This window comes from Saccostrea echinata, unplaced genomic scaffold, assembly GCF_033153115.1.
Source record: "Saccostrea echinata isolate AGI-Se365-2 ecotype Australia unplaced genomic scaffold, CSIRO_AGI_Sech_v1 ptg000023l, whole genome shotgun sequence".
NCBI classification, from domain to species: Eukaryota; Metazoa; Mollusca; class Bivalvia; order Ostreida; family Ostreidae; genus Saccostrea; species Saccostrea echinata.
The window spans coordinates 13,082,751-13,154,839 of NW_026889772.1; the positions used below are offsets into that span (position 1 = coordinate 13,082,751).

At 33.9% G+C, this 72,089-nt stretch overlaps 5 protein-coding genes across 10 annotated transcripts in view; 2 read left to right on the forward strand and 3 right to left on the reverse strand.

Annotated features, from left to right (window-relative positions):
• Nucleotides 1-3,276: 3,276 nt before the first annotated feature.
• Nucleotides 3,277-16,378, forward strand: LOC133191219 (SCY1-like protein 2). Its single transcript, XM_061326960.1, has 16 exons — nt 3,277-3,439; nt 3,694-3,851; nt 4,110-4,254; nt 4,341-4,490; nt 4,571-4,786; nt 5,049-5,165; nt 6,059-6,184; nt 6,815-6,991; nt 7,950-8,072; nt 9,241-9,354; nt 11,903-12,035; nt 13,277-13,395; nt 13,895-13,995; nt 14,228-14,297; nt 14,831-14,956; nt 15,063-16,378. The coding sequence occupies exons 1-16, from the start codon at nt 3,287-3,289 to the stop codon at nt 15,843-15,845; spliced, it is 2,811 nt and encodes a 936-aa protein (XP_061182944.1). The 5' UTR covers nt 3,277-3,286; the 3' UTR covers nt 15,846-16,378.
• A 3,042-nt stretch (nt 16,379-19,420) lies between these two features.
• Nucleotides 19,421-34,493, reverse strand: LOC133191499 (uncharacterized). 5 transcript variants are annotated; one of them, XM_061327251.1, is made up of 8 exons: nt 34,389-34,453; nt 32,436-32,550; nt 28,232-28,414; nt 24,703-24,837; nt 24,395-24,418; nt 23,613-23,764; nt 21,424-21,452; nt 19,672-19,729 (listed from the first exon to the last, which is right to left on the reverse strand). In XM_061327251.1, exons 2-7 carry the CDS (start codon nt 32,544-32,546, stop codon nt 21,446-21,448), a joined length of 612 nt encoding a protein of 203 aa, XP_061183235.1. In that variant the 5' UTR covers nt 32,547-32,550; nt 34,389-34,453; the 3' UTR covers nt 19,672-19,729; nt 21,424-21,445. The 5 variants fall into 5 exon arrangements, with proteins under 5 accessions (XP_061183232.1, XP_061183233.1, XP_061183231.1 ...); XM_061327248.1 differs by lacking the exon at nt 21,424-21,452 and having other exon boundaries at nt 19,421-19,729; nt 34,445-34,493; XM_061327249.1 differs by lacking the exon at nt 21,424-21,452 and having other exon boundaries at nt 19,421-19,729; nt 24,395-24,415; nt 34,389-34,451.
• A 711-nt stretch (nt 34,494-35,204) lies between these two features.
• On the forward strand, nt 35,205-46,869 carry LOC133191500 (tectonic-3-like). Of its 2 annotated transcripts, XM_061327252.1 has the most exons (15): nt 35,205-35,478; nt 38,313-38,433; nt 38,750-38,856; nt 39,173-39,309; nt 39,669-39,765; nt 40,431-40,552; nt 40,810-40,927; nt 41,376-41,462; nt 42,621-42,781; nt 42,897-43,022; nt 43,465-43,580; nt 44,472-44,603; nt 45,175-45,376; nt 45,516-45,668; nt 45,772-46,869. In XM_061327252.1, exons 1-15 carry the CDS (start codon nt 35,208-35,210, stop codon nt 46,018-46,020), a joined length of 2,199 nt encoding a protein of 732 aa, XP_061183236.1. In that variant the 5' UTR covers nt 35,205-35,207; the 3' UTR covers nt 46,021-46,869. The 2 variants fall into 2 exon arrangements, with proteins under 2 accessions (XP_061183236.1, XP_061183237.1); XM_061327253.1 differs by lacking the exon at nt 41,376-41,462.
• Nucleotides 46,870-51,757: 4,888 nt separating this feature from the next.
• Nucleotides 51,758-57,582, reverse strand: LOC133191501 (DNA-directed RNA polymerase I subunit RPA43-like). The gene is made up of 5 exons (XM_061327254.1): nt 57,303-57,582; nt 55,223-55,333; nt 54,182-54,388; nt 52,949-53,138; nt 51,758-52,041 (listed from the first exon to the last, which is right to left on the reverse strand). Exons 1-5 carry the CDS (start codon nt 57,479-57,481, stop codon nt 51,997-51,999), a joined length of 732 nt encoding a protein of 243 aa, XP_061183238.1. The 5' UTR covers nt 57,482-57,582; the 3' UTR covers nt 51,758-51,996.
• Nucleotides 57,583-71,869: 14,287 nt separating this feature from the next.
• LOC133191220 (hypermethylated in cancer 2 protein-like) overlaps nt 71,870-72,089 on the reverse strand; it is a 25,158-nt gene continuing 24,938 nt past the window's right edge. Inside the window, exon 5 of the mRNA XM_061326964.1 lies at nt 71,870-72,089. This exon is cut by the window's right edge and continues 200 nt beyond it. Coding sequence (XP_061182948.1) covers nt 71,895-72,089 — 195 coding nt within the window. The 3' untranslated portion in view covers nt 71,870-71,894.

The window sequence follows — 72,089 nt, forward strand, 5'->3', positions numbered from 1 at the left end:
TACTTATTATAAAATATTTTATCATTACGCTTCTTATTTAACAAGTTTGAACATTATTCGGATTTAATTGAGTGTCATAAATATATAATATGTATAGGTATATATATGATACATAATATATATAATATAAAGGTAAATAGCAAAAGGAAATAAAGTCTCTCAATATAGTACAAATCTCCCTACAAAATTAATACAGCCCTGCCCAGCACAAGAACACTTGACCCATGGTCCAGAATTTCACAAATCTGATAAAAAACACTCTTGCTTATAACAACTTTGTACTCTTTTCGCCTCCTAGCTATAGATGCCCAGGATAGAAGAGAAGAAGAGTGTCACAGAATAAATGTATTTTTATCACATAATCAATAGAGCCCCTCCTTAACACCAAAACCCTGACCAAAGGACTACGAAATCCTCAATTTTGGATGAGGCATAATTGCTCGTCATAACCATGCACTTTGTTTACTAAATACCCAGGGAAAGAGAATATCTTTAAAGAATATCAAATGCATTTAACTCAGGTCAACAGAGATCCACCCTAACACCAGATCCTCTGACCCTAGGGCCATACATTTCACAATTACTAAAGAGGTACACTTGCTTATTATAACCATGCACTTAGTTTATCTGTTTAGTACGCAGGAGTGGAGGAGAAGATTTTCAAAGATTTAATGCATATTCACTATATGGTCTGCATACCAGACCCCTGACCCAGGTGCCGTAAATTTCACAATGTTGTAAGAGGCACCCTTGTTCATAACAAGTAAATAACCATGCACTTAGTTTGTCTGCTAAATATACAGGGGTAGAGAAGAAGCTTCTTAAAGAATTCAATATCAATTCAAAAATTAGCAGTTAGGTTTATCGATGTAAGCTATAGTTTATGAACCGTAAACGGTAGTAAACGATCCGTTAACTATAGTTTTCTCCGGTAAAAATATACTTAAGGTTTTAAACTATATGTTACGAATGCTAATCTAAGAAGATGGGTGAACATGACGAGCGAAAAGCCTATAGTGTGACAAACATGAAGGTGAAAAATTAAATCTCAATTATATCAAAATTTTCCATGATATGTCATCTAACATTAAAATATACTTTATGTAAAATCTCTACAATTCGCAAAAATCTCACAAAGATTGAAATTATTTGCTTATGAAATATTGTACACACACTAAAGAGGGCAAAAAAGAGTCATTTTCTCATACTATAACACTATTTTTCGATATGAGTGGGTCTTCGCTCCATTTTTTTGAAAGTTAATCCTCGAAGTTTGCATAAAAATATACATTTTTTGGTTTACTAAAATATGGAGCAAAGACCCACTATACCTTTAAAATACACTTTTTTGACACAAAATTCGCATCTTTCCGAGAAATACTTGAAGTCCATTAAGTCAAGGGTCATATCACAAACATGATTTAAATGCCACTATTCATCAGATCTTGCGTAGTCTAGTGGTTAGCGTGCTAGTCTTGAAGAAAATGATACTCAGGATTTTTATTGTTAGGGTTCGAACCCCCATGAATATCACATTATTTTTTTTAAATAAAAGAATAAATTTTCCGGGAAAATTTTCCTCAGTAAAGTTTTGTTTATCATAATTTCATACATTTCAATAATGAGAACTTTACTCTAAATACTGAATTCACAAACTGAACATGATTTTTATATATTTGAAGCTATAGGCTTTCTGCACGCTATGTTCGCCCATCTCCTTTATCTGTCTGTAAGTAAATGTTAACTAGCAATAGATTTTACATTCGTTAACCATAGTTGAGAGTTGTTAATCATCGTTTCACAAATCTTGAAACCATAAATAATCAGATAAACTGCGTTAACTATAGATTTCAGTCGTAAGCTATAGTTAACTGTCAATTTTGTTCCCATTAATGATAGTTTCCAATTCAAAATCTCGCGGAACTTAATTCGCACTACATGTATAAAATGTGTGTTATTGTCTTAAGTTCTGTTTTTTAAAAAAGAAAAAAAAAATCTTGCATCATATAACAAGAAAATAATTTCTCATGTTGAAGGGTTTAAAGAAAAAAAAAAAAAACCTCGAAATCTTAAATTAGTAAAATTTTCTGTGACTTGTTTGATACCAGGAATCATCTTTGTGCTATAAACGACGCAAAAGTTTGGAAGAATGGCAGGGATAAATACCGGTGGTTTACTCCATTGCTTATATGAAGGAAAAATTGATTACAATTAAACCATCCGCATTTTTAGGTCACCGAGTAACTCAGGTGACCTACTGCTATCTGTTTTCGTTCGTCGTCGTCCGTCGTGCGTAAACTTTTGATCATTTTTATTTTCTAATAAACCGCTGAACCAATTTCAATTTTGGTATAGAACTGTGAGCAAAGGGGGACTAAAATTGTGAATTTTATGATCCCTGCTCCCTGAGATACGAAGGGTGGGACCAAAACCATAATAATTAATGCGATTTTTCAAAGATCTTCTTTGAGCCTGCACATCAATTAAGCAGTCAAACTTTTTGATATAATTATAACAATGAGATAATGAACAATGAGTCCTTGACCAAAATTGTGAAATGCATGGTCACAGGGTCAGAATTTCTAAAACAGTTCTCTTGAAAGACCCCCCCTCCCCCCCCCCCCCCACGAAATAGGTTTTTCAGGCCGGAGGGAGTTGAATATTTTTTTTTTATATTTTGGTCGCAAAATTTCTTATTCTAACATCTGTTAGAATTGATGTGGATCCCCTCTCCCCACCCACCCACCCCCGAAAAAAATTCCTGGATCCGCGCGCCTGGATGAAATGTTCATGTTCGAATGTGAACACAACGGACGATGAAACAGAAAACAGCAACAGCTCACCTAAGTGACTCAGGTCACCTAAAAAGAGAATTAAATTAGGATGAGATGTATTATTATTATTATCGGGTTCGTTATTCTCAATTACATTAACACAACAGGCTCACTGAGTGACTGACTCAGTGACTGACAGGTAGTATTAACCGTAAATACGTAAATTCACTATTAATATAAATATGTAAATATTCCAGTAATTCCACGGCAAACAATTAACATCTTTAAAAGGGTAAAAAGTTAAAAGTAGACAGTTTAATGGTGTAGGATCTTAGACATGCTGATTGTGTATATTGCATGTGTAAAGATGGCAAGTTCCTAAATGCGGCTGAAATGTTGTTCCATGCCACTTTGATGCTGGAATAAAGGAGTACTTTTTTAAACTTTCTCAGACAGTGCATTAAAATCTGTGATTTAGTACACTTCAATATGATTTAGGGTACAGCTGAGAAATGGATGTTTTTAACAAACTCCGCAGTGCAGTCAGCAGCGCTCTTCCTGGAAATCCCCTCTCTAAAGACTTTGATGTCTCTAACCACATTGCCTCTGGTGGGCCAGAACTGTCATGGAAGATTTACAATGCTATTAAGAGGACCACCAAACAGGTAATGTAATCTGCTAAAAGGTAATATAGTCTGCTAGGTGGGTATATGTAATCTCTCAATGTATCATAGTTGAAGAGCAGCTTACAAATTCTGTAATTCCTGATTTAAAAAAATCAATTAACAGTCAATAGCGTATTATTTTAAACATAATGATGAGCTTTGTGCGAAAGGTGAATTAATGCAAATGCAAATTAAAATATCAGTAATAGTTATTAAACATATTAAATTTTATTCTTCATTGAATTATAATAAAGGAAGCAGCAGTCTTTGTGTTTGAGAAGAAGCAGTTGGAAAAATACTCCAAAAGAGACAGGGAATTGGTTATCGAGTCGTTAAAAAAAGGTGTTTCACAGCTGACAAGATTAAGGCATCCAAAGATTTTGTCTGTCCTTCACCCATTGGAGGAATCAAGGTAGAGTAATGGTAATATTGACATATAGAATTGAGGGATAAACTTGACGATGACTCCCAGTGCATTAGCTCTAGATATTTTCATATCAGAGATTCATTTATATAAGAAGAGGGAGATATTAAAGAAATATTGTAAAATATTGTGAATAAACTTTAATAAACTTCACTTGAACTATACATATGCCATTGATTAACACTTCATTCATTGTAAAAGCAGTGTTGGTATTTTACACACAGTCATGTATACATGCATTTTCAGAGAGGCCCTTGCATTTGCTACGGAACCAGTGTTTGCCAGTTTAGTCAATGTTTTAGGAGATCACACAAATGTACCCACCCCAGTTCCCCCTGAACTGGCCGAGTTTAAACTGTTCGAGGTAGAAATCAAGCATGGTGTCCTACAGGTATGTAGAACAGAAAATTAGATAGACTGGATTGAACTATATGTTAACATAGTAAAAATGGCATTATTTTAAACTCATCATTACAGTTGACAGAGGGACTGGGATTTCTTCACAAAGATGCCAAAATAATGCACAACAATGTGTGCCCATCCAGCATTATTATAAACAAGTATGGTTCATGGAAACTGGCTGGTTTTGACTTCTGTGTTCCCAATGCCAACCAACAGGACCAAAGTGTAAGACAACAGATTTGATTTGAACATATTTTATTGCTTAACACAAAAGGATTAATTCTATGGATTATTTTGTCTTTCAGAATTTATTTCCATGTAATGAGTGGAATCCTGATCAGCCACCGGTGACCCAGCCTGACCTTGACTACATGGCTCCAGAGTACTACCTGACCCACAGCTGTAGTGAGGCCAGTGACATGTTCTCTCTGGGGGTCTTAATCTACTGTATCTACAACCATGGCAAAGCTCTGTATGAGTGTCATGGTCAGCTGTCTCAGTTCAAAAAATTTGTAGAGGAGGTAGTTATTTAATATGTCACATGAGAATTTTATCATGAAAAAAATTAGATTGCTGTGATTGATTTTTATTTGTTAAAGGTATTTAATGTGTAAGACACAAAATGAAATTAACATCATATATGTATACGTGTATGTTTGGAGAAATGAATCAGAATAAGAATATGTATCTGTATTTTGGAAAAAAGAGAAAACAAAGATACGTTTTCTAAAACTAATAAACAGCTTTCCAGGATTGTAATTAAAGAATGAAAAATCCTTTTAGCTGAGGAAATTCAGGTCATCTCTTCTGGGAAGTGTTCCTGACAGTCTGCAACAGTATGTGAAACTCCTCCTTAACACAGAACCTACAGTCAGACCAGATCCTAGTCAGCTGATGAAGGTAAGAAACTCCTCCTTAACATAGAACCTATATTCAGACCAGATCCTAGTCAGTTGATGAAGGTAAGAAACTCCTCCTTAACACAGAACCTACAGTCAGACCAGATCCTAGTCAGCTGATGAAGGTAAGAAACTCCTCCTTAACACAGAACCTACAGTCAGACCAGATCCTAGTCAGTTGATGAAGGTAAGAAACTCCTCCTTAACACAGAACCTACAGTCAGACCAGATCCTAGTCAGCTGATGAAGGTAAGAAACTCCTCCTTAACATAGAACCTACAGTCAGACCAGATCCTAGTCAGTTGATGAAGGTAAGAAACTCCTCCTTAACACAGAACCTACAGTCAGACCAGATCCTAGTCAGTTGATGAAGGTAAGAAACTCCTCCTTAACATAGAACCTACAGTCAGACCAGATCCTAGTCAGTTGATGAAGGTAAGAAACTCCTCCTTAACATAGAACCTACAGTCAGACCAGATCCTAGTCAGTTGATGAAGGTAAGAAACTCCTCCTTAACATAGAACCTACAGTCAGACCAGATCCTAGTCAGTTGATGAAGGTAAGAAACTCCTCCTTAACATAGAACCTACAGTCAGACCAGATCCTAGTCAGCTGATGAAGGTAAGAAACTCCTCCTTAACATAGAACCTACAGTCAGACCAGATCCTAGTCAGTTGATGAAGGTAAGAAACTCCTCCTTAACATAGAACCTACAGTCAGACCAGATCCTAGTCAGTTGATGAAGGTAAGAAACTCCTCCTTAACATAGAACCTACAGTCAGACCAGATCCTAGTCAGCTGATGAAGGATAGAATCTCAAACAGTATAATTCTGGGTGTAGAACTGTATATATTTTTTGTCAATTTTAATCAACCTAGATTTGACATTTCATAGGTGGATTTCTTTGATGATGTTGGAACTGTAACTCTGCAATTTATGGATACTTTATTTCAACGAGACAACTTGCAGAAATCTGAGTTCTTTAGAGGCCTTCCTAAAATCATGAAAAATCTTCCCAAGGTACAGTATGTCTTAGGGATGCGCGATTTTATCGGTATACCGATATATCGTGATTTTTTATTGCATGATACGTATCGTGATACAGAGACTAAAATACCTGTATTTGGTACATAATTATTAATTCCAGAAATTATTTATTTATTATGCTTATTTGTTCAAACTATGAAATAGAAATTACAGAAAATATAAAAAAATGTTGAATAAAGTTAAACTATGGCATCCAGAAATGCTTTGTATTATATAAATAAACATGGAAAAAAGTAAAGTTATATTTTTGCAGTGTATTTGTAAGAAAAATTATGGGAATTCATTTGAAAATGAAGTAAAAATTCCATGTAAAAATATCCCGATTTTATCGTGATATTTTGGGAAAAAATCTTAATATATCACGATATGAAATTTTTGTTGATAGCCATCCCTAGTATGTCTTGACTACATTTAATATATACATGTATCTAATTAAAGATCTGTATGAAATTTCTTTCTAGCTGAATTGTTGATTTTGCAGTTTATTTGAAAGTTACTGTAAATTGAAACATTCACTGAATAATATTAACATCTTTTGAATGTAATGTAATGTAAATTACAATGTTCACTGAAGAATTAACAAAGACTAGTTTTGATTTGTAGAGAGTGAACCTACAGCGAATCTTGCCTCCCCTCGTGAAGGAGAGTGTGAATGCTGACATGGTCCCTTTTACCCTCCCCAGCCTCCTTCTGATGGCTGACCAGGCGACGGAAACAGAGTACAGAACTATTATATTCCCTGCTCTTATTCCTCTACTGAAGATTAAAGAACCCATACAGGTACACTGTATAAAGAACCCATACAGGTACACTGTATAAAGAACCCATACAGGTACATTGTATGAAGAACCCATACAGGTACACTGTATAAAGAACCCATACAGGTACACTGTATAAAGAACCCATACAGGAACACTGTATAAAGAACCCATACAGGTACACTGTATAAAGAACCCATACAGGTACACTGTATAAAGAACCCATACAGGAACACTGTATAAAGAACCCATACAGGAACACTGTATAAAGAACCCATACAGGTACACAAGAACCCATACAGGTACACTGTATAAAGAACCCATACAGGTACACTGTATAAAGAACCCATACAGGTACACTGTATAAAGAACCAATACAGGTACACTGTATAAACCCATACAGGTACACTGTATAAAGAACCCATACAGGTACACTGTATAAAGAACCCATACAGGTACACTGTATAAAGAACCAATACAGGTACACTGTATAAACCCATACAGGTACACTGTATAAAGAACCCATACAGGTACACTGTATAAAGAACCCATACAGGTACACTTTATAAAGAACCCATACAGGTACACTGTATAAAGAACCCATACAGGTACACTGTATAAAGAACCCATACAGGTACACTGTATAAAGAACCCATACAGGTACACTGTATAAAGAACCCATACAGGTACACTGTATAAAGAACCCATACAGGTACACTGTATGAAGCCATCAAATAACAGGCCCTTATTCCTTTAGTGAGTAATAGTAAAGTTTTAATGTAAAGTAAAATTTAAATATTTACATGTATAAACTTAGGGAATTATTTGTTAAAAAGTAGAAAGATTATCAATCCAGTGTTATTCTTCTCTAATGGAAAATTAATTCAAATATCCATGTTGATTGAATTTACTAATTCTAATGGGTGAGGTTAAATACTTTGAATTGTTAAAATTTCAATGATGTTTAAATCATTTTATAGGTATCACTGATCTTTATGCAAAACATGAAATTACTGCTGAAGAAGACTCCTAAGAATGAGATTACCAATCACATTTTACCCATGATTCATCAGTCACTCGAGGCAGATAACTCTCAACTGCAGGTGAACAATTACAGTACATTTTACCCATGATTCATCAGTCACTTGAGGCAGATAACTCTCAACTACAGGTAAACAATTACATTTTACCCATGATTCATCAGTCACTTGAGGCAGATTACTCTCAACTGCAGGTGAACAATTACAGTTCATTTTACCCATGATTCATCAGTCACTCGAGGCAGATAACTCTCAACTACAGGTAAACAATTACAGTTCATTTTACCCATGATTCCTCAGTCACTTGAGGCAGATAACTCTCAACTACAGGTAAACAATTACAGTACATTTTACCCATGATTCATCAGTCACTGGAGGCAGATAACTCTCAACTACAGGTAAACAATTACAGTACATTTTACCCACGATTCATCAGTCACTTGAGGCAGATTACTCTGAACTGCAGGTGAACAATTACAGTTCATTTTACCCATGATTCCTCAGTCACTCAAGGCAGATAACTCTCAACTACAGGTAAACAATTACAGTACATTTTACCCATTATTCATCAGTCATTTGAGGTAGATAACTCTCAACTGCAGGAAACAATTACAGCACATTTTACCCATGATTCATCTGTCATTTGAGGTACATAACTCTCAACTGCAGGAAACAATTACAGTACATTTTACCCATGATTCATCATTTATTGGAAGCAGGTAACTCTCACCTACAGTAAATGATCACATTTTAAGTTTGATTTATTAGTTGCTTGAGGCAGATTGACACAGAACATTGTATTTTACCCCGAAATTCCTCCATAATATTCATGTAAAAATTCTAGATACAAGTTTTCTTGAAGTTATAGAATGAGTGGTCTAAAAGTTAAAGTAAAAAAAAAAAAATCAAGCTAACATTAATGACATATGATAGATGTATCTTGCACCATGCAAATTCCCTGCAAAATATTGAGCCGAGTCAAAATATAAGGGCTCTAATTTTCAGAATCCTATGTTCAGTACAATATACCTTTAATGTTGGGAATATTTGCCGCTTAGAATTGAACACATTCCTGAACATTGATAAAACAGTGAACATTAAGTATTTTTAGTAGCAAAATAATTTGCTACATTAGCACTTGTTTATATTGGAGTTAATTATGATAAATATAAAAGAACATGGTACAGGTACATCCTTAAACATTTAAAAATTGAAGGATTTGTTTTCCTAGGATATGTGTTTGGATATTGTGCCAACATTTGCTGGACTGATAGAATTTTCTGCTTTGAAAAAATCCATTCTGCCTCGGATAAAGAAGATCTGTCTTTCAACAGGAACCCTCTCAGTAAGTCGAGCTGCCAGACTGTCAGTGTTATTTTAGAGTAGTACCAGAAGTATATTGAATGTAAATTTTAATCTGTAATTGCATACAAAATGTACACGTAATCCATATATACAGAAGTTTGTTTGTTTATTTTTTAGGAGGGGGTCTAAACATAAATGTATACTGCTATTTTTGCAGTGGTTTTTTTTATGCCCCACCATAAAGACTGAATATAATGTTTGTCATGTCTGTCTTATGTCCTTCCATCTGCCTGTCCATCAAACTGTGTTTTATGCAGTTTCAAAGAAACTATTCAAGATAATATATATTAACAAAAATTCATACACTGATACATATTGATGAGAGCTATTCAACTGTGGCAAAATTTTCTAACCTTGACCTTCCCTGTGACCTTGACCTTCCCAGTGACCTTGACCTCACTATTCCCTATTTTGTTTTTAGGTAAGTTTCAAAGTAACTATTCAAGATATTTTTATCAAAACTCTGCACTGATACATATTGGTGGAGATTTTTCAACTATGTCATTATTTTCTGACCTTTACCTTCCATGTGACATTGACCTCACTATTTCCTATTTTGTGTTAAGCTTAGTTTCAAAGTAACTAATGAAGATTTTTTTTTCTTATCAAAACTCATTCACTGATACATAATGAAGGGAGCTTTTCAACTGTATCCCAGTTTTTAAACATTTACATAGCCTATTTTGCATTTAAGTTAGTTTCAAAGAAATTGATCATGATATTTCATCAAATTTCATACAAAGATACAAATTGATGAGAGCTATTCCAATGTGTCAAAATGTTCTGACCTTGACCTGCCCTATGTTCTTGACCTAGCTATTTATAATTTTGCATTTAGCACATATAAGAAGAAACTGTTCATAATATTTTCATCACAACTCATACACTGATACATATAAGTTGGAACAATTCTACTGTGCCATAATTTTCTTGACTTGACCTTCCCTATGACCTTGACCTCACTATTCCTTATTTTGCATTTATCTTAATATCAAGGACCTCATACAAAGATGAAAATTGATAGGAGCTATTCAACTGTATTATAATTTTCTGACCTTGACCTTCCCTATAAACTTGACCCAGATATCCTCATTTTGCAAGATATTTTATGTCACATCCTACAAAGAAGTTATTCAACTCACTGTATCTTAACTTTCTGACCTTGACTTTCTGCATAACCTTGACTTCACTTTTAATTGTTTTGCAGGTAGCGTAATGTAGAGGACACTGATCATAATTTTTATCAAACTTCATACTCTAATACAAATTGGTGAGAGCTATTCAACTCTATCATAATTTACTAACCTTGACCTTTCATATGACCTTAACTTCAATATTTTAATAAAACTTTATACAAAGTAACTTATTTTGTATTGGAAAGAGCAATTTAACTCTGTCATAATTTTCTGACCTTGACCTTCCTTATGACTTTGACCTTCCCTTGACCTTGACATATTGGAGAGAGCAATAAAACTTTTTTTTTCTCACCTTGACCTTTCCAATAACACAGATCTCACTATTCCTTTATTTTGCACTTAGATTTTTTCATCAAACTCTGTACATTGATACAGTTTTTTTTCACCTTGACCTTCCCTATGACCTTGAATTTCACATTTGGCCTCATTTTACTCTTAGTTCATCTTATATGATTTCATAAAAGATTACTTCATAAAACTCCATACACCAATAAATCTTTAACCACACATACTTAATATATATTTAAGAGATTGTTTATTTAAAAATTACTAAGTATTGGAGAATAAACTTGAAATAATGAGACTTCAATTAGCTGTTAGATGATAGATAAGATGAATCAACACTACATATTATGCTGTAAAAAACGACAATTGTACCTAGGGATCAATCTGTATATGAAAAAAGTATGTGAGTTATTCTACTTCATCATATTTTATTATTATGTCAGATATGTCTAAACAAATAAGGAAGGTACATTTCTTTTCATGTTGAAATACAAGTGTTCCTTTTGTGGGGCATTCATTTCTTTATGGACTTTCTAGTTGAAGGTATTATTTAGAAATTATCTTATTAATAAATTAAAAAATTATTCAACCAAGTACAGTGTATTGATTAATTAACTGCCACTATATCATACAGCTGAATTTCGGTATCTTGAATACCATGGGTATGTCGAAGTGAATTGGAAGTCCCAACCACTTATTCTTTAAGTATTTACCCTTGATATCTTGTATACTGGTGTATCTCAAAGTTTTTTCTTGTTCTCATCAATTTTGAGACAATGATGTTTGACTGTATATAATTAGAAACCTATTATTTTTCTGAAAGTTTAAAATGGTTGATTATTGATATACAGTGAAACTTGCCTAATCCAGCTGTTGTGTATTATGAAATCTTGCCTAGAACAATGTCAACTTTAAGTCCCTTCTAGTAAATACAATTCTTTGAAATGTTGTCTAATACATCCAATTTCAATGGATCAATGGTGTCCAGATTAGACAAGTTTTACTGTATATATTTTTCAGAAATAATTATATTTCTAACTTTTGTAGGTGAGGATTAACTGTCTGCTGTGTATTGGTAAATTGTTGGAGTACATGGATAAGTGGACCGTTCTGGATGATGTCCTGCCTCTCCTCCCTCAGATACCCTCCCGGGAGCCCGCTGTCCTAATGAGCATTCTGGGTAAGGGGACATAACCTCTGATAATGACTCTGATTAAAGTCAATTATTATCAAGAGGTGACATTTAAACAGTGAAATGTAACTCATTTGTAATAAAGAAAATCTGTGGATGTCTGTGTTAGCATTAACTCATTGTGCATTATTTGATATTTATACAAGCAACCTTCTATCCCCCTTCTCCCTTTTGAAGAAAGGGGGGCATATTGGTTTGCACCTTTTGGTAGGTCGGTCATAGAGTGTTGTTCACTTTATATCTGGAGAACCCTTTGCTTGACAGATATCAATCTTGGTACACTGATACCCCCTAAAATAAAATCATCCTTATTGATTTTGAGATTACAAGGTGAAAGGTTACATTTCAACTACTCTGGACTTTTTTTCCACTCAGTATCTTTTGAACCTTTTGTATGACGGACATAAAACTTGGTAAACTGGTAAAGATATTTCCACTGGTTTTTAAGACGCAAGGTTGAAAGTCATGATAGACATCAAATTTACTATTGTGGTTACCTTTGACAGTAGACAACCAATATTATTATACTTCTGTTAAAATGTTTCCTATATAAAGTAAACAAGGTAAAATAACTATCTTTTATAGTCAGAAAATTTCCATGCAAAGCAAAGCTATACCCCGGGGTATAGTTTATGCTATCCACCCCTCGGAAAATGTTCATGCAATTTTTGCCGCCAATTTTGATTTCCTGTTATCAGTCTATAGACTGATGATGTAATCACGACTTCAGTAGCATTGTGACGTCATCAGATTTTCAGCTCATTCTTGCAGTGTTATAATCTTACTCCAAATACTTGCTCACAATTTTTACAAATATTCTGTTGAAGTTTTCATGCTTTGCCTAAGAAACTGTAGTATCAAGTAATTCAACCCTCAGAAATTATGATATACATCAGTATAATAAAACGCTTATCCACTGGTGGTGAGTGGGATAGCTCTTTCATCAAACCCTTGACAGGAACTATTCCCCTCGGGCAAGCCCTCGGGGAATAGTTCCTGTTGCGGGTTTGATAAAAGAGCTATCCCACTCACCACCAGTGGATAAGTGTATACTGTTGTGGTTATCTTTGACAGTAGATAGCCAATACTATTGTGGTTACCTTTGACAGTAGACAACCAATACTTATGTGGTTACCTTTGACAGTAGACAACTAATACTTTTCACTGACATTACAGACACTTAATTTAGACTGTTTCTAAAACTTTTCTAACTATTTCTCTTTTTGTAGGAATTTATCAGGTGACCATGTCCCATGCTAAACTTGGGATTACTAAGGACATTCTGGCTACCAAAGTTCTACCATTTCTGATACCAGTCAGTATTGACAGTAATCTCAATCTATCACAGGTTAGAGAACAACCATCTTCATATGTATAATGTTCACATTTAAAAAAAAATCATATTAGATTTTTTTCAGTAGCTATCAAATCATTGTTTAAATGCTTGTGCAAGTATGATCACTTTAAAGCAATATGAGCTGCATTTTTGAAAATTTTATTTTGCTGTTAAAATGTGTTATTATGATAAATGTGTATGTGATTTAAACCTTTATGATCAATTAGACTAAAAGAAAGTATAAAATTGTCTCAGAAGACAGACTTCTGTACAATCAAATATATATAATTATATAAGAAATCAATTTTGTACAGGACGACAATAATGTAATTCTGCTTAGATCAAAGCGTATAAATAGTACCTCCATCACAAATATGAACAACAGAAGTTTATAAATGTTCCTTTTCCCTCTCACTGAAATAGATAATTACGATTTTGCAACAAGAATTTCCGACATCAAGTTGCAGCTCATATTGCTTTAAATACACTGTGAACTGTGTACTTTTAACAGTTCAGTGCCTATATAACAACAATCAAGGATATGATTAACAAGCTGGAGGCAGAGCATTCCAGTAAACTCGAACAGATCGACAAAATGAGACAAGAACAAAAGTAAGGATGAACTTTAAATGTGGTTTAAAACAAAACTGTTTTACGAAAAATTATTTTAATTTTGTCTAATAGACTCTACTGGTAGTTTTTCAAGTAATGCAATAAATTCCATATTCTAAATCAGGTTAAATCAGGTCCACATTGTCTGGTGGTCTATTAACTGATTGTGTTGTGTTACTTAGTCAGCTACCCTGACAATGTCTGATGGACAATCAACCATGTTTTCTTTCAGAACTATAGAAATTACAAAAATAACAGGACAAGATGAAAAAGCTACTAAAACTGGGGAACCTAAAACTATGGTACAGTATATATGTACTCAATGATCTCTATTATATATTAGTTCACTTTGTGACAGAGAAGAATGCCTTATTTAAGTAGATATTAAAGCTTAACATTAAAGAAATCACAAAATTTCAATCTTTTAAGGACCCTCTATACACTAAATAAAAAAAAATTTTTGGACATCAAGAAATTTGATCATACAAAGGTGTAAATATCGAGTTTATCATTTTACATTTCAACATAAGGTATCATTCATTCTTGGCCAAATTTCAATTTATTTTATTTTAGATCTAAGGGCAGATTACTCTACCTGCATGCATAAAAATTTTACAGCAATAGAACTCTTAGTGTGCAGAGTTTAGCTGTCTTTTAAGACTAACTTTTTGTGTCACCTGCAGAGCAGAGCGATTACTTTACCTGGCATCTGTCTGACTTATATTTAAATACTATGAAAATACATCAGTAAATATTTAAAAAAAATTCATGAAGTAGAAATATGGAATTCACAGATTTGTTAAAAAATTTGTTTTCTGGTTAATTTGTTACATAGATGGACCAGTTTTTGAGTGGGTTTGGTGTTGAACAAACTGTCACAAATAGTAAACATACTCCAGAGCCATCTAGAACTCCAACCCCAGCCAGTGCCAAGGACAGCGAATCTAAATCTGTCCCAAAGGTAAACTTGGTTTGATTTCATTGAAAACTTGAAATACTTAGGCATATCTAACAACAAATGATTAATGTATGTATGTATTAACTGTTTCATTGAAAATACCTTTCAGACACTCTCTTTAGAGGAAAAACAGAGATTAGCTCAGCAACAGGAACAACAGAGAAGGTTTAAGGAGCAGAAGCCCCTGACGATGTCTGCCAGTAAAGCTGCACCCTCAGTATCAAAGTCACAACCCAAAGATTTAACGGCTTCATTAATGAACTCAAACACAATGGGGCAACCAAGGATGATTGGAAATCAAGGACTGATGGGACAACAGAGTATGAATTCAAATGTTATGCAGTTTTCACAAGCTGTGTCTAGTACTGGTGGCTTCCCAAATTATTCAGGGGTAGGATCTATGGGGCAGTCTCAGAGTTCTTCAGGAATTCGATCAACATCAACAACAAACAGTAAACAGTCATTTGACTTGTCAGCATTCGACTCAATTCTTCCTAGTACCACACAACCAAAGGCAACTCTGAATCAAATGTCTGGCATTCAGTCACAAGGGTCTTCTCTTCCTATGAGCAGTTCTTCATTCAGTTCAATGATGAATCAGCCAATGAGACCACAGATCAATATGATGCCAGGGCAGCCGGGGATGATGGGTAATTCGGGATTCATGGGACAGCAGGGCATGATGGGAAATCAGGGAATAATGGGAAGTCAAGGAATGATGGGAAATCAAGGATTTATGGGACAACAAAATATGATGAGAAAACCTCCTCCAATGATGCAGGGACAGTTTAACATGCCAATGAACAGTATGAATATACCCCAGAATCAAGGATCTAGTAACTCACAAAGTTCAAATATCACCAGTAATGATATATCAGATATATTTGGGTAACTTTATATGATAAAAGAGAAATTACTGCCAAAGATGTCAGTATAGTTTGTTTTTTAATTTCAGATCATGTTTAACATTATCATTTCATTATAATAATGTTATCATATGTTAAAGAATATCTATTTATATATGTTTTTCTTGAACATTCCATATTAAGTGTTTTGACCTATTTATTTCTTTCTGCAATGTTTTGTGCAATATCAGTTCCATTTAACTGCTTTCATCAATGGAAAAGACCTGTTATTTACTAGGTTTGGGTCATTAGTTAAAGTAAGAGAATGTGCAGTTCATACTCTGTGCTTGCAATTTCCTTCTTGATATTTCTTAAATAAGTACTGTACATTTATGAGGAGCTTAAAACATTATCAGTAGATAATAACAAATTTTAAACATGAGAAGAGTGAAACAAAAATGTTTGTCTTCAGGCTTGTATGAAGAAGTATTAATACAAATTTTTATTTATTAATATCGTCATGTCAGTGACTTTGCTATTGGAGACTGTGATAATGTTATTAAAGCTATGACTAACTTAAGAGTGTTAATGTTTCTGTAAACTTTTACAGTATGTTCTATGCATAACAAGATGTTATTTATTTCATATATCTTTTATTTTCACTTTGACCAAGTGATTTTGAGCCTGGTCTATCTGATTTGGATGTTTACCCAAAGTCATGATGTTAATACTTAGAGGCTAGATTTGACAGGAAACCCATATACAAAACCCAATAAACAGAAATCAAACCTTGTGATCTCAAACTCGATGGGACCAAGAAAAACTTGGAGATTTCTGAAGATTTGAGATATTGAGGGTAAAATAAAAAGAATATGTAGTTGGGACCTTCAAATCACTTTGACATATATATCCATGGTGTTTGAGGTATCAGTGTTCGAGATACTGAAGTTTTCAACTGTATGTATTGTAGTGTAGTCTACTTGTGTAGAAAGTTCTCTTGAAATCAGACCAAAACTGTCATACTGTGTACCAAGTTTCAATGAAACTGGACTAAAACTGTTGGAGAAGAAATGTTTTGAATGAATTTTCAAATTTTATAACCTGACAGCAACACCTTTTTCTTAAAATCAGAAACTGATATATATTATCTTGGTGAAGTCTTCATGTGCCATGTCTTAATGAAATAAGATTAAAACGGTAGGAGGAATAGCCTTTTAAAATTTCCAAAACTGTAGAAGGAGTAGTATTTTGAAAGAATTTCAAGAAATGTCTGTTTTTAGTAACCATAGCAACATTGTTAGAAGAAGTTAAAAACCAACAAATAGAATTACATGTATCTTAGTATAGTCTACTTGTGTACCAAGTCTTATTGAAATCAGACCAAACTTTGAAGAGTAGCATTCTGAAAAAGGAGATGGGTGAACAAGGCATGCAGAATGCCTATAGCTTCAGATATTTATATATAAATCATAATCAATTTGTGAATTTAGTATTTAGAGTAAAGCTCTCATTATTGAAATTTATGAAATTATGATAAACAGAACTTTTCTGAGAAAAATTTTCTCAGCAAATTGTTCTGTTATTAAAAAAATGTCACAGTGGTATTTGTGGGGCTCGAACCCTAGCAGTAAAAATCCTAAGTATCATTTTCCTTTGAGACTATTAATGCGCTAACCACTAACCACACTCTTGATGAATTGTGGCATTTAAATCATGTTTGTGTTATGATCCTTGACTTAATGGACTTCCAAGTATTTCTCGAAAAGATGCAAATGTTGTGTCATAAAATGTTTTTTTAAGGTATAATGGGTCTTTGCTCCATGTTTTTGTTGGCCAAAAAATGTGTATTTTTTTGCAAACTTTGAGGATAAACTTAAAAAAAATATGGAGCAAAGACCCACTCATATTGAAAAATTGTCTTTAAGTATGAGAAAATGATCCTTTTTGCCCTCTCTAGTGTGTGTATGCCATTTCATAGGCAAATAATTTCAATCTTAGCAAGATTTTTGCAAATTGTGGAGATTTTACATAGCGTATACTTTAATTTTAGATGAAATATCAAAGAAAATTTTGTTACAGTTGAGATTTAATTTTTCACCTTCATGTTTGTTGCACTACAGGCATTGCGCTCACCTTGTTCGCCCATCTTCTTTAGACAGATGGACACCTTATCTATAGACGACTTTCACATTCTTATGAGTTATCTCCCTTTGTTGGCATACCTATCATTTTTCTCACTATACATCCTTTGCAAGTTACCTGTAAATATTTTAATCCTTCATACATTTTTAGACAATTTTGTACTGTTGCTGTATTGCCATAGTATGGGCATCAAAAACATAATGACCATATATACAGATTTAATTTGCACTACCCCAAAGTTTGTTTTATTATAAAGAGAAAATGATGGGTTATGCTGGTTGACCCCGAAAAGGAAAATAACTATTGTAAATGTGAAAGTTGTCTTTCAGTGCATAAGCTCTTCTGACCAGTAGAATTAAAAGATCTAAATTCACACTGTATATCAAAGCTCAGGTAATTTACATGTAGATAGTTTTGAGATGTTAACTTCTATAAAAGAACAGTATTTTATATTTGAGGGGCATCAGATGGTCTTTACTTGACACAAAGACTGCTCGTTACCAAGACATCTACCTGTTTGTATAAAAGTTCACATGGCAAGTCTACTTATAACTCGTTTCACTTTCACTACAGGTGAGATATGTAAAATACGAGTTTGGCCTTGAAATGGAAAGTCGTAAGTAGAATACCACGATACATTTAACAATGTATGTTTTACCAGTGACTGAGTGAGGGTAGTACTCTGACCTGTTGTGTTACGGTCATTTCCAGTAGACATAGCTCTAGAAAAATAGCTTTTGTAATTTACTTCTCTTTTTAATCATTTAGATTATAACCAGTAACAGTAACAAAATAATACAAACTGCAAAATTAATCTGCTTTTATTGACTCATTCTTTTAAAAAAAAATTCAACAAATTTACATTTTTAAATGATGCCTGTTTTTGCATACATGAAAAAATTATTAAAATATTGAAAATAGCAAGTATGTTGAAATATACCATCATTGGTAATTTTTTCTTTGTTTTCATAGTACATGTAGTATTGGATACATTAACATTCTTGAGCATCTCAAAATGTGATATGCACTTAAAAAAACAACATTTAAAAAGTGAAATGCATGTATGTCATATACATTGTAGATTCTATAAGGTACATTGCATATACATGTATTTACTTCTGCATCATACATGCTAATTATCCCCCTTTGTATTTAAAATTGCATGATTTAATATATTGTGCTTCGATCCAATTGCAACTTTTACAAATGACATGGTCATCCCAAAAACATCTGTAACACCTTTGATTTGATTTTCTGTACTGGAACTCATTCAACATAAGGACCAACTTAATCAAATGCATCATTCTCCTCGAACAAATCAAGTCTTTGGAACATGCAAGAAAAGCATAAACCATGTATGTACTGGAAAATTACCCATTCAATTACAAATACACAGACAATGCATACCCAATAACCAAAAAAAAAAACAAAAGACATATGATTCATAAATATGAACAACAAAAAATTGCTAAATGTAGCAATAAAAAAATAATTTTTACATCCAGGAAAAAAACATACATGTATTATAAACAGGTGCAAGCCAGTCATAAAACTGTTTAATATAAAACTATAAAACTCCACAAAATTATTTACAAAATCTAAAATTGTAATAAGCTGAAAAGTATATGAAAACAACAGATCTATTTGAATTGAAATATTTTGGACTTGGGTGGGAGATTCTGTATGGAGATTCTAATAATAGTCAGAGATATATGGGCGGAGATCTTGATTGTCCCAGTGAGGTCGGCAGTAACTCTTCACAGTGTGCGAGTTGTGTTCAATAGGTGCACTGAAAAAGTTTTAAAAACTTTAAAATTAAAATTGTACCTTACACAGAACTAAATGTTAACAGTTTATTAGTACTTGCAGCATTCTGTTTAATAATCTGATATATATATATATATATATATATATATATATATATATATATATATATATATATATATATATATATATATATATATATTTATATATATATATATATATATTTATATATATATATATATATATAAAATAAAAAATTTCCTTCTTAATGAAGAACTTTCTATTCAAATAGCATCATGCAGTTCACCTCAATCACACACTCACAATGAACAGGCAGAATATTATGTTAAATTTAATAGAGATCACTTATGTTATCCATAAGTTTATATCTCTGTGACATTTAGGACTTGAAATTGTTTATTTTAATACATTTAAATACAATAGAATAGTGATACATGTACTCTCACATATTTATCTTCAGCAATGATTTGTCCTAATTTTTTTTCCATTTATGTTGCACTGAATTTGCTTGAATTTTATTATTTTCATCTTCTGTTGGAAAAATGTCATAATTACAAGAAAATTTCAATGTCAGCACCTGGATCAGGGTATAAATGTACAACTTATATGATCTTGTTGTCACTCTGAAATATTGTAGACTTGATTTAAGGTATATAGTTACATGTACTCACAAATAAAATTTTGGTGTAAATCTATATGCCTGACTTATAAGCAAGTCCTAGAAACATCACTATTCTTGTGGACAATGCAATGTAGTACATGTATTATCTTAACAATGCCAAAAGTCAATGTTATCAATGACAAAAGTCTGGATAAATTTTTAAGAAAGAAATTTCTGTTGAGTAACCATGGCAACATCATTGTCAAAATCAAAAGCAGATAAAAAGAATTATCACTATCTTGGGAATAGCAGTACATGTACCAAGTTTTATTGAAATCTGAACAAACTTGATGATGAGAAGGGTTTTTACAAATTCTTTTACAAACAGATAAACCACTTACATTCTACCATCCATAAAGCTCTTTTTGGTCCCTGATCAGTAGAGCTAATAATTTATCACAAATTTAAAATGTTACATTTAATTAAACTGTTAATTGTTAAAATCTGTGCAAACAAGGACATTATCAGTCCATACTGTGAAACAAATACATGTAAAATGCATCTTTTTGCACAAAGATAATGCAATGTCAATATCTGTATACATGTATGATATAATCTCAGTTGTAATGAATTGTGGCTTTATATGATCAGAAATACCAAGTGCTGGCTTTCAAATAATTAGTGTAAACTCATCTTGATGCAGCAAATCTGGTTAAATATGAAATGGTAAAATGAGGAAAATCTAAATACAAGCATTGAAAACAGAAAACAAGATGTGTATTTTTCTTACATGCTTACATAACATGTATTTGTAATGATCTTGATTTATAAATTACTTTTAGAATACAGATTTAATCAAAGGAAGCAGATATTTATTATGTAGTTCAAATAGAACTTAGTTGGGTGCAGAAAAACAAAACAGACAACCTGACTGGTAAGTGCCTTATTAGCTTTGACTAACTTAGCATAACATGAACAAGATGAATTTGAAAAGTTCATGAGTGGTCTATAGTATAACTGATGTTACAGTGAGATTAAGTAAGATACACCAAAACCTACAGGATTGATTAGCATTACTGAGTTGTACAATAACTTGCCTATATATGGCTGCTGTACAGGTTAACATCTGTAACAGCAATGGAGAAAAGTTTCAGTTCATGCCACAGCTACTTCTTAAGATCCATAAAATACACATATATTTCATCATCTTAGTAAGAATTAATTAGAACATGTGTATCTACATATTCAAAATTTTACTTTTACATTCACATTACTTGTGATTTTAAAAATATCATCTATTATGCATAATAATTGAAAGTTGTAATTTATTTCCTGTAAGCAATTTAACTTCAAACTATAGTTGTCCTATTAGGACCAATAACCCCATGGTACACAGGGTTTGACACTAAGGCACGTCCGACCGACCCAGTCTAGTAAATGAGTGGTCCGGTCGTGTAAAATGTTCGTGAACTAGACCGACTGGTCGTGTGTATGAAATAAATGATAAACCTCATTTCAGTCTTTCAAATAAATATTCAAAAGTTTTTTTTTTTTTTTTTTAAATTCTTATTTGTCTGATAGTAAATATTACCCATCGCTTTGTAATAGAAAGCTTCCCCTCATGACAAAATCGCTATTTTTAGCCTGGTGTAATAGACAGGTTGTGATGGGAACTAGCTTCGTTCATTACTTAAAATTAGTATGAAGTTATTGAATAATATATTCTTTAATTCCCGATGTATTTATATTTAGGGTAATTAATTTTATACTAAGTTCATTGATTGTTCCTTAATTAAGGCTTATAATATTTGTGTGTCACGCTGAACCTCGACAATGGCTAGCGACCTATGGAAGAGTCTGTCAAAATATATCTTAACAGGTGCGAGAGACGGTATCTTTATTGAAGTATGGTTTGAAACTTTTTTCCATTATAATTAGCAGCTTATAAAAAGTGAATTTTCAAGTTTGGTCAGGGCTAGTGATTTTATGGTCAGGGCTAGTAAAAATTATTGGAAGTAGCCCGACTGGTCTAGTACTCATAAAAGTTAATGTCAAACCCTGGTACATTTCAAATACACCATAGATAAAAGCTTTCATAAAATCACCAAATCAAAGCTGGCACTGTGATCAGCGGGGGGATGAACTAATTAATCTTTTGTAGTGTAGAATTTTGGTCAGATGCAACATCATGTTCATGTATGACAAAGATTTCAAAAATGCAGGTTTGGTTTGAATATCACATGTATTATAGTAAGATAAAAATAAGCTTAATCACTGTTCTTAAAGCATACAATGTCAGATACAGGATCTAAATCCTGCGTTAAACAGAAATTTCACACTGTACATACTGTAGCTTATACATGTACAGGCCAAAATGTGGTACTTAACTAGTCACCCAGCTATAAAATATAGGTCTGACAAATTATTCCATGCTTTCATCAGACCAAGCATCAACAGATGCACTGTATTTTAAGCTTGGTTTGGATGTCACTTGTGTTAAACCTTGAACAGGCCTAAATACTGAACCTAATCAGTGTCACTGGAACATATAATGTTAGTCAGTTGCAGAATATTTAGCATGCATCAGACTGAGTATCCATATCTGTCTAGTTCCGTTTGCACTATCAAGCCAATAAGGCCATAATGAGTATGCATATCTATCTAGTCCTCTTTGCATTATGTAGCCAATAAGGCCATAATGAGTATGCATATCTATCTAGTCCTCTTTGCATTATGTAGCCCATAAGGCCATACTGAGTGTCTGTATCTGTCTAGTCCTCTTTGCACTATGTAGCCCATAAGGCCATACTGTTTTATCTGTATCTATCTAGTCCTCTTTGCACAATGTAGCCCATAAGGCCATACTGAGTATCTGTATCTGTCTAGTCCTCTTTGCACTATGTAGTCCATAAGGCCATACTGAGTTTCCAATCTGTCTAGTCCTCTTTGCACAATGTAGCCTATAAGGCTATACAAAGTGTTTATAGATGCATTGTATAGATCTGCAAGCTAGCTTTTGATACTCCTTGAGGAAAGTCAGAGAGTAACTTAAACACTATAAAGCTTAACCCTATGTTTACATTTAGGAAGAGAATGATGGACAGATGGAGAGATTCCAGTTCATATCCCCCCTCCTTACAATACATTGCATGGAGGGGGGAGGGCTTTGATGATCAGAGTACACACAGCATATTCAACTTAAGGGTATTTACCCAAAATAAAATACAACACATATGAAGTAATTTACTTAAAAAAAATCAATCAATACTTTGTATCAATTTCTCACCCAAATGAATTGTTTCCCCTGTTAAGCTGGTATTGCTCTGGGTTAGGCACATAATCGGAGTCCATAGCTGTGTACGACAATTCCTCACTCCTACAGATGTCTATCTGGGTGGTAGAGTAGGTCTCATCATTCAAATCCATTATCATTTCTCCCTATAAAACAATCACAAGGCATCATTTAATTTCATTTTTTTTCCAAATCTACAAAGATCTTGATTTAAAAGGAAGTAAATACCATAGTGAAGAGGGGAAAATGATGGTATACCACAGATCTTGTTCATAATTTGTGGGCACAACCTGGCACATATGCACATGTGTATATCAATTACATAGTTGAGACATGTTCTTGTCTTTTTATCTATTAATTATTATTGTCTTTATCTCTCTTTTTCTCTCTGGTATTTCTTCTACTTTTTAAAAAATTTATTGATACAATTATAATTCCCAAAACTTTGCATATTGTAATCACTTTTTCTTGCTGCAACACCCATGTAATTAGAGAGAAAAAGAGAACAGGAAAAATGATAATGTGCATTTTAGAAAGATCATACACACAAGAAAGCAGGAACACCACTAATATCATTTACAGAGTCCGACACAGCAATAAGCAAAAAACAAATTCACATCAATTTTTTTTTATTACTTTCCTGCAACTGAACTACACAGAAATAAGTTCCTTGTTGCTCTAGATTGATTATTTTGTGCAATATGTTGAAATCGGTGAAAACATAAGTGAAAAGTTCTGCAAAATTTAATAACACACCGCTCTTTTCTAACACTTACCATGTCAAAAGGATGAACAATCTGCTGATTTAAATTGCAATGTGAATAAATATTAATATTTTACGTTCTCCATATGAATCATAAAACTTCATATGTATGCAACTGGGCTACTTAATACTGCCAGAGTTAAGTGTATAAAGTTTGCAATTCTTATTTTTCTTAATTAAATACACTAGTACTTGGACATCTAACTACAAAGTGAAGAATATTGGAGTGTCTTAGTTCCATAAATTTATCAAAAGTTTACATATCTTAAAGAAAGTAATACCTGCAGTAATGGTAATATTATTGTCTGAAAAATGTTTTACCTGAGGTTGAGTGTGACTCTGGTTATGTGATATTACAGTACAGGTAAGTTTGGACTGCTGGACAAATACTGTGGCCAGCTGATTAGCACCATACCCCTGGGGAGGAGCCCCCATAGGGATAAAGCTCTGTCTCATCTAAAACATAGGTAATCAAAGATTACGAAGCTCACCTCGACGAATGTTATCTATAAGTAAGGCAAATTTCACATAATTTTTTTTTCTAGTTAGGGTACATCCCAAGATCAATATCCATGCAAGTTTGGTTTAAGTAGGACTTATAGTTACTTGGAAATAGACCTGCTCAAAGAACTTTTAAGCTGTTAAGTAATCAAGAAAATTGTGGTGAGTTCCAACATCCAAAGCAAGTCTGGAAGTTTTCATCCTTAGATGCACCATCTATGCAAGTTAAATCATAAAAGGCCATAATACGAGGGGCATTTCAAAAGTTCTGGCAACTGGTGTATAAAATTTTAACTACGTTACGGATTAAATTGACTCTGATACCACTGTAAAGCATAGGCAAATATGCATTAGTAGTGATGTCATTTTACATTCAAAATGACGTATAGGTCTGCTAAAATGACGTCATAATTAGGTATACTCTGTATACTGGGCGTAAAAATGACTGATAAGGAGAACAATTTTTTTGTTGAGCAAAGAGCATATTTCAAAATTCGCTCATTGCTTGGCTTTACGGCAACAGAAATAAAAGCCGATTTAGATGTAGTATATAGAGAGCATGCTCTTTCATATCGAGCAATAGCAAGATTGGTAGTTCAATTAAAGAGGGTAGAAAATCAATTGAAGATGACCCCTGTTCGGGGCGTCCAGTTTGTGCATATGGCGAAAAAGAAATCGTCGCTGTTCAAAATACGATAGCTGATGATGCTAGATATACAGTTGAGGAAATAGCAGACTTAACTAACATTAATTCGTCAGCAGTTTTTCGTATTCTAAAGGAAAACTTAAAGCTTAGGAAAGTCTGTGCTAGATGGGTGCCGCATCTTCTCTCGGAAGAGCAAAAGTGCATCCGGGTAGAAATGGCTTCACAGTTACTAACAATTTATGAAGATTGTGACCAAAGGCGAATAAATGAGATTGTAACTGGTGATGAAACATGGATATATTTTTTTGAACCGGAAACTAAGCTCAATAATAAAGTTTGGATCGGTGAAAATGATACAAGGCCTCATATTGCAGAAACCGGTCTGTCCGGAGAGTAATGTACGCCTTATTTTTTGATTCTAAAGGCCCTGTTGCTCAAGTTCCGGTTCCAGAACACAGCAGTGTTACTGGTCAATTTTATGCAGAGAATGTCTTGTCTCAGGCTGTAGAGCACTATAAAACGACCCGACCAACAACCAGCACTAGAGGAATAAAGCTCCTCCATGACAACGCACCAGCCCATAGATCAGAGGTAGTAACCAAATATTTAAAGGAAAATGGTATTGCCGTTTTACCACATCCACCCTACAGTCCTGACCTAGCTCCATGCGATTTTTGGTTGAATGCCGTTATCAAAGAAGCCCTCCGAGGACGGCAATTTGAAAGTCATCATGCAGTCGGAAGTGCCGTATTCCAGTGTATGAAGCGTATACCGAAAGAGGACTATAGGGCAGCATTTTCCACGTGGATTTCAAGACTGAAAAAGAGTGTCCAGGTCAACGGAGACTATTTTGAGGGATTGATATAATTTAATTTATGATAATGACGCTCATTAATTTACAGCACACCAGTTGCCAGAACTTTTGAAATGCCCCTCGTATTATAAAGCTTCTCTAAAAAATACCCTGGTCACTCATCTGGAAAATGTAGGTCAGATTCAGAATCCAAAGCAAGTCTGGAAGTGTCCATCCCTAGATACATCATCCATGCTAATTTGGTTAAAATATAGCAAAAATTCGCTCAAGTGGAAAATCTAGGTCAGATCCAGCATCCGAAGCAGGTTGGTTAGTGTCCATCCCTAGATGCATCATCTATGAAAGTTTGGTCCAGGTAGGGTTTATAGTTACTTGGGAACAGGACTGCTCCAAAATCTAAACCTGGTCTTACATGTGGAAAATCTAGCTCAGATCCAGCATCCAAAGCAAGTGTGGTAATGTCCATCCCTGGATGCATCATCCATGCAAGTTTGGTCAAGGTAGTGCTTAAGGACAAAAAAAATAATAGTCTTGTTTCCTGCTACCCGACCTACCCTATTTTTTTGCACCTGACCCTTAAGTTTTTTTTTAAGTTTTGGAAGAAAATAAAATCGGGAATTTCTGGAATTTCATGGATCTGTCACTGTAATCGGTTTCTGTGTTAACACAAAACAAGCATTTCATGAAATTCTTGTTTTAAATATGGAATTTCATAAAATACCACTTGAGTTGTGCATAAAAAGACATGAAAGTTTTATTTTAAAAGACAATATTGACCTGTGACATGTTTAATTTGATCTTTTATTAGTTCATATCCTAAAAAATGCCGTCGGAAAAAAATAAAATAAAAATATAAAATAAAATAATTTTCCTACCTACCTACCCTATTTTTTTCAGGCTGGTAGCAGGAAACGAGACTATTATTTTTTTTGGCCTAATGTTACTTGGGAATGGACCTGCTCTAAAAAACTTTAACCTAGTCAATCATCTAGAAAATCTAGGTCAAATCCAGCATCCGAAGCAAGTGTGGTAGTGTCCATCCCTAGATGCATCATGCATGCAAGTTTGGTCCAGGTAGGGCTAATCATTACTTGGGAATGGCCCTGCTCCAAAAATTTTAACCTGGTCACTCATCTGGAAAATCTAGGTCAGATCCAGCATCCGAAGCAAGCGTGGTAGTGTCCATCCCTAGACGCATCATGCATGCAAGTTTGGTCCAGGTAGGACTTATAGTTACTTGGGAATGGACCTGCTCCAAAAACATTAACCTGGTCATTCATCTGGAAAATCTGGGTCAAATCCAGCATCCGAAGCATGAGTGGTAGGGTCCATCCCTAGACGCATCATCCATGCAAGTTTGGTCCAGGTAGGGCTTATAGTTACTTGGGAATGGGACTTGCTCCTAAAACTTTAACCGGGACGCTGACGCTTATGCCGACACCGATGCCAGGGGTATAGCATAAGCTCATCTCGACTTCGTCGAGGTGAGCTAAAAAGAAAATTAAGCTGCTAACAAATACTGTAAATCACCTTTTTTTACTTGCCTAATTTCGCATAATTATGCAGGTCGTTTGATCATCAAAATTTCATTCTCATGTTTATTTGTTTTATTAAAGATTAATACATGTATACAACAATAACCAAAATCCACAATTTTTTTCTGGCTTATATATACCAAATAATTATCTCGCAAAAAATATAGTGCAAAAATTTGGTGATCTACAACAGTCTCTTTACAACTTTATAAGTGATTTAAGCACATTCAGGAACTTATCAATGAGCAAAAAAAAAAAAAAAAAAAGAAAAAAAAAGAAAAAAAAAAATTAAACCTTTGCAAAACACATTTTAATACAACACATTGCAGATTCAGAATGCTAAATTAATTTTACCTCTTGATCACAATGAACTGTATTAAGATTAGGAGTGTTTGAGTTGTTATTGTCCGTGAAGTTGTTGAGATCATAAGATTGTTCATCATTATGGTTGATTTCAAACATATTGTTCATGTCGAGGCTTATATCAGTTGTGTGTGTGATACACTTTCTTTTCACAGAAGCAAGTTGTTCCCCATCCTGTATACAAACAAGAGGCCCATGGGCCACATCGCTCACCTGAGCACATTGGCTAGGAAAAAGTACAAATCACTTCAGTATTGAAAAGTTTAAGGGGGGGGGGGGGGGGGCTTGGATTTTGAACTACCTGAGGATGCTTCCATATCAATATAACAAATGGCTTTGCTGTTCTTGAGCAGAAGATTTTTAAAGATTTTTTTCCAATATATTCCCTTGTTAAAACGTTGATCCCCCATTTTGGCCCCACCCTAACCCTGGGGGTCATGTTTCGAACAAAGTTAAATCTACACTATCTGAGAATGCTTCCATATCAATATGACTTAACAAGGCTTTGCTGTTCTTGAGAAGAAGATTTTTAAAGATTTTTTCTATATATTCCTATGTAAAACACTGAGCCCCCATTGTGGCCCCACCCTAACCCTGGGGGTCATGATTCAAACAAAGTTAAATCTACACTATCTGAGAATGCTTCCATATCAATATGACTTAAGAAAGCTTTGCTGTTCTTGAGAAGAAGATTTTTCAAGTTTTTTTTTTCTTCTGTATATTCCTATGTAAAACTTTGATTGCCCATTGTGGCCCCACCCTATCCCCAGGGGTCATGATTTGATACAAACTTGAATCTGCACTACCTGAGGATGAATCTACATCAGTATGACTAATTGTGGCTTTGTTGTTCTTGAGAAGAGGATTTCTCAAGATTTTTTTCCTATATATTCCCTTGTTAAAACATTGATTCCCCATTGTGGCCCCACCCTAACCCTGGGGGTCATGATTCGAACAAGTTAAATCTACACTATCTGAGAATGCTTCCATATCAATATGACTTAACAAGGCTTTGCTGTTCTTGAGAAGGAGATTTTCCTGTTGTTGAAAAGATTTTTTCCTATATATTCCTATGTAAAACGTTGACCCCCCATTGTAGCCCCACCCTAACCCTGGGAGTCATGATTCAAACAAAGTTAAATCTACACTATCTGAGAATGCTTCCATATCAATATGACTTAACAAAGCTTTGCTGTTCTTGAGAAGAAGATTTTTCAAGATTTTTTTCTATATATTCCTATGTAAAACTTTGATTCCCCATTGTGGCCCCACCCTACCCCTGGGGGTCATGATTTGAACAAATTTGAATCTGCACTACCTGAGGATGAATCCACATCAATATGACTAATTGTGGCTTTGTTGTTCTTGAGAAGAAGACTTTTCAAGATTTTTTCTATATATTCCTATGTAAAACTTTGATTCCCCATTGTGGCCCCACCCTACCCCCGGGGGTCATGATTTGAACAAATTTGAATCTGCACTACCTGAGGATGATTCCACATCAATATGACTAATTGTGGCTTTGTTGTTCTTGAGAAGAAGATTTTTCAAGATTTTTTTCTATATATTCCTATGTAAAACTTTGATTCCCCATTGTGGCCCCACCCTACCCCCGGGGGTCATGATTTGAACAAATTTGAATCTGCACTACCTGAGGATGATTCCACATCAATATGACTAATTGTGGCTTTGTTGTTCTTGAGAAGAAGATTTTTCAAGATTTTTTTCTATATATTCCTATGTAAAACTTTGATTCCCCATTGTGGCCCCACCCTACCCCTGGGGGTCATGATTTGAACAAACTTGAATCTGCACTACCTGAGGATGATTCCATATCAATATGACTAATTGTGGCTTTGTTGTTCTTGAGAAGAAGATTTTTCAAGATTTTTTTCTATATATTCCTATGTAAAACTTTGATCCCCCATTGTGGCCCCACCCTACCCCTGGGGGTCATGATTTGAACAAACTTGAATCTACACTACCTGAGGATGATTCCAAATCAATATGACTAATCGTGGCTTAGTTGTTCTTGAGAAGAAGATTTTTAAAGATTTATTCCTTTATATTCCTATGTAAAACTTTGACCCCCCATTGTGGCCCCACCCTACCCCAGGGGGTCATGATTTGAACAAACTTGAATCTACACTATGTAATGAAGGTCTCACATAAGTTTCAACTTTTACAGCCCATTGGTTCTTGAGAAGAAGATTTTTAAAAGATACCACCAAATTTTCACAAATTCTTAATTATCTCCCCTTGAAAGAGGGGGTGGCCCTTCATTTGAACAAACTTGAATTCCCTTTAGCCAAGGATGCTTTGTGGCAAGTTTGGTTGAAATTGGCCCAGTGGTTCTGGAGAAGAAGTCGAAAATGTGAAAAGTTTACAGACGGACGGACAGACAGACAGACGGACGACAGACAAAATGCAGGGCTCGACATTAACACTTGTCCGCTTGTTCGGTACCAGTGAAAAAAAATTACGGACAAGTGAATATTGCTGGGCGCTTGTCCGATTGGACAAGTGCTTTTAAATGTAAAGAAGTCTCAAAATAATAAAAATATAAAGACTGTCAAACGTTTACCGGTACTGAAGTTCAAAGACGGAAGTAGTATGTTCCTAATACCGAAGTTAGATTCAAATATGGATCACTATGTAGTTGAGTTCACACTTGATTGGGATCGAAGTTTACTAATTGCATACTACTGCAAAGGCATGGAATTATGAAGTTTGGACTCTGTTTGATGTTGACAGTCCCATTTATATTGTTGTTAGGACAGAAAGTCTAGATAAAATTTTGTGTTATGTGTTTGTTGTATTTATCAATAACATCATGAATCAATCAAGCACATGTAATGGAATTCATTTTAGTTTTCAAGTTAACAGTATTAGATCTTTATTGAAATTTTTTTCGGACAAGTGAAGTTGAAGTTCGGACAAGTAAATATCTTGGTCACTTGTCCGAATGGACAAGTAGGGAAAAAAGTTAATGTCGAGCCCTGAAATGTGATCAGAAAAGCTCACTTGAGCCTTCGGCTCAGGTGAGCTAAAAATTGAAAATTAAGATAAAAATACTCCAACTCTTTTTGATTTGTACTCAAAATTTATAAACCTTTAGTATACATTGATGCCCCTGCTAGTTACATGTTGAAGCAGGAAATATTACCTCTAAAAGGAAGCTGGAAGTAGGTTAGGTAATCCTTGTGTTTTTTTTTTTTTATCTCTCTGTTTGTTTGTTAGTTCATGTGACTAAAATTTGTGAGCATATTTTATGGAACTTTAAGAAAAAAGTGTTTTAAAATGAAGAAGAATCCGTCAAATTTTTAATTGGGATCAATCTTTAATAGGTTTTATTATGATTATAACTTCAGTTAACTTCACATAGGTGTGCTCTTTTTTTTTATGGAAGTTTGATGTAGTCTAAACCTCACAAGATTTTGGGTACAATTTCAAGAGTTAACAAATGATGCTACCTCATATAAACTAACAACTTGTCTTTATTTTTTATCAAATTGATCAGTGTCTTTTTTTTAAGTTAACAATTCCTTAAATCAAGCTTCTTTTTACCAACAAAATTCACTGTTTTATGATCTTGCCCTGGAATGTACCTATCATTGTGTCATTGTCCCCAACCCATATGCTTAAAGTGTCTCAAATACAAAAAAATTCTTATGCAACAGTAATTGCAATAGCTATTTGGATTAGACTAAAGATATGGATGCTACAATTATTTTTGCTTCTCTCCTCCCCTTTCAACTTTTCAACAATTTCCAATTTATTTTTGGGAAAAAGTCTGCCTAAAAGCAAGTAATTGTCAAAATTACCAGATATAAATAAGCATCTAGTTCACGTGCAAATGTATTTTTCTTCTGTTTTTCATATTTAAATTAGGTTTCACTGGTATTAAACAATGCAGGCAAATTTTAATGTACTTTAAAGCATCCAAAGGAATTTTTATTCAACAAACTCAACATGCACACATGTACATGAGGTAGGCTGAAATAAGTACTCCTTATGCATACATATAAAAAACACATCATAGCTCTAATGTTTAAATTAAAAGAACGGCCAGACCATATTTATATGAACAGACAGATGGACATGGTAACATTATAACGACATTTTTTTTTCTATTATAATACCTATCTACTTTTTTCCTTTAACAATCTGCCCCATACAACTTTAACATTTTTACCTCTTTATCCATTTCACACTCGGCACTCTGTGAAAAAGCAGAATGCTTTCTTTTAATTCCATGACACAGGGGTTGCCTTTGTGGTGACCAAGAAAAGTCAGATGCTGGCATTTTTCTAAACAAAAAATAAAAGCATAAATAAAATACAAGCAATTTTTTTCAACAGTGCAGGGTCCATAACTTTGTATATTTTTGACACTTTGATTCTTGTTAAAACTATTTTCATGTATGTCAAAATTATGATTTTCATTATTTCAACAAGCTGATTAAGCAAAGATAAATTCCTGAATAATTATTATAGAAAGACCTTAAGAGACCACATATGTATATAGCAATTGAGACTGCTGAAAATTTTGTCTATAATTTATAGTGCCATTTTGGGTGACAAGACGGTCCAAGGTGCTTCATGCGTGACTTGTACATACAGTTTTGTGGAGTTGATAGGAACACATGGTCAACAATATTTCTGAGATATATACAAGGAAATAAATTGAAAAAACAGCAGCTTTTTCTGTGCAATATATATTTTTTTCAATGGGTGGTACTATTATAATAGCTCTCTGGTCGATCTTCCAAAATCTTTTTTCAGATCAGCAAGTTACAGATCTGCAGCTAATATAGTACCCAACAAAAAAAAAACTTGCTGAATAACAGTGACCTTTAAGGCTTTTGTAAAATGAAACCTCTTTGAAAACCTATTCATTGTTGATTTTAATTTTGTCCATGGCATTCCAGAGTTTCCAAAAACCAAATATTTCTAACGGTCATTTTGACTGATGACTTAATGTGTTCAACCAGTCCAAAACAAATTCTACCAGTCCGAATAAATTCTAGTATAATTCAAGATGTAATTCAAAATTGGTTGGAACAGGTCCATTTCACATGAAAGTATAGTATATGCCAACCTAACTGGACCTTGAAAGTGTAAATGATTCTGCGGATTGTAACAACACCAATTGTGAGACATTGCAATAGATCAGATAACAATTAATTAGAGTAAATAATCTAACTGTGACTCAAAACAAGCACAGTTAGAATATGTCCCATATATCAATAGATGCAATGTAGCAAATACAGCAGACCCACTCCGAAAGGAGTTTGAAGAATACAACAGGAGTTGCACTGGAAATAACTACTTAATTAATACTAACAAACCTTTCTGAGCTTGTATATGTCTTTTATCCTAAAAAATAACCCATATAAAGACAAAAATTCAGCTCATTTTCTCAATGTTTTTCTCGCTTCGAATACATGTATACATCCATGCTGACAATCAGAATAAACTAGATTATTTGTAGTAGTGTAGATTAGAATTATCAGCCCCTGTTAAAGTTTATATTGCTGCATTGCCAGAAAGTAACTTGCTACGCCTAAAGGCTGTTTGAGATTACGATAAAAAGATAAAACTTTACGGGTACAACAAAAAGTAAAAAAAACAACAACAATGGATTAACGCAGAAATTGATCGGTCATGCGGACTGGTGAAAAAAATTTTCTATTGGTTTTGCTAGTAGGACCGATGGGTTTTTTTTTTTTTTGGAAACTCTGGTATTCCCTTTTGTAAACATAGTTAGTGTCGTTGCCAAATTGCATTTTGAATCACAGGAACTTGGGTCTTGGTTTATAAATATGTACACTGTACCTACTATTCTAAATATGTAAAAAAAAAAACAAAAACAAAACTAAACAAAAAAAAAAATACCTGTGTTTTTAAAGTATTAATTAATAAGTTTATTTTCTGTTTTACCTGAGATCATCATTCAAGGTGATTTTATATCATCTTTATTACTTTGGCTATAAATTAAAATGGACAAAACACATCATTTCGTATTTTTTCGGAATATATACACAAAGTTACGAACCATATCATCTTAAGTTCAGATTCCATGAAAATACATAATTTTTAAGATTGTTTACAGATTGACAGTAAACTTTACTGAATTACTTCTATACCTGTAATAATCAGAACCAAAAGTTCCAAGTTAGGCAGAAACTGAAGAGCTATTTACCAGCACGAGTAAAATATTAGTCAGGAAAGCTTGGCTTATCAATTTCCCCAACAATAATTCCAAAAGTCACCCGCTTTTATTCAAATTTAAGTAAACATTACGTCACCGAGGATCAGGTTCTTTTAGCTCACCTGATGGGGGCCGTAAGAGCACCTGCTTTTCTTTCTTTTTTCGACTGCCGCTTTCCCGCCGGAAGCACCGATGACAAAAAAATCTTCCGGATCAAAACGGATTTAGCTTTGCGATATTTTGTTTGCTGTATTTATGATCCAAAGGTTTTGTTATTTCATTTAAACTTACTATTGCCCGGGATATATATATATATATATAGCCGAGCGGTCTAGCGCGCTGTTCCTGTACTGCTAGGAGACAGATTCCGCAGGTCGAGAGTTCAACCCCGGGCTGGGGCGGAAGTGGGTATCCTTATAAAAGTGAATTTCTTTGTGCTTTCTATATATATATATATATATATATATATATATATATATATATATATATATATATATATATATATATATATATATATACTAGCATAATACAATTAAACTGTTTTTAAAGTTTTCAGAATCTATCGAATCATCCATTTTTATCCGAGTATATGATTTTGGTATAAGATGTAAAGAAATAAAAATGATTTTTTTTTAAATTGCTGTTTTGCATGATTACCTGACTCTTCGTTCTTTTATGTTGTTTCAATGCCTTTTTTGTTATTTTTAATTTATAGAAAGATAATGACCCATGATGCACCTGTATTGTTTACATCATGGCGGCAAAAGGAAACATGGTTCTTGTAGGAACACGAATTTTGTGTTTATTATTTTTATCAATGTTTTTGACTTCTGTTGATGCATCAACAACAGTTGAAACCACAACGGTCAATAACACAACAGTATCCACAAGTGAAGCAACAACTGCAGAAACAACAACAACAGAAGCTACAACTACACAAGTCCAAACAACGACCACCACTGTGCCACCGACCACAGCACCGCCAATACAGACCTTTAGTCCATCTGCTGTAGCTGCAAATATTGGTAAGTCAATATCTGCGAGTAACTGACTTCAAGTATTCAACTCATAACTCAACAGCATTGACCCCCCCCCCCTCCCCTTTCCTTTTGAGATAAGTTAAACTAGATAGCATTAAAGACATTTTGCCAAGAAATCAAGAAATTTTTGTCCTTCTTTTTTAATTTATTTTTTCTTCATCACGAACTTCTGAATCTGAAAAAAATGGTTGATGAATATGGTTAAAGTTGCAATAAATGGCAAAAATTGAAGATATACATTATGGAGCTGTGATAATCACAAGATAGTACTAAAGAAGGTAGATGAAACCCCATAAAGAACCCATTTTCTTTCTGTTTGTGCTTTTAAACATCATGAAAATTTATATTCTAATTCAGTGAAATCATTAATTTTTCAATTTGTAGAACTAAGAAGTATCACATACCTCTCTTTTAGTGTTGTTATGATAGTCACTGATGGTAGACAGACATCTCAGCCCAATGACACCTCGGCCCTTGACGTCTGAAACCTTGGCCCTGACTGGTTGGCCCAAGATTATTGACATGTCGGCCGATATAAAAGGCACCTCGGCCCAAGCGAAATTTTGTCATAGAAAAAAAATTATCCAGTATCTGAATTGATATTATTATCAATGTAATTATTCTTTCTGACCAGGGTTCGACACTAACTTTTTAAGGCTTTAGTCCGGCCGGACAAGTGCTTCTGTACGTTTACTAGTCCGCACGCGATTTTACAAGTCCATCAAAAAAAAAGAAAGAAAAAGAAACATCTATGTTTTTTAACATTAATTTAACTTGACAATTAATATACGTTTTATACTTTTTTTATTGAAATAAACAAACTAAGCATATATTTGATCTCGCAATCAGCAAGTACGACCATATTCCCGATCTCGTTCTTTTTCTCTTTTTTTTTTCTTTACATTACATATCCAAAACGTCCAACATCTTTCTATAAAGTCTCATACTAAATCATGATCGCTAAAAACTTTTTACTTCATATCGATCACTCAGTCGAAAAATTAAGCGCAGAATTGACTCAGAATTGCGTTAACTACCCGCCAAAAGCTAGAAATCTAAAAATACACAGGGGGTTTTCCAGCAAAGTTGTCGAGAATCGGACATCGGTAATTTATTCATATTGTTTTCCAGAAATTTTTATTGGTCCGCTCGGACTAATTAGCCACAGATTTTATTAGTCCGAATGAAAATGTATTAGTCTGAGACTAACGGACTAACGTTAGTGTCGAACCCTGCTGACAGTTAAACGATTTTTTAAAATAAAAGTCAAAGGGGGGGGGGGGGGTCTATAATCTGATAATAGAAAATTGGTTCACTTCCCTAAGCAAATCAGATCAGCACATCTTTAACTAACATCTATCTCTTATGGAAAATGCCCAATATATACACTTAAGTGAAACTATATATATCAACATTTTTATGATCTTGAATTTCTATAAGAATTGCCCGAATTTTATCGTAGCATTTGCATTGTTTCTCTTATGATCTGAAACATCTAAGATGGGTTGATAATTCGTGAAAAGATACATATGGACTTCATTTGATTAGTTACTTTTTTGTAAATGCGAGAATTTAACAATTGCAGCTATATTGCAGGAAAATTGCATAAATTGGATAAATGAAGAAATCTTGCATTAACAAAAAAGGAAGGACATTTTATTGTTTATGCTTATGTCAGTATAATTAAACATATAAAATAATACTTTAAGTACGCATTATTGATCTGAGCTTTATTGTTTTTTTCATCATGTTCATTGATTGATACAGATAGCTGAAAAAAGAAAAATAAATAAACTAGTTTAGCGACGTGAAATGTAAGTGGAATTCTTTAGAAATAAATGGACGTAAATGTTCTGAATGACTGTCTCACAATTAACCCTGCTCGTAATTATTCCCTCATTGTCACCAATATGACACGCACTGGAGACTCCAATGGATGCACCGCATTATCTTGTTTGTTTATCAATTAGCACTTTTAAAATTATAATTAATTGTCCTTTCATTCCTTGATTACCGTCAGTCAGCATGTGAAAGGTCTTTTTATTACTAAAAATAATATGATCGTTTACTTTTTCCAGTCAAAATTTTATATTGAAGTTGTAGATTGGAAGTATATTACGTACTTCCTAATAAAAGTTTGCTTGGGCAGACTTGTTTATGTATGGGCCAACCTGTCTTAAATCTTGGGCCGACCAGTCAAGACCGAGGTGTTATTGGGCAGAGATGTCAATGGGCTGAGGTGTCGTTGGGCCGAGGTGTCTGACATTCTCGCTGACTATCGAAAAATTGTCACTGAATTTTGAATTTTTATGGAACTTAATATGCTGATACGTATAAGGGAGAGCTTTTCAACTGCATCAAAAACTTTTGACCATGAAAATTCCTGTGACCTTGCCCTCACTCTTCATAAATTTGCATTTTGCTTAGTTTTAAAAAAAGCATTTAACCATTTAAGATATTTTTATGTAAGCTTATGCTCTTATACATAATTTGGTGAGAATTTTTCATCTTTATTCAATATTTTAGATTTCATTTTTAAAGAAACTATCTAAGATATTCTCATCAAACTTCATACACTAATACAATTTTTCATGTTGCATTACTAATGTACCCTCGGCGGGGCATTCTTGTCCTGTGGACATATTTCAAGTTGAATTTGTAATGCATAATAATGTAATAATGATACATAAGTAAAGTTAATGAGAGTTACAGACTATATTTGAGATGGTCTTATTTAGACTCAAAAGATGTCCAAAACATATCTGTAGTGTTTGATCTTCAAAATGTTGATTTGAAAGTTCCTGTATATGTTTCATTAGATGTAGGGCGATGTTGGTGTGACGTGACAGGAAATGCCTGTGATATTAACTGTTGTTGTGACACAGAGTGTGACCAAACAGATAGAGCTTCCTTTGACCGGTGTAAAGAATCACCTGTTAGGTATGTTATGTGATTGTGTTGACCGGTGTAAAGAATCACCTATTAGGTATGTTATGTGATTGTGTTGATATCAAAAATAAAAGTTGGGTCCTCTTATATCATCAATCTTCACATATATAGATTTATCTTTCTCAAATCCTTGCCTTTTAGCATAAATATCCAAAATACTTGATATTGAAAACAACAATGAAATTTTCTCTAATGAACAACAAGAAAAAACTTACTTTAAAGGTTTATATGTAAAAGAATAAACAAGATACTCTAAATGTACATACTGAAGTCTCTGATTAATCAAGTATATAAATTGTATAACCAGTGTGGACGCCAGGTTTTGTGTTCAGGAGGAGGTAATCCTGATGGAGAATTCCGTCTACACATCAGAGAAAACTCAAGATGGCCTCTTCTGTATTTACAAAGACAACAGTAAGTGTGATTTTTATCTTTTTTTTTTTTTTTTTTTTTTTTAAAAAAAGCATAAGCTGTATTGTAAAGAATGTAAATATGATATATTTTAAAAGTCAATAAGATTATGTATTGATTATTGTTAATCAAGGATATACATAAGATTGATTTAAATATAGTTACTCTTTTAAAAAATGAAAAGTATGCATATCCATTTCAGAAAAGACATAATTTTTGATTTATTGAGAGCAGAATATTTTTAAATGAAATTCTACAGATAACTTTGCATAATAAGTTTTAGTATGTGTAGACAATATAATTATTCTTTGCTTTTTAGACCAAGAGAGAAATTACTACACCATACCTGATATGATAGACTCTTTGAGTACATTCAATTCATACAAAGATCGATATGCAGTGTTCACTTATTCCCCAACAGTGTCGGCTGAAACAACATATTCACAATTTTACAAGGTAAAATTGGCACTTCCAATTTATTTTATAACTTAAGGAAATATGAAAAATTTAAAGAAATACATATATAAAAATATGAAAAAATATTGTATGAACGTTTACTGCTTTCATATTTGAAACCAAATTATAATAATCAATGACAAAACATGGAACATATACTGAGTGATTAGTGTGAAAGGTTTTGCAGAAATCATTTTCTGTGGAAAATATTTATAAATCCCAATAAGTATATAATTAATGTATACTCTCAAGTGAAACCCTATGCTTTGATCTTGAAGAAATTAAAATGATTTAAATTAAACTCTTTATGCTGCTACACATCTGTACTCATCATTTTCCTACTTAATTTTTCTTTTTAGACAGGAGACCCTATCTTTGTTGTGTACGAGAACTTGGCTACCGGTTATCTAAATATTCCCCAGGGGGATCCTTACTGCTCCAGCAATAACCCTGTGTGTGAGTGAAGTTTTTTTCTAAGTACATGATATTCCTGTTCATGAATAAAAGATATCAATGCACTTTATTAAGTCTTTGGTTTATAATTATTTACATTCCTGTAAAAGAAGAATCATTCTAAAAGAAGCTTTTTTTAGTTTTTTTGTTACCCTCTCTTATCATCTGTTCCATCACATTATATCATTTTTACCTCTCTCTGACTGACAATTTGCATTTACCTTCCTGAACATGGTTTTTCTGCATAAAAAAAATTTCAATATTGTTTAAGACAAAAATAAAATATATACATGTAGAGGATATTCAATGTTTTGTAGTTGTATATGGAATTTATTTTATGAGTGTGACAGGGATTTGATTTTATACATGTATGTTCATGTGTAAATTAAATTCCATATTAATTACAAAACATTGAATTTTCTGGTTTTTAAAATTTTTTTTTTACATTTTCCGCCCTTGACTTTTCGGGGATCCAAGTAAACTTTGCTATATCAGTGAATTCGCAATATCTGTGTTCGTACTAAACAAGTTTTACTGTATCACTTTTATTCAATGGATAAAATTCACTGTTGAAAATGTAATAAATACATGTACATTTCTGAGTTTGCTTATTAGGAAAACAGAGAACAGTATGTAGAATGACAATTGCTTTTAAATATACTTTACAGCGTATTTAGTTGACCAGAGTTTTAAGTGTACTCGACAAATAAGAACATTAAGTGCCACTACGTGTCAAACCACATCCTACCTGAGTGCCTCTAGTTACCTTACAAACATCAGAATTGTCAAGGTAAAGAACTATACCTGTTGTTTTAATTATTTATCATTGTTTATGTATGTATTCTTTCCAAAAAAAAAGAAAAAGAAAATAGGTACGTGAACCAATATCAAAGTATGTATTCCAAAATGTAATGTATAGACATTTCATTTAGAGGAATGATAAGAAAAACAATCTGAAATTATCAGTAATTTAATCCAGTATAATTTTTTTTTTTACATACCATGAAAATTTATATTTAGTGTAACTGAAAATGTTTAATTTTACAGACACCCTACCTTTTTACTTGGATAATAAATGGTACTGAGGTAACAACCCCAGCCCCAACAACAACTGCAGCACCCACAACACCCGCCCCCACAACAGTTCCCGTGACAACATCGAATGGTAACATTTGATCTTAGCTCCTAAAGTCTAGCTGGAATTCAAACAATATGTTCAAAATCTTGTAGCTGAATTTTCATTTTTGTTTGATCTTGGTTTTATTACAAACTGAGTACACATTCATAATCTTATGCCAACTATTATTATCAGCATGCTTATAAATACTGAATATCTAGGAATTGCAGATAAATAATGGCATTACAGTACTAATAAATTGACAGGCATGTTTTTATTCCCATGTATACAGATGATTAAATCTACACACATATACTTTAATAAATGTATTAGATTTCAGTAACAGCATGATTTTTTCTTCAATAATCATTTTTATACTTCATCTAACTGTTGTAATGTGTGCATTCATTTTATTTGATTTAGTCTATACAAGGTATATATTTTTTATTTATGGCTGCACTTTGTTATTTCTCTCTGTAAATGACCTGATTTGCAGACACCAATACAACAGTAGAAACCACAACGACACCACAGACCACCACAACTACCACCCAGGCCACCACAACTGTGCTACAGACAACAGGTACAGTCCACAACCTCAGGATGCCATGCAGTTTAATGAATCATAAATCCCTTTAAAATGTGATTTATATGATGTTAAGGCTTGATTTAAATCTCCTCTGATAGCCCACTCCAGTCAGTCCTTGTGTAGGAATATATGCTGTATAAATGGAGAAATGATTTGAAACATATACCACATACCATATACCACCTCTGAGGTTGAAGTCTTTAAGTTTGCATCATTGATAGTTATAGATTTAAAGTTTAAATGTGATTAAAACCAACAATTGTTAATACAGGTTTAGCAGTTGATAATGTCACTGCTTTATTGGACAATGTTACCATGGTGACAGATGAGGAAGGTTAACAGTTATTTTTAATGCTTCAGAATTTTAGAAATAGAAAACTGAGTATTTCCAGCTTTGAGATCTCCATAGCTTGGTGCACATTGCTATTGAATTGCACTACATGTCACACATATTAAGCAGAACTAAGCAGGAATAAGCTGATATTCAGGGAAAACTTTCATGTTAAATGCACAGAAATTTCTGTTGATTGACGTTTATCACCTCTGTGAGTGTATCCTTTTCTCCCCTGGGCCCTGACTAGTACATCTCTTTGATCAGCATTGCCTTGTCTAATACGTCTCTTTGATCAGCATTGCAGCTTGAAGCAGAACATTTCTCCTCCAGAGTTTTCCACCATTATGATTCAGTTTTCAATTTCTTTCTCTCCTCTTCATTTATAAATGCAAGATGTGCACATATTGATCCTCTCTGATCATGTTTCTGATAGCAGTCTGTATATATATAGTTTATCTTACCTTCTGGCTATTTCTCAGCTATATGAAGATATGCATTTTTATGCATGTTAGATTTCATAATTATCATGAATCGTTATTCTTGTTAATTATTCTCCATTTACTTGCCAGCTTTTATGTACGCAGATAGCTTTATTCATACGGTTTTGGATTACATGTATTTAATTATTCAAATCAATATTCATTTGCATGTACATTTATTTAATTTTATTCATATGTAAATGCATGAAATTTGTACATACATGTATATGCCTTTAACACATTAAACTTAAAATAAAAATGCTTGTTTCCTGCTCAGCGTATTCAATCTGTAGCATATGTATCTTGGTACCTTTCCTTATTAAATGTTGGTGTTTTTAGTTCAGCGGTCCCTGTATAATAATAGCTACACAATGGAGTTTGAGCTAGAAAGGGTTGAATGCCTGGACAGGACTGGACTTGTAGTGGACTGTCCATTTGTTTCCACATCACCACCCAATGCAACTTTCAACACGTCACATTGTAATAATGTTGTTCTTGGGGTGAGTGTAGAAAAAAAATGGTGATAATTTACTAAAGAATAAAATGCAATTTGAAGTCTTCAGATTGTAAGTATGTGTATGTTCGTTGGTAAATGGCAAATATTTTCCATCATAGGTTGAATATCATATCACCCATGATGGATCAAATGGAATTTCCCGAGCCGGAGTTCGCCTGACTATCGGGTCTATCCAGGAATCTGATTTACCACTTACTCAGACTTACGGCTCATCTTTTACTTCAGTAAGATGTTATTTAATATCCATAAGTACATGCAAGTTAAACAACTTCTTGTAAGTCAAAGTGTGGTGTTTTATTATTTTATTCCATTTACATATGAAAAAGTAAATTCTCTTGGTATGATGCATAACCAGGTATATGGAATTAAAAAGTTGCTTATTGAAAGATTTAAAATGTTGACTTTTTCCAAAATTTTTCCGTATTTACTCACCTATAAGTCAGTTTTTTGGGAGTTAAACTTTGGTCCAGAACTCTTTGTCCAACTTATAGGCGAGTCATAAAAAGATTGAATTTTAGAGGGTCAAGCCCTCTAATATAAGCTTAAAAAATACAACCGACTTATAGGCGGACCAACTTATATGCAAGTATATACGGTAAATGAGATAGATTTTGGTAACTGTGTAAAAATATACACTATTATAGCAGCTATGTTTTTATTCAATAGGTAAATGAAATAAATAAGACAATCATAGAAAGAAGTGGCAACCCAGGGTACATTGTAGGAAAACCTGTAAGAGCTGGTGTCTTAGTTCTAAATGCCACTGGGGATAGTGGTAATAGGTAAGAATAATACATTGTAGGGAAACCTGTAAGAGCCGGTGTCTTAGTTCTGAATGCCACTGGGGATAGTGGTAATAGGTAAGAATAATACATTGTAGGGAAACCTGTAAGAGCCGGTGTCTTAGTTCTGAATGCCACTGGGGATAGTGGTAATAGGTAAGAATAATACATTGTAGGGAAACCTGTAAGAGCTGGTGTCTTAGTTCTGAATGCCACTGGGGATAGTGGTAATAGGTAAGAATAATACATTGTAGGGAAACCTGTAAGAGCTGGTGTCTTAGTTCTGAATGCCACTGGGGATAGTGGTAATAGGTAAGAATAATACATTGTAGGGAAACCTGTAAGAGCTGGTGTCTTAGTTCTGAATGCCATGGGGGATAGTGGTCATAGGTAAGAAATGGTCACCTAGGATAGATTGAAGAGAGATACATGTATTTAGATTGGATATTTAGGGTTTATTCTGTGGGAAAAATACTGCTACATGTGTGTGCTTTATCAAGAATTTCTTAACTTGATGTATATGGTGTAAACAAACCTGCAAGTATCTTATTTCATTGGAAGTTTCATGACCTAAGCCTTCAAATGTGGGTTGGTGGCTAGAAATAGTTTAATGCCAACAGCTTCTATGTCAAATACATATATGTACATATATGCATGCAATTGCTGTGACATATAAGTCATTTTAATGTAAAGAAAAGCAATGTTTACTGGTAATTTAAAAAAAGTACTTTGTTTTAAGCTTGTATTTTCGGTGTTGTGAATGCACGTGTACTTGTACCTGTACATACATTAGTTGATGAGATTGTATAAAAAAAAGTCACACAAAATATCATCAGATCACGAGCTGGACATCCTTATAGTACTGTGTTTTCAGACATATTTCCTCTCTAGATATGCCATAGTGGAGGATATGTATAACATGACAATTATCAAAGGCTCAGCCACAGGCACCTGTCTCACAGACGCGGGGACCAGACAGCAGATAAACTTTGGGATCAACATGGCATCAGGCTGCTTGATCAGGTATAACTGCTACAACTTTCATCAGAGAAAGGTTATGTCACCCAACAGTGAACATTTCTTACTGAAATGTAATGTCTTTTAACTGTGAAAGAAATCAGACTTTATCTTTAAAATTTACATTTTCTGATATTTAGAGAGTGATAAAACCTTTAGATCTGAATGTGTGTATCAGATCTTAAAAAGCTATGTTATGTTAAAGGTGTACCTTGTTGACCATTAGTGATTTTGAGGCTATGTTGACATGAGAAATATTTTGTATACATGCAAATTATCATGTGCTACAATGTACCATGTAAATGCCTCATTAAGTCTCAAAACTATGCAGTTACAATACAGGTATATGCTAAATATAAAGATAGGACTGTGTTGCATGATTAAAAACTGGCATGTAGTTTTGAGCTCACCTGAGCCAAAGACTCAACTGAGCTCTTCTGATCAAAGTGTCCAGTGACCAAAGTTTGTCTGTGTCATCTCTGCTATCTGTAAACTTTTCTTATTTAAATATGCAGAGATTTTTTTTCTAATAACTTTTTTGTTGGGACATTTTCCAAGAATAGAATTGCCATTTCAGGTTTAATTTATACAATGTGTCTGCAGACCAGTATTGTCAGGCTATGCAAGATGTAGTGATTGATGCAATGGAGGGTGTGGTGGACACGGTGACCCGGGATGACCCAACCAGACTGAGGCGGGTAGCTACTTACGGAAATTCTGACCCATTAAAACCAGGAGATTGGGTCCAGATTCTCAGAGAGCCACCAGCACCCGCAGCAGTAAGTTCATGTATTGTGTATACATTATAAATTCACTGATCATTTTAATTTCAAGGTATGCAATGGAGCAATGATACAATTAATGCAGAAAAAATATTCAGTATTTAAACCAAGAAATAAAACGACATTTTTGATTTAGGGTCAAGATACACAGGATGGCCCTGTGTGTACCATGTCACTGGGGATGCATACAGAGATACTGTATGCCAAAACAGGAGCTTTAGCAAACCCTCAACCTAAAATCATAGGAGTCTCCTACAGATATGAGCCTAGACAGGATGTTACCTATACCGTATGAATGAATTAAACTTTCCAAATATATCCATGGATTATAAGTTGAAAAAATAAACCTTAAAAAAATATATATATTTATATATGTGTTGGTATTTTCACAGTGTGAAGGGTCACGTTGCACACCTGGAAATACAGAGGTGGATCAGTCATTTGAGGTGCGGCACTCAGTGACCTTCATTGATGCATCTCAACCTGCCACTGGTTATGTGGGGGAGCCACCTGTCTTCCTGGCAAAAGTGCCCAGTGATTTCTTCTACCCCTTTGACAGCAGCAATGCATCACAAATTAGACTGTTTAATTATTATCACATTATATGGTTTTTCTTACTATGCAAATGTTCAATTTTATAGGGAATGTAATTCATAGGTTTTTAGTAATTTCAAATTTAAAGGGAATCATGCTTGTTGAAGAATCTACTTAAATCTAGTTTACATGGTCTAGTTGATTTCTATTTTTCTTTTGTTCAGTTAATTTAAGCAAACTGTTTCCAAATAATGTCTAAGATAAACTTGTATATTTCCATGTACATGCATCAATGATCCTCTGTAATCACGATCCCCAGAATTTAATTTCCATTAAGATGCATATTACTACTTTTTAAAAGTCACTTTCTTTATACAAGCAAAGTTATTCATATTTCATTTGATCTTTCACATTAGTTAAATTTTACAATATCAAATCTTATTTAATGTTAACTCAGGTTTTCCTTGTATGATTTGCTAAATAGACAGTTTTCCTGCAACAGAAATACATGCAAAATAGTTTAAGATAAAAAAAAAACTTGAATTGCAGAGAAGCACATACACTTCATAGATGACCCTGTACAAGAGCTAAAATAGTCTGAAAATGTAGTGTTTAATTTGTGCAGGTGGTTGCAAAAATGATAATACCTTAAATATTAGTGCTGTATTTTAATGATGTAAATGTTACTGGGTATATGATTTAGAAAATGTGAAGAATGAGAGTTGACATTTCTTTGACGAGGTCTGTATGGTTGTGAATAATTTTGTACTGTGATATAAATGTATTTAACAAACAAGAGAGATACTGATTAATGAAATATGTTATCCGTCCTGGTTAGTGTACAGATTCAGCATACTGAATCTATACACTTTTATTTTTATTAGTATACATGGTTAACTTTATGAGTTGTGATTGGCAGATGTGAGATTTTATTAATCTTGTAAACTTAGGACATATTGAGAGTTTTGTACTTTGATACTTAGAAATTAAAAAGTATATTTAAAGCATTACGAGTTGTAGTAAATGAAATAGTAATGTAGTTTTTCAGAACCTTTCTCTACGAGGGGTTATCAAAAAGTTCGTGGACTAGCGTCATAAAATTAAAACCGTTTGAGATATATCAATGAATTTTTAAACATTAAATAAGCATCTTCTTTTCTATCTGTAAAATAAACAATAAATCATAATTTTAATTTTTTTAATGAATTGTAAATGTTTTTCTAAGCAAAGGTATGTCCAGGCGGCGCAACCTCGAATATGACGTATTTTCTACCTGAGTGTAACTGAGAAAACCTCTTCTGATATGAGCATTTGTCATCCGAAAATCCCATTAATTCGCTCATGTGTTGTGACACAATTTTTCCGTGAAAGTTGCAATTTTTGCCTCATTCTGTATATTCTATGAAATTTTATCCTAAATTTTATATGGAATGTCCAAACAATAAAGGGGTTAAAAATGACGTCAAAAGGGGGGAGGGTGTCATTTTGCAACATTCTATAAAGTTTCAGCCCCTGCAAAACCTGGCATAAACCCGAAAAATGTTTAAACAGGTTACAGAGAAATAAAATGCATCCAGAGTACTTGTTTTTAAATATCAAAACGGATTCAGCGAGAGAAGAGACACACAGTTAATGTAATTTGTAGTCAGGGTGTGCAAAATCAGTCTCGTCGAAAAGTGACCTTGATCATGTAAGGTTGATATTGAACTCCGACAAGAAAATTATGCTGGCATAATCAAGCGAAGATCTAGATCCCTATGTTTAGATTTATGTACAATATTAATGCATTGAAATCAGCAGTTCATAACATTGTAAAGTCATATAAACAGGACGGGCTTAGGACTTTACTTAACTCCAGAGAATCTCATCAAGATAAGTGTATTGAGGTAGAGGGAGCGGACATTGAGAAACAATGACGTTGTCGGACGTCATAAAATTAAATGGCGACAGCGCCGGGTGATCATATAATGTCCCTTTTATTCAATGATATTTTGACAAATTATCATCGTATCAAGCTGAAATTTTCAAAACTTCTTAAACTTTTGTTGTTTTATGTTCCTTGTAAATTTTGTAATCAACGACTACATAGAATTAATTTTATCGCAGCAGTCCACGAACTTTTTGATAACCCCTCGTACATTTTGTTCATCATTGGAGTACTTACTTCAAAATTACTTAGCAATCATTTGAGATTTTTCAAGTTAAAGCCACCAGGAATTACTAGTAATGCTAGGGGTTCAAAGTGTAAAATCATGTTTTGAATCTACATTCATTTTGTGAGAAGCCGAGTTCTTAAAATTAAATGGTGTTGCAAGAGGATGCTCCACTTTGCAATACCCTTGACATCATGTCACCTTCTAAGAAAATAACTTACATCTGTGATTAAACTTCATTATACCCCCCTCACAAATGAAGTTGGGGGGTAGTACTGTGGAATCCTCATTGTTCTTGGGGAGGAGGGCAGTGTTCATAGATTTTGCAAGTCACTCTTACCCACAAATTTACATGCCCACAAACAATTATTTTGTTCATATAGTGATTCATTGAAACTACCTTATAAACGAGTTACCTTTGAAATTAGGTCTCCACGAACCAATAAAATTTTGCTCACCCACTAACATTGACCCCCAATGAATTAAAATGATTCCACAGTATATAGGAATCACCTTATCCACCCATCTGTCTGTCCATCCGTCATGTCTAGGCCATAACTTTGTAATGGAGAAACACTGAAAGTTCATTCTGACACAAAGATTTCTATGACCTGAGGGTATGACATGACTTTTGACTTAAGGTCATTCCAGCAAGTTCAATTCACTGGCAGAAAAAGTGTAAAATTCATGTCTGGTTTATAACTTTCTAATGGAGAAACATTGGTTGTTTCTACTTCATACAAAGATTGCTTATGACCTGAGGGTTTGTCAAAATCTTGACCCAAGGTCATTTGATCAAGTACAAGGTCACTTTTAGAACAAGAGGCCCAAGGGCCTTGAATCGCTCTTCTGATAAACTGTACAACCTATCACTTCTATTTGAAGCCTCTAAGTATCCTGTATACATGTATTTAGATAAAGCCTTGAAATTCCAAAGGTAGGTCATCATGACCTACAATTTAGATGAAACACTCTGAGAACCCTAGATGATTCTAAGCCAATTAGTACTTGAGAGTAGGTCATGGTGACCCTACTTATCACTTGTCATTCTTTTAAGACCCAAGATGCATCAACTAAGTTTGATGATTCTAAGCCAATTAATACCTAAAATATTTTTAAAATTATAACCATAAATTTCAAAAGTAGGTCACAGTGACCTACTTTTCAGATGACATACTTTGAGGACCCAAGATGCATCAACTGACAAAGTTTGATGATTCTAAGCCAGTAAGTACCTGATATATTTAAATAAAGACAAAAAATTTCAAAAGTAGGTCACAGTGACCTACATTTCAGTCAACTTACTCCGGGGACCGAAGATGCATCAACTGACAAAGTTTGATGATTCTAAGCAAATTAGTACTCGAAATATTTCATTATAGCCATATAAATTGAAAAGTAGGTCACGGTGACCTACTTTTCAGAAGACGTACTCCGAGGACCCAAGATACATCAACTGACAAAGGTTGATGATTCTAAGCCAAATAGTACCTGAAAATATTAAATACAGCCATAAAATTTCAAAAGTAGGTCACAATGACCTACTTTTCAGTTGTCATACTCCGAAGACCCAAGATGCATCAACTGACATAGTTTGATGATTCTAAGCCAATTAGTACCTGAAATATTTAATTATAGTCCTATAAATTGAAAAGTAGGTCACAGTGACCTACTTTTCAGTTGACCTGCTCTGAGGACCCAAGATACATCAACTGACAAATTTTGATGATTCTAAGCAAAATGATACTCTAAATATTTAGATATAGCCATAAAATTTCAAAAGTAGGTCATGGTGACCTACTTTTCAGTTGACATTTTTCGAGGACCCAAGGTGCATCAACTTACAAAGTTTTATAATCATAGGTCTTAAAATGTTCAAATTATGCCTCTAAAATGCTTTGAAATCGAATGCCTGCAGAGTTAAAAAAGTAGGTCACTGTGACCTACTTTTTAAGAAAAATGTTTTATGGCCCCAAGATGCATCATCTTACAAGATTTAATGATTCTAAACCTCTCAGTATTCAAATTAATGACCTTAATTGTTTTGAAAAAGATTAGACAAAAAATTCAAAAAGTAGGTTAAGGTGACCTACTTTTTAATTGACGTACTCTGAGGACCCAAGATGCATCAACTGACAAAGTTTGATGATCATAGGCCTTAAATTGTTCAAAATATGCTTCTAAATCATTTTGAAAAAGAATGGATGTAAAATTTAAAAAGTAGGTCACTGTGACCTACTTTTGAGTCAACATGATATGAGGTCCTTAGATGGATCAACTGACAAGATTTGATGATCCTAGTCCTTATAGTAAGCACAATATCGACATTTTAATAAAATGTAATATTTGGTCAACTTTGAAGTGACCTTGAGACCACACTCTTTGCCCCAGGGTAATGCCTTGAATAATTTTTAATCTACAACATATCCTCATCCTTTTGGGTAAGTTTGGTGATAATCTGCCCAGTGGTTATTGAGAAGCAGATTTTTTTAGCAACCAGTACTTTTGTTTCTATTTTCCTAATTATCTCCCCTTTTTTAAGGGTCACAACCCTAGTTTTAGTATAAATGGGAGCCCTTGGGCCTAGGATACCCTTTGACAAATTTGACAATAATTGGCAAAGGGGTTCTTGAGTTATGGCCCATATTCTAAAAATTTACGCACACCACACAAATGGCCATTGCATTAGCTCTTTGAGCCTTTGGCTCAGAAGAGCTAAAAATGTATAATTCATTTCCTGACCACATCTTGTTATGGAGAAGCATTGGAGATCATATTTGACACAAAGATTGCTTATGATGTCAGGATGTGATTTGAAATTGATCCAAGGTCAGTTTGGCAAGTTCAAAGTCACTGCCAAGAAAAGTGTGAAATTCATGTCTGGCTCATGTCTATCCAATTTAAAAACACTGGAAGTTCATTCTTCATAAAAGTATTACATGTACTTTTGGCTTTAAGGTGTGTCATGTCTTGGGCAGAGGTCATTCCAGAAAGTTCAAAGGTCACTTTTAGAGTCAACTACTCCTGATCTTTACACAGTTTACAAGTACATGGAGTCTTCTAAGCCCAACAGAATTCTTATGCTTTTGTATTGATGTACTTTTAGCAACTTAATTCTTGTACTCTACCTAAACACAGAAAGACAAATAGGTGAATCATTTATTGAGCTTTATTTCATATGAGTCATGCACATAATGGTCATCTAAACAGAAATGTACAGTTGAACTTCACATCTTGAACTTCGACATCTCAAATACTAGGGCAGGGATATGATGAAGTAAATTAAAAATCCCTAACACTTTTTCTTTATGTATTTAACCACAATATCTTAAAATCTGATATCTCGAAGTCTTGGTTCCCATTGAGTTCAATATAATGAGGTTTGACTGTATATACATATATTTTCTATTTGGGATCATGCAAGAGTTTCAATTAGGATTTCATACTCATGTTTTACTTCCTGATTTACTTAATGGTTCAGTGAAATACCTGATGGCACCTGAAACATACTTATATTGAACTTCTCCTAAAACATGACCTCTCACAGTCAGATTGTAGAAGAAACATGTTCTAAGAAGACAATTTGTTATAGAAATATCTCTAACCAGAATCAATACGGTGATAAATAAATAATCTATATCATTAGAATGTATTTATAAAAAAAAAATTAAAAATTATAATATACCTTCTTCCTAGGCCACATATTGTTTACAAATTAAAAAACATGTATGTGGGTATTTTTTTTTTGTACAAGAATACTTCATAGGATGAAAACAGTGCTTTGTCAAATATTCACAGAAATCATCTCAGTGACACTGTTTTGTCCTTTATTGCTTGTACTCTTGACTACACTTGAAACAGTTGGCAGACCTTGGTTGGTAATTTTGCAGTCTCTATTGACACGCGTGAATCATCTGACGAACTTTTCTGTCAAACTTTTTCCTTCGATTTCTTCTTTTTCTTCTTCTCCGATTTCTGAATAAAAATTGCAGATTCACATTAGGAGGGTAGATTATAAAGTGTTTGCAGTTTATGTAGTGAAATATCAACTACATATTTTTTAAGCAATAATTAGTCAATGTAACCTGTAATATATGCAATTTCCCAGGTATTACTTTCCTTATTCTGCTGACATATGCTTTTGATTTATACATGTACATTGCATGTTATCTTGATCAATGAAAATGGATAGTCCAATCAATCCATCTCAAAAACACCATAATCCTAAACAAGTTGCAATAAAAATTATATCACTCAGTTCAATTTTGCTGTAATTGATATACATATATCAAAACTCTGGAAAAATATACAGCTGGACTTTGGTATTTCAAACACTGATATCTCGAATACCATGGATATGTCGAAGTGGTTAGGAAGTCCCAAGCACTTTTTCTTTAAGTATTTTACCCTCAATATCTCGAACCCTCGGATATCTCAAAAAAAATTTCTCAGTCTCATTGAGTTTGAGACAAAGAGGTTTGACTGTATTTGTCCAAACATAATTTTACCAGAATTACATGAAAAAGGATGACAATTCACTCTTTTATATCTTGTTTCTTGATACTTAATTTATCAAGATTAAAAAAAAAAATCTCAGACTGTGGTGGTGGTGGTTGGGGCATTGGGGGTGGGGGTACTCCATCCATATGTCAGGTGCCTATGTCCATTGCAACCCTCTCCTAGCCTGATTCGATGACTTGAACAACTTTGAATCTACACTACAGAAAGACACTAGCATATCAGTATGACTTATTGTTTGTCTGCTCTTTTTTTTGATGCTTTATGAAGAGTTTGGTTTAAATTGGCTTAAAAAGCTCACTTTAGCCTTTGGCTCAGGTGAGCTAAAAATAATAACTTCTAAACATTTAGTATAATCCAGTACCTTGTGTGTTACAGGAAGTGAATCCTCCGCAATCATTTCCACATCCTCTCCATCCAATTCTCCGAGTCTATCTGCTGCCTTATCTTTCCTGTCCAGGCTCTCCTCTGCAGGCACTGATTCATCTTCATCTGGGAATGTTTTCCTCTGAGATTTTTTCTTGGTCATTTTTGTCTTTTTTGTAACTTCTTCGCTGAAAAATAAACAAAGTGTGAAACACAATGTTCCTGTTGCCCTGACATTGGCCAATGTTTTATATTGCCATATTTTCCCTACATCCATTTGATCCACCACAAAAAAAATAAATGCACTTAATCTCTGTCTCTTTGTAAACATAAATAAAATCTGTCTTTGTAAAGATATTTAGTTAATTTTAAAAGCTATGATGAATTCTTTGACAGGGACAGATAGACAGACTCAAGTTGCAAATGCACTCTTCATAAAACTTTGGGCATAAAAAAAAGTTACCATGGATACAAATTGATTTGATATAGTCCATAATTTGCATACTTTTTACTGACAGAAAAAGATACCTGGCCTACAACGAGTATTTCTTCTTTACTAAAGTTATACTGTTTCTGAGAATTGCCAAATCTAAATCCTCAGAGCTCACTAGGAAAACATAAATCTAATTAATTAGAAATGCACTTTGGCTATGTTGAGAGACCTAAATATCAAAACAAGAATGAGTGAGTGAAGAAAACACCTTTTACAGATGTTTTACAGAAAAAACAATGAGGTAGGATTGGGATTAGAAATAATGGGTTACATGTGACACCAAAGTGTGGCCATTCAGCAGGTTTCATCTATTCTTTGAAATGGTGTCACACAAGGGTAGTTCAGCAGATCTGTTGAAAATGAATATTGATGAAATCTTTATTAATGAATATGTTTGTTTTATGCATGTTTTTCAATAAAAATGTAGAAACTACTGGTATTAATAATAATATTCTTGTCTGACCTCTGATTTCTACCTATGACATTTTCACCTTGACAATGAACAAATTTGAAGTCACTTTTTCATATACAGATATTCATTTGATCATGGATGAAAATAAACTTTTTTTTAATTCAAGCTTTCATAAATGATTCTTTTGTGTGTGTGTATGCAAGGGGTGGGGGTGGGGTGGGGGGGGGGGTGTCTTGGAATCTTTGATACTTGTGAAAATTCAAGCAATTTTCTTTTCAATATCTGTAGCTATATAAACAATGAAACAAAAAAGTAAGTATTGGTACCTCCATAAAACTCCATGCATGGATAGAATTCTGTTGTTGACATAAATTCTTTCCACTTTGAAGTCCACTTCATTTCCCTCTCTCAGTTGCTCTGCATTTGACTCGGATTTCTTGATTGATACATTAAAGATACCATACACCAAAAGGCTGACATGATTTTTGAATACTCTGTGTACAACACCCTTCAATGAAGCCCCTACTTCTGGCCTACATATAAAAGCATAACAAATTATGATGCAAGAAGGATTCTTTCTATGTTTTATCAAGTAATATATTGTCATAAACAAACACAAAAAAAAAATCATAGGGACCAATCCTTTAAGAAAGTTTCATCCTGTTTGTAATGAAACTCAGCCAATGCCTCACACACCCTCATAGGTCATCAACATGTGGAGCTCTAGAGAAAATTTAATTTCCTAGAATATACACTGACGTAAACTTTACTACTACTAAGTTATATAAGTCGCCCACGTGGCGCAGTGGCAGTGCGTCTGTTCTAGAGTTGATCCTTACGTCATGGGTTCAAATTCCACTGTGGCACCTTTGGATGAGACCGTATAAACCGAGGTCCCGTGTCGCAGTAGGTGTTGGCACGAAAGAGATCCCTCACTGCTCAATGGCCCTGAGTACCAAGCATTGGTCAAAATTTGCAGCTCTCCACCGGCAAGTGGTGGCATCTCCATATGAGTGAAAAATTCTCGAGAAGGACATTAAACAACAAACAAACTAAGATTACGTCCCCTTACTTTATCCATATATTTGTCATACCAGAGTTCATATAACCATTTAATTTTACAAGGAATTGTTAAGAAAGCTGACAAGAACCCCCCAAAACTTCCCTATATATCAGTGAAATGACTGTGATTGCACAAAAAGAGTTTTACTGTAGTAAAATATTGCATATTTGGAAGCAAGGATTAAAAACAATGGTGGGTCAGAAAGCAGTGAGGCTATTATTGAATATCTATACGATAAAAATTGTTACAAAAATGCATACTGCACAAATATTTATGATGAGTTTTAGTGATAAAAAGTACCTACTTGAATACAATAAAATCAGCAACAATGTCAAAGTGGATGTAGGGATCAACAATAAGTCCCATAGCTTGTTGTATTTTAATATTGTTATATGCAATCAAAGCACCACCAAACCTAGAAAACAAAAGTATAATGATACAACATTTACATTCACTGTGTTTTTCTTCTTAACCAACTATGAAATTGATTTGGATGCCATTTTCGTGTATACTAATGTGTAGAAACTTGTGTTAAAGTGATGTCAAAATGAGGCTACAGAGACTTTAATAAAAATATAATGATATAGGACAGCAAGAAATTCAAACATTGAGTATATTTTTGGTGCTTTTAAACATGTAAAATGTAAATACAAGGAATGTTTTTTAGTTAGACATAGGCATATTTTTCATTAAGGGCTAGTGCCTTCATGAAATATGCCTAAGTGAATAAGTCTGTGTGATTTACACACCAATATAACTCACACAAAACCTAAAAACATTCCTTAGTTAGATCTCTGGTTTTGGTTCTAATATGATTTTGTTGTTGCAGTGCATTATTATCAAATTTTAATTTACTTAATTACATGTATTTTTAATAACATTTTTTGTAACTCAGCTTAAAATCAATGATGATAATGTTTTGTCAACCAATTGAGATATATACAGAGAACCTTGACTTTGACATAGAGAGGGTAGCTATATGCAATGCCTGTTGAACTTTAACCTATTGTAAGATATGGATAGTCTAGTTTTAAGCAGAGCAAATTGATTTTTTTTAAATATATTTTTTTATACACTTGGAGAGTGTAATTCTAGACAGAGTCTGTTGAACTGTTGTTGAGATATGGATAATCAAGTTTTAAGCAGAGCAAATTGATTTTTCTTTTACATTTGGAGAGTGTAATTCTAGGCAGAGTTGTTTAACTTTGACCTATGAAGAGGGTATTTAGATATTAATTTTCTTGTTAAACTTTGGCCAATGGAGAGTTCAATTATCAACTGAGCTTTGTCCTTTGAAAAATGAGGCAACAGGTAATGCCTATCAAACTATGACATATGGAGATGCTCTTAAAATATTTTCCTCCTGAACTCTGGCCAATTAATAGAGTAGTTACAGGCAATGTCAGTTGAACATTGCCTTTGAAGAATTGTTACATGTACATAGGCAATGCTGGATGAACTTTGACCTATGGTGAATACTGAATAAACAAATTTGCTGAACTTTGAATTATGGATAAAGTAGTTATAGACATAGGCACTCCTCAGCTTAATTGTTAAAAAATATATATCTACTGTACTATAAACATAACTGTTTATAGTATAGTATATATATATATTTTAACAATTAAGCTGGGAAGTGCCTATGGTTATAGAGTGTCAGTTGAACTTTGACATCTGGAGATTAGAAATTTCCATTCTTAGGCTTTATTTCCTGCTTGTTGATGGAAATTCATTGCCTGTGACCTAATGATGAGTGCGTCGATTTACCTAAATGGACCCAAATGGAAATCAAATGGACCCAAATGGAATATTAAACATATATTATTGTATTCTCAAGTAGTTACTTATTTAAAATGATGAAAATAATGAACTTGCAAATGGAGAATATTAATTATTCATTTCTAATATTGTATTTTAAAAAACGAATTAATCTTTACATCTATTTGTAATAACTTTTGCATATCATTGAATACAAAATTGAAGTATTTCATTTTAAAGTTTATATAGTATTCATGGCAGGAGGAATGGGGGGTGGGGGTTACGGGGCCTGTGTCCCCCCCCCCCCCCAATAATTTTGCTGATCTAAAGAATACTAAAGAAAATTAATTCGTATTTTTAAAATATAATTTTAGAAATGAATACTAAATATTCTCCACTTGTAAGTTCATTATTTTCATTTTAAATAAGTAACAACTTGATAATACAATAATAAATATTTGTATTTGTATATTTAATATTCCATTCGGTTTCCATTTGGGTCCATTTGATTTCCATTTGGGTCCATTTTGATTTCCATTTGGGTTCCATTTGTGTCCATTTGGGTCCATTTGGGTAAATCGACGTGCCGCCTAATGATTGACTTAACATCAAGGATTGAAACTTACTTATCTGACACCAAATTTCTTTCTGATTTCAAAGCCTCCTCGATTCCTTTTCTGGTATTTCCAAGAAACCGAGGGTGGAAAATGATACGCTTGCACTCATTTATCTTGACAAATTGCGAATATTCTTGTGTTTCCATTATTTCTTCTGCCTCTTTGAATTTGATGATATTGTAATTCATTTTGCTGTGGATACATTCAAGACAAAGCGGGACATCAATGTGTGAATCACACCATAGATATTTCTTTATGTCGAAGAAGTCTGTCACTAATATTAGCACAGCTAACCGACACTAACATCAACATGTGGTGTAGAAACAAAATCAAACAGGAAGCAGCCAAGGGTCGCTAAATATTGAACAAAGACGGTCAAAATATTTATTTCCGACTACATATATTTTTTGTGTCGCCTGCAGAACAGAGCGACTTAGGATCACTCTATCCGGAGTCTCTCTGTCTGTCACACTTTATATCTCAAGAACCGTAAGAAAATATTAAAACGGCGCCTCATATTATTTCTGCCCCCCCCCCCCCATGCAAAATAAATACAAATACAAATACAAATATTTTATTGACAAAAACACAATAATTATTACAGTAATTGGTAAAGCCCATACAGAACATATTAATAAGCATAATAATACAGTAGAACACAACTGGAATACAAACAATCGGTGTAGCAAATAATGTAGTGTACTCATCCGATACTAAATAATTCATAACAATGTAGTTACTCATTTATAGCTAAAACATTTTTTCTAATATCAGATATTTGACATAAAAATGAAGATAATATTTTAAGAACCCTTTTACACCTGATTTTCATCAATGATTTTAACAAATTGTCATTATTATGAATTGTTTGGTTGAAATTAGGGAAAGTAGATAATTTTGTTTTGAATATTTTTCTCTGTGCTTCATATTTCGGACAGAGCAAAATGAAATGTTTTTCATCCTCAATATCAAGGTTTTGACAAACTTTACACAACCTATCATTTTTATTAATTTCAACATATCTACCTTTTTCAATTTCTAAATTATGTGCACTTAACCTAATTTTTGCTACAAAAGAGGATCCATAAACTGATAAATGATCGAAGCTTTGTTGCCCAAAAGCAAGAAAAAATAGTACGATTCATCCTCACAATGTCCAGCTGTCCAGTGCCAGCCACTAGAATCACACCTGCGTTTTTATCTTTTAATTTTAAAGTTTTATTGAGCACTGTACATAGACACGCACCCCCTCACGCAGAGTGCGATAATACTTTAGTGGTTTTGCACTGAACTGGAAGAAGAAGAAGAATGTCAAGGTTTACTCCACACAAACCCTTGACATAAGTCGCTATTTAAAAGTTGGGTTTGTGGTTACACATGACGTAATGGGTAATTATAAACTAACCAATGAGAATATATTTTTCAAATCAGTCGTTTTCAAATGGCCCAACTCCAGAGCATATCTTTTGTGATTTTTTGGAGGTCGATCTTCCAAAAATTTATCCCCGATGTTTCGTTTAATGTAACCAGTCACATATCTCACAATATTGACACTTTCCATTTTAAAGACGAGTCATATTTGTTTACAAAACTTACCAACAATAAAAGCTTTTTTCTGATTGGTTCCAGTCCTAGACCAGGAACAAATGAAATAGTGGCTTTCTAGCCCAATTTTTAAATAGCGACTTATGTCGAGGGTTTGTGTGGATTTCCGAAATCACAAAACCTTGACATTGTGAGAATGAGTACGATTAAAATCAACAAAATTATTGGTCTAGTATCTATCTATCTGTCCCCCATTTATCATTATTACCATGCAGACTTTCAAAGAAATATCTATTTTTAAACCCCATATAATTATCTCTCACATTGGCCTCACATGGCCTTTGAAGAACATTTAAAAAGATAAATTATTTTTGTTTCATTTTTATTCATCTATTATTTCCAAGTCTACATGATCATTAAAACTATGAAAGTACTTTTTGTATTACACAATAAACGTTCTTGCATAATTAGTCGCCCGCGTGGCGCAGTGGTTAGAGCGTTCGCTCTAGAGTCGCGGAGTAAGGAGTCGATCCTTAAGTCGCGGGTTCGAATCCCACTGTGGGACATGGAGACCGGTCCTTTGGATGAGACCGTATAAACCGAGGTCCCATGTCGCAGTAGGTGCTGGCACGAAAAAGATCCCGCACTGCTCAATGGCCCTGAGTGCCGAGTATAGGTCAAAAGTTGTAGCTCTTCACCGGCAATTCGTGGCGTCTCCATATGAGTAAAAAATTCGAGAGAGACGTTAAACAATAAACAAAAATCTTGCATAATTCTCTTATTCTATTAACCTTTCAAATACATTATCTACAGTGATTAATTATCAAAGGTGAATGGCAAAGGGGAATAACTTCACTCAGTAGAGTACAAATTAATAAAGCCCTGGCCAGGACCAGAACACCTGAAAAAATGGTCCTGATGTTCAAAATTCTGGTAAAAATACCCTTGCTTATTAAAACTTTTACTCAGTTCGCCTCCAATATGCCCAGGGGCAGAGAAGATTTTCAAAGAAATAATGCATTTTCACTATTTAACACAGCCCTACCCTAATACCAGAACTCATGACCCAGGGTCATGAAATTTACAAATTTGGAAGAGGTACCCTCATCATCATAACTATGCAATTAGTTGATGATTTTCAAAGAATTCACACATTTTCACTATATTATCAATAGAGCCCCCCCCCCCCCTTCAGAGAAACAACAGAGCCCCTGGGACCACAAGTTTTGAAAATTTTGTAAAAGCATCCTTGCTCATCATAACTATACACTTGTTTCTTTGCTTTATAACCAGGAGTAGGAAAAAATATTTTGAAAGAAATTATGAATTTTCACTATATAATCAATAGAGCCCCCCCCCCCCCTTTTCACCAGAACCCTTGACCCTTGGGCCATGAATTTCACAATTTTGGAAGAGGCATTCTTGCTTATCATATCCATGCACTTCCTTTGTTTAAATAATACCCTGGAGCAGAGATGAAGCTTTTCAAAGAATTGATGCATTTTCACTATATATTCAATAGAGCCCCGCCTTAAACACCAGAACCCCTGATCCAGGGGCCATGAAATTAACAATTTCTGAAGAGGCACTCTTTCTCATCATAACTTTGTTCTTATGTAGTTTAGGCAGGGACCATGAAATTCACAACTTTTGTTCCCCTTCATAATTTTTGTTTCCCTTCACCCATAGATGCTATACGCCAAAATTGGTTGAAATTGGTTGAACGGTTTCAGAGAAGAAGCTGAAAATGTTCAAATGTTAACGCACGACGCACGACGACAGACAAAAACGGATAGTAATAGGTCACCTGAATGACTCTGGTGACCTAAAAATTGAATTCGATATACTAGTAACGAATTGTCGAATTTGTTATAACGAATTTAATTCGTAATTTTTTTTTAAAATTCTAATTCGTTATAACAAATTCAAAAATCTGTTGTAACGGATTAAACTCGTTTAAACGAATTCTAAAATTGTAAAAACGAATAAAATTCGTTTAAACAAATTCTAAAATTTGTTATAACGAATTAAAGTTGTTTACTCAAAGTCGAAAATTAGGGCCTGTAGAGAAGTATTTGTGAATTCGTTAAAACGAATTCAACAAATTTGCAATAAGAATTTAATTCTTAATAACGAAAAATTGTTATAACAAATTTTATTCTTTATAACAAATTTTAGAATCCGTTTAAACGAATTTGATTAGTCATAACAAATTTTTGAATTTGTTATAACGAATTCAAGAAATGTGTTATATATAATAGATTTTGAAGCCTATTTATACGGAAGCCGATTAAGGACATATCAAAAAATATTTTTGAATTCGAAATAACGAATTGTCGAATTTGTTATAATGAATTTAATTCGTTATAACAATTTCTTTGAATTCGTTATAACGAATTTTATCTGTTATAACAGATTTGTTAAATTCATTATAGCGAATTAAACTCGTTTTAACGAATTCTAAAACTTGTTATAACGAATTAAATTCATTGAAACGAATTCGACAATTCGTTATATCGAATTCATGTATATAAAGGCCCTGATTGTTAAATTTGATTAAACGGATTTATAATTCGTTATAACAAATTTTAAAGTCTGTTTAAATGAATTTAATTTGTTATAACAAATTTCTGAATTCGTTCAAACGGATTTAATCTGTTATAACAAATTTTTGAATTCGTAATAACGAATTCAACAAATCTGTTATATCAGATAAAATTCGTTATAACGAATTCAAAGAAATTTAATTCATTATTATAAATTTGACAATTCGTTCAACTGAATTCAAAAATATTTTTTGATTGGTCCTAAATGGCCTTCTACGGAAGCCCATTTAGGACCTATTAAAAATATTTTTGAATTCGATATAACGAATTGTTGAATTTATTATAACGAATTTAATTCGTTATTACAGTTTATTTGAATTCGTTATAACGAATTTAATCTGTTATAACAAATTTGTTGAATTCATTATAACGAATTAAAAAATTGGCTATAACGAATTAAATTCGTTTAAACAAATTCTAAAATTTGTTATAACAAATTAAATTCGTTTAAACGAATTCTAAAATTTGTTATAACAAATTAAATTCGTTTGAACGAATTCTAAAATTTGTTACAACGAATTAAATTCGTTTAATCAAATTCAACAATCAGGGCCTGTAGAAAAATATATATGAATTCGATATAACGATTTGCCGAATTCGTTCTAACAAATTTAATTCGTTATAACAAATTAAAGAAATCATTTTAACGAATTTAATTCGTTATAACAAGTTTTAGAATTCGTTATAACGAATTTAATTCGTTATAACAAATTTTTCAATTCGTTATAACGAATTCAACAAATTTGTTATAACAGATTAAATTCGTTATAATGAATTCAAAGAAACTGTTATAACGAATTAAATTCGTTATAACAAATTTGACAATTCGTTATATCGAATTCAAAAATATTTTTTGATAGTCCTAAATGGGCTTCCGTAGGCTTCCGTATTTTTAGGACCAATAAAAAAATATTGTTGAATTCGATAAAACGAATTGTCGAATTTGTTAGAACGAATTTAATTCGTTATAACAATTTTTTGAATTCGTTATAACGAATTAAATTTGTTATAACAATTTTGTTGAATTCGTTATAACGTTGTAACAAAAATTTGTTATAACAGATTAAATTCGTTTAGACGAATTCTAAAATTTGTAATAACGAATTAAATTCGTTTAAACAAATTCTAAAATTTGTTATAACGAATTAAAGTCATTTAATCAAATTCGACAATTGAGGCCTATAGAAAAGTATTTGTGAATTTGTTATAGCGAATTCAACAAATTTGTTGTAACAAATTTAATTTGTTATAACGAATTCAAATTGTTATAACGAATTTAATTTGTTATAACAAATTTCAGAATCCGTTTGAACGAATTTAATTCGTTATTACAATTTTTGGAATTCATTATAACGAATTTAAGATACAGATTTAATTCGTTATAACGAATTCATAAAAAAAATTATAACGAATTAAATTTGAATTCTAAAATATTATTTGATAGGTCCGAAATGGGCTTCCGTAAGATTTAATTCGTTATGACGAATTTAAAGAAAAAATTAAATGAATTAAATTCGTTTTAAGAAATTCGACAATTCGTTATAACGAATTCAAAAATATTTTTGATAGGTCCTAAATGAGCTTCCGTACTGTTTAGGACCTATAAAAAAAGAGGCCCATGGGCCACAACGCTCACCTGAGTAACTCTGGCCCTTGTAGAATTTGATGCGGCACCGCCCTATCCCCAGGGGTCATGATTTGAACAATTTAGAATCTACACCACCCCAGGATGCTTCCACATAAGTTTCAGCTTTTCTGGCCCAGTTATTCTTCAGAAGATTTTTAAAGATTTTTATTACAAATTTCAATGTAAAACTTTGATTCCCTATTGTGGCCCCGCTCTACCCCCTAGGGTCATGATTTGAACAATTTAGAATCTACACTACCCCAGAATGCTTCCATATAAGTTTCAGCTTTTCTGGCCCAGTTGTTCTTCAGAAGAAGATTTTTAAAGATTTTTACTACATATTTCAATGTAAAACTTCGATTCCCTATTGTGGCCCCGCCTTACTCCCGGGGGTCATGATTTGAACAATTTAGAATCTACACTACCCCAGAATGCTTCCATATAAGTTTCAGCTTTTCTGGCCCAGTGGTTCTTAAGAAGAAGATTTTTAAAGATTTTTACTACGTATTTCAATGTAAAACTTCGATTCCCTATTGTGGCCCCGCCCTACCCCAGGGGGTCATGATTTGAACAATTTTGAATCTACACTACCCCCAGGATGCTTCCACATAAGTTTCAGCTTTTCTGGCCCAGTGGTTCTTGAGAAGAAGATTTTCTAATGACCCCACCCTATTTTAGTCTTTTCTTGATTATCTCCCCTTGAAATGGGGCTTAGCCTTTTATTTTACAATTTAAACTCCCCTTCACCCAAGAATGCTTTGTACCAAATTTGGTTAAAATTGGCCCAGTGGTTCTTGAGAAGAAATTGAAAATGTGAAAAGTTTACAGACGTACAGATAGACGGAAAGACGGACGGACGGACGACAGACAACGGGTGATCAGAAAAGCTCACTTGAGCTTTCAGCTCAGGTGAGCTAAAATTGAATTCGATGTAAAGAATTGTCGAATTCGTTATAACAATTTTTTGAATTCGTTATAACGAATTAAAATTATGTTTGTTTGTTTGTATGTTGTTTAACGTCCCTCTCGAGAATTTTTCACTCATGGAGACGCCACCACTTGCCGGTGGAGAGCTGCAAATTTTGTCCTATACTCAGCACTTACGGCCATTGAGCAGTGAGGGATCTTTTTCGTGCCACACCTACTGCGACACGGGACCTCGGTTTATACTGTCTCATCCGAAGGACCGGTCTCCACGTCCCACACTGGGATTCGAACCCGCGAAGTAAGGATCAACTCTTTACTCCGCGACTCTAGTTAATATTATAATAATTAAAATTATTATAACATTATTGAATTATTATAACTATTTTCATTGTTCATTGTTTTATATATATATATATATATATATATATATATATATATATATATATATATATATATATATATATATATATATATATATATATATATATATATATATATATATATATATATTTCTTGTTGACATTAAAAGTAAATGTTCTTTCATGCATTTTAAAGCAAAATCTATTTGGAAATAAAAAAAAAAATGACAGGAAAATTATCGAGAAAATGCATTTTGACGGGTTGTAATCAAATTTTTCTTCATCAGCAAACGGAATAAATCACTGACATTTATCCTTGGCGTCTCTCCAACCTTTTGCGCTGATCAAACAAAAATGACTGAGCATTGCTGGTATCAAAAGAGTTGCTGAAAGCTTGACTTACAAATTTAAGATTATTAAAAATAAAAATTACTGAAGACATTCTGTTTATATGGAGCGGGGTTTATTTTCCGTTTTTAGCTCACCTGAGCCTAAGGCTCAAGTGAGCTTTTCTGATCAAAATTTTTCCGTTGTCTGCTGTCGTTGTCGTTAACTTTTCACAATTTCATCTTCTTCTCCAGAGTCACTGGGCCAATTTCAGTCAAATTTGGCACAGAGTATTCTTGGGTAAAGGGGATTCAAGTTTGTTCAAATGAAGGGCCACGCTCTCTTCCAAGCGGAGATAATTACAAAATAGTAAAAAAATTAATGGCATCTTTTCAAAATCTTCTTCTCAAGAACCAATGGGCCAGGAAAGATTAAATTCATGTGAAATCACTGTCAGGTAGTGTAGATTCAAGTTTGTTCAAATCATGACCCCCAAGGGTAGGGTGGGGCCACAATGGACTATCAAAGTTTTACATAGGAATATATAGGAAAAATCTTTAAAAATCTTCTTCTCAAGAACAACAAAGGCATGATTGGTCATATATATGTGAAAGCATTCGCAGGTGGTGTAGATTCAAATTTGTTCAAATCATGACCCCCGGGGGTAGGGTGGGGCCACAATGGGCGATCAAAGTTTAACATAGGAGTATATATTTGTTTGTTTATTGTTTAACGTCCCTCTCGAGGATTTTTCACTCATATGAAGACGCCACCACTTGCCGGTGGAGAGCTACAAATTTTGACCTATACTCGGCACTTAGGGCCATTGAGCAGTGAGGGTTCTTTTTCGTGCCAGCACCTACTGCGACACGGGACCTCGGTTTATACGGTCTCATCCGAAGGACCGGTCTCCACGTCCCACACTGGGATTCGAACCCGCGACGTAAGGATCAATTCCTTACTCCGCGACTCTAGAGCGAACGCTCTAACCACTGCGCCACGCGGGCGACAAGGAGTATATAGGAAAAAACTTCTTCTCAAGAACAACAAAGCTTTGATTGGTAATATTTATATGGAAGCATCCTCAGGTGGTGTAGATTCAAGTTTGTTCAAATCATGATCCCCGAGGGTAGGGTGGGGCCACAATGGACGATGAAAGTTTTACATAGGAGTATATAAGAAAAATCTTCAAAAATCTTCTTCTCAAGAACAACAAAGCCATGATTAGTCATGTTTATATGGAAGCATCCTCAGGTAGTGTAGATTCAAATTTGTTCAAATCAGGACCCCTGGGGTAGGGTGGGACCACAATGAAAGTTTAAACTTGTAGGAAAAGAAGTCAGTTAGTCGAAGAAATATGTAAGCATCCTCAGTTAGTGTAGATTCAATTTTGTTCAAATCATACCCCCCTATCCCCCACCCCCTTTAGGGGTAGGTCGGGACTACTTATGTATTTAAGCTTTTGAATATTGAACCGATTTTTGCTTTTTTTCCTAGCCACAGTGCTCAGGTGAGCGATGTGGCCCATGGGCCTCTTGTTATATAGAACTTATGCCAATGACACACATTCAGTATTGCTTCTCGCGATTGGTGCCCCGAGATCTTGAATTGAAAGTTTACTATCGATAAGTATAGTTTACATCTGTTAAATATTTTTTATGAGTATTGATGACAGTTAACTATAGTTTACGAGCGAAATCTATAATTATCGAATGTAAACCATAGCTTATCTGATAAATATAGTTTCACGATTTGTGAAACTATGAATAACAACTCCTAACTATGGTTAACGAATGTAAATTATAGTTTACAAATGAGAATCTATATTTATCAGCAAAATGTATTGTTAACATTTACTTACAGATAAACTTAGATAAGCATTCGTAAACCACACTTTACAACCGTGAAATATAGTTTTACAACGAAAACTACAGTTAACGAATCGTTAACTATAGGTTTACAGTTCGTAAACTATAGTTTACAATCGATAAACTTAGTAGTTTACAAATGAGAATTTATATTTATTAGGAAAATATATTGTTAACGTTTATTTACAAACTTAGATAAGAATTCGTAAACCACACTTTACAAAATATAGTTTTACAATGAAAACTATAGTCAACGAATAGTTAACTATAGGTTTACAGTTCGTAAACTATAGTTTACAATTGATAAACCTAGTTTATCAACTGTTAAACTATGTTTATCTAATTTTCATATTGCGACTAGTTCCTCAGTTAACAGGTAAGACGCTGGATACACATGTACGGTTGGGGAAAGACGAGTCCAATGATTATGACATCATCAAGAATTAAGGCAACATTGCATAAAAAGGTATGATTTGACAGCTAGCATGTACAAGGATAAGTTCAGGGCTTGTAAACAATACCCAAACGAAATTTTCAGAATGTTTTGACTCGTGCGCTAAACTATTTTGAGCATTGATGTTTATTGGAGAAAGTTTACTTTAATGTGTTTTGAGAGAACAGGTGGTCAATAGTTCATTCAAAGATATGCAGGTACGGTTGGAAGAAATCTGCAACCAAAATAAGTAGATGAAATGATCGAGATTGCCGAAGCCTACCAGAATGCGCATCGTGGGTTGGTGTTAACGAATAAAATACAACCCAACAGTGCACCAAAAGACACTAGAGGTAAATTTTAAAGTTCAGCAATGCAGTGAGAAAAAGAGAAGTTTTATATATCAAAGACAAACACTTGTCTATTGCATAAATCAACTGATAAGAACTTGAGATCTGGGAAACAGTGGGTAGAGACTAGAGAAGCAGTATAATCTACCGAAGGAGTGCAAGTTGGGTTAATTCACTCGTCCACGATGACGAGGAAGGCTTGTGCTTTAGCGTTACTCGGGTTTGTTGGATCAAAGATTGTGAGTTATGGTGAAACGTGTAGTGGGCTAAAAAACTGAGACCGGAATGGTGAATGGTACACAAGCTTCTGTGTTAAGGGACACGGGATGCACTTCAATTCTGGTGGCAGAGAAATTGATAAGAAGAGATGATTGACCAGGGGGCGTAAGCGAGGTTATTCTTGCGAATTTATGTTTAGAATAATGTCCGGAGGTGTGGATGAAGTGGACATCCTTTGTCAGAGGCAAGGTAGTGGCTTTAGTTCGTCTTGTAGATTTTATCGTAGGAAACCGTTCTCGTGTTGACATTTCTTTTGGGAAAAGTTGGCGAAGATGGCAGATCTAGTGGCAGAAAAGAGTAAGTTAGCAAAACAGACTAGAAAAGGTATTACGACCGAAATGATAGAAACAGATCATTTGAAGTCGGATATAAAGTCTAAGTATTGTTGCGAGCAAGTACAAAGAAACGTTTAGCTCAGTGAAAGGGACCTGTTCAGGTGATAGAGAAAGTGAGTCCTATAGATTACAGTGAAGTGCGACAACGACAACAGAGTTACCAAAGTGTATCATGTGAATATGTTTAAACGTTGGTTTGACAGAGAGGAGGAGACAGAACCTTAGGCGTATGTATATTGCAGAGAATGTGGAGGATGACAACGAATGGATTGATAATCCACTTACGGATCCTCGAGATACTTTTCCCAGACGTTGTTTGTTCAGTAGAAAACAAAACTGATGGAGTGTTTGCAAGAATATAGTGAAGTGCTTACCAATGTTTTGGGCAAAACAGCAGCGTTAAAACACCGGATGGTTACTAGGGATGCGCGATTTTATCGGTATACCGGTATATCGTGATTTTTTATTGTGTGATACTTATCGTGATACGGAGACTAAAATACCGGTATTTGGTACATAATTAAAAATTGCAGAAATTATTCATTTATATCTTCGAACTATTAAATAAAAATTACAGAGAGTCTAAAAAATGTTGAAAAATGTTAAATTACGGCATCCAAACATGATTTATATAATATAAATTAAAATGAAGAAAATTGAAGTTATGTTTTTTACAGCGTATTTGTAAGAAAAATTTTTGGCGATACCCATCCCTAATGGTTACTACATGTGATACCCCAGTACTGCAAAAACCACATCAAATTCCACGCACTTGAAGGAAGGAAGTGAGAAAGGAGTTGTCGGCGATGTAAGAAGCAAGTATTGTGGAAGTTTCGGTATGTCCCTATGCGTCACCGGTTGTAACATCCCTAAAAAGGACAAACCCATTAGATTCTGTGTTAGCTACCGGAAACTGAATCAGGTAACACAATTCGACCCTGAACCTAATGCGAAGATTGACGATGTAATCGACAGACTGGGGAAAGCAAAGTACTCAGGTAAGTTAAACTTAACAAAGGGGTATTGGCAAATCAGTCTAAACGAAAAAAAAAGTGTGTTCGTGACTCCATTTGGCCATTACCGATTTACAGTGGTTATGCCATTTGGAAGGATGAACTCCGCTGCAGCTTTTAACAGAGTGGTAAAACAATTGATGAAATCATCATTTTCAGTGGGAGAGTCATCTGGAACACATAAATGAAATATCGAGTTCTTAAAGAATGCAGGTCTTACAGCTAACCGAAGGAAATGTGAGTTTGGTTCACAACAAATGGTGTTTTTAAGGCCGGGAAGAGTCAAGTGCACCCAACACCAGAGAAGATACAAGCAATATCGAATGTTCCAGTTCCGAGCAAAAAGAAAGGGGCAAGATCTTTTCTAGGTTCCAGAAACTTTAACAGAAAGATCATACCTAATTTATCTACCAAGTCAGCTCTATCATCCGATTTGACAAGAAAAAAAAACCCCACCGAAATAAAGTGACATGGACTGAAGAACATGATCAAACATTCAACCAATTCAAACTGGACTTGGTTAAGTTCTCCGGTACTATAAAACCCGGAATTCAATGAAGAGTTCATCTTGCAAGCAGATGCCAGCGAAAGGGGAGTAGGGGCGGTTTTATTACAGAGCAGGGAGTCAGAGCGTCATCCCGTTGCACATCTAAGCAAAAACTTCTTACCCAGAGAGCAGAATTTTGCTACGTTAGAAAAAGAATGCTAAGATATGATATGGGCTAAGGACTGGTTGCGCAAGTATATTTGTATGGAAAAGAGTTTGTGATAGAATCTGATCTCCGTGTACTACAATGGGGTCGGAAAACCCTAGACTTTTTGCTATGGAATTTGGTTCTGCAACAGTACAAGTATATTTCATACGTTACATTCCAGGACGTAATTCTTGTTTGCAAAACGCCTATTTTAGAGAACTTGCAAAAAAAAAAAAAATTGCCATTTGGGTACTAAGCACTGTCTCTGTTAGAGTTTTGAAATTGAAATAACTATTAGGTCCGCGACTGACCTTTAAAGTTCAGTAATCGAAATTGACTGTGTACTCCACAGAACAAGCATATTTGCACAACAATAGCAACAACAACAAAATCCTCGCACCAGACTTACACGCAATTGTGTACTAAACAATGACCTGTATAAATATCAGGCTAGGTAGCTCAGTTGTTAGAGCACCCGACTAGCGGTGTAGAGTTCGATTCCCGATCCAGCCATACATTTTCTCCTTTCCTGTTACATTTAGTACCGTGCAATGCCCTGGAAGTGACAGGTAAAGGACCTGCCAGGGAAGAGACTGGGTTGGTGTCTTCGGGTTTGAAGACCTTTATCATAAAATATCGAGGAGTGTGGCGGTCAGGCAGGTTCAATCGCCGGTGCCCAGATAGCTCGGTAGAGCACCTGACTGGTTGTTTCAGGGGGCTCAGGTTTGAATCCTTGTCTGGTCTGTCGCAATTTTCTCCCTTCCTGTTACATTTTGGCCGTCCCTGGACTTGCAGGTGAAAGTCTTGCCAAATAATATTTTAAGTTGTGTCTTCGCTTCCAAGACAATTATGTATGAATGTGATCTGCAGGATATCTTGTATAGTTTGTGCCTTTTCATTTGCATTATTCAGGCAATAATGGCGGATGGGCGGACTAGAAATTCAATTTATATACCACACTTAACAAATCTACATAAGGCAGACTAATGAACATTAGAAGCCGTGGAACTATTTTTAGAATCGTATACAAAACCTTGAATCTAATTGGCCAAAATTTTCATGCTTATTCATAATTGAAAGGTCATACTTACGTGACCCTGTATGGGATGTTAGACGTTTGACAAGCGGTAAGCGGATTCGGAAGATCAATTTTAATTAGATTGCCACAGAAAAGTTTTGTTTGTCATAGTTCCATACCTTTCAATGATAAGAACTTTGCTCTAAATACTTAGTACACAAATGATTTTTATACAATTGAAGCTTTAGGCATTTTTCGACCATCTTCTTTGCAGCCTTCCACCTTCATTTGGTGGCGTCCCAATATGAGTGAAAAAATCTCGAAGGAACGTAAAGCAATCAAACCAATTCGAACCCTCTTCACACTAGGATTTTTTGTACCAGTTTTGCTCCATTGGTTTTGGAGAAAACGTCGAAAATATGAGTTACCAGACGACGGACAAACTCGCATCAGAAAAGCTCAGCGTCATTCAAACCTCTGGCCGAGGCGAGCAAAATACAGCTCGTAGAAAATTTAAACCATATTTTTTAATCAGGAAAAAGGGTAAGAGGACATGATTACCTGTGTTATTAAAAATATATTTGTATTTCCATGTTACACGAGATCAGATTGCCATGTTCAATTCTCCTCCATATTTGGATCTAATGACAAGTGTAGTGATTGCTTTGATGTGTAGCTTGTAGTTCCCAATACGTTTTGTGCAATTTCTTGAAGACGCATATAAGGATAAGATTTTATATGGGATTTGGGTTAGGCACAGGGGTTTTTCTCCAAGATTGTAAACTATATTTATCTAAAAAATCATATACCAACTACTAAACTAAACGTTTTTAGTAGTTGGTAGATTTTTTTTAATAATAAATAATTTTTTACACGCCGGGAGCAAGCCCCTGTGTGGCTTTTATATTGTTACCGAATCATGAGCAGTTTAATTGCCATATACCAGATATTTTATGTCACTTCAGCTGGGAGGTAGCACGTGGAGGGGATACTCTCGTTCTACGGACGCATCAACATATCTTCCAGTTTAACACTAAAAATTTTAATTTTCTATTTCAGATACACTTGAAAACTTCGAATTTTTTGCCGTTCAATAAAAACTGCAATATACGTACTAAGTATTTTACAAGTTTTCAAAATATTTCATAAATAATGTCGTTTACACACCTAGATACAAATTGCTCCGAAAGTGAACACAATCATGAATGTCTACATTATTTTACTGCAACATATACTTGAAATTGAGATAAGGTGTCATGAACTCCGACTCTGGTATACCCAGCTCACGATGATAATTAACAAAGCATGTCTTGTTCTTTTTGCACAGAGGGACGTCACATTTACGACATCTGTTCTGGGTATAAATGTACCATCCTGACTTTGTCCTGGATTTCAGTTTGTGACAGTAAACACA

Coding starts and splice junctions, on each gene's coding strand:
- LOC133191500 (XM_061327252.1), top strand. CDS start 35,208: ATGGCGGCAAAAGGAAACATGGTTCTTGTAGGAACACGAATTTTGTGT. Junction 42,782..42,896: donor GTAATAATGTTGTTCTTGGG/GTGAGTGTAGAA, acceptor TTTCCATCATAG/GTTGAATATCATATCACCCA. Junction 43,023..43,464: donor ACGGCTCATCTTTTACTTCA/GTAAGATGTTAT, acceptor TTTATTCAATAG/GTAAATGAAATAAATAAGAC.
- LOC133191219 (XM_061326960.1), top strand. CDS start 3,287: ATGGATGTTTTTAACAAACTCCGCAGTGCAGTCAGCAGCGCTCTTCCT. Junction 5,166..6,058: donor ATCCTAGTCAGCTGATGAAG/GTAAGAAACTCC, acceptor GACATTTCATAG/GTGGATTTCTTTGATGATGT. Junction 9,355..11,902: donor TTTCAACAGGAACCCTCTCA/GTAAGTCGAGCT, acceptor TAACTTTTGTAG/GTGAGGATTAACTGTCTGCT.
- LOC133191501 (XM_061327254.1), bottom strand. CDS start 57,481: ATGAATTACAATATCATCAAATTCAAAGAGGCAGAAGAAATAATGGAA. Junction 54,389..55,222: donor GCTGATTTTATTGTATTCAA/GTAGGTACTTTT, acceptor TTTTATATGTAG/GCCAGAAGTAGGGGCTTCAT. Junction 53,139..54,181: donor ATGCATGGAGTTTTATGGAG/GTACCAATACTT, acceptor TTTATTTTTCAG/CGAAGAAGTTACAAAAAAGA.
- LOC133191499 (XM_061327248.1), bottom strand. CDS start 32,546: ATGCCAGCATCTGACTTTTCTTGGTCACCACAAAGGCAACCCCTGTGT. Junction 24,838..28,231: donor CAGTTCATTGTGATCAAGAG/GTAAAATTAATT, acceptor CCTATGTTTTAG/ATGAGACAGAGCTTTATCCC. Junction 23,765..24,394: donor TTGTTCATCCTTTTGACATG/GTAAGTGTTAGA, acceptor ATTGTTTTATAG/GGAGAAATGATAATGGATTT.